Below are 72089 nucleotides of genomic sequence, written 5' to 3'. Positions count from 1 at the left end.
GTTGCTTTCTTCCTTTACATTAATAGTGAAACTGCAGTGCAGAGAGAGTTCCATCATTGCTTTGCAGAGATCTTAGTGTTACTTGTAGACAAAAACCTATTTCTCTACTGTAAGATATGTCACAGTGGTCTATACCTTTGTTGCTCTGAGGCACTTTGTACAAGGTTATCTGTTAAGGTTATCACGTTATCCCAAACCTTATTCAAGTCAATGGGTATTTCTCTTTCTTGAGGAGCTCAGTTATGCTTAGCTGGATTTTTTTTTTCCCTTCTGAGTTCCCAAAGAACTATTCTACAGATCCTCTGTGCCTAGGAATGCTTTTATTTTACATATATATCTAGATACAACAAAAAATTTAGAATGTAAATTTCATAGGGTATAAACATGTGCCAGTAAATTGAACTTCACATCTACTTAATTCTTCAAATCAATTATAACTATAATAGTTCAAGTACCTCCAACCTCACAAAAATATACAAGAATTACTTTTGGAAGCTTGAAGTTGACTTTAAATTTTTTAAGTCATTTATTATGGTCTTTGAATTGCATGTTTAATGATGCCACTTTAGAGTAAATGGAAATGTTTATGCATCAAATTATTTCACTGAACCTATACTCATCTGGCCTAGCCAAGGTTAATGTAGTTTGATAGTCTCTTACTATTGCTACTATTACAAAATTCAAGGGGAAGATTTTGTTTGGTTTCTGGAAAGACTTTTCCAACATTGACATTTTTTCTGGAATATGTCTTAGAACTAACCTTCATTCAGGAAAAGCATAATATATATATTCAGTGAAATCATATTTGCAGGAAAAAAATAAAATGTCTGCAATGGGACAGACATTATCAAATCATTTTGGAAAACAGAATAATTAGCTTCTCCATCGCTGATGATCTCAAATGGAACTGGCTTAACATTTTTGGTATGAGGTATGCTAAGCATTATTCTTTACTTCTGAAATGAAGTTCAGATCTGACTCTCCATATATGTGAAAGGTAGCAATAAATTGTTAAGAAAATTTAAAACCTTTTGTATTGTAAGATATCCACAAATACTATTCAGCACAGACTATGTTCAATTTACAGAAAAGTGGATACACTGTACATGGGTTTTGTGGGCAAAGATCAACTAACAAAATGTGATGTAATCCTGATTCTTATGTCTCCTCTCATAATCAGACATCACCTAAGTGCTCAATAAGAAGTATGAAATTCAGCAGTTCCTAAAACGGATGCTGAGTGATATGAGTATTACCAGCTTCATCTGTCATCTCTCAGAAGCTGGAGAGGTGAAATCTGTTCTGCAGCACCAGCTCTGATGAGCAAAATCAGCATCATCTGTGGGAAGAGGTTTGCTGGCTGGACTCAAGAGATGCACTTACCATGCAGGGTGGGAACAGCAGAGATGCTCTGTTTAAACCCTCCTGGGCAGTGGCCATAGTCAGTCCGTCAGTCATCAAGCCACCCAGCCAAAAATAATTTCCCTGGAGCCTAGGGAAAAGCTGCAATGGGGAAGAGAAGTCCCACTGAATATCCTCCTGTCTTTCTGTACCAGAGGCATTCTGGCAGTAACTTTTATATTTTTGCTACAAGCTCCATGGTAAGGTATATGTTGCATGTCACTGCTCTCAGTGATTTAATGCATCTGAAAGTGGCACACCATTTGCTATAAATAATCAGTAATTCAGATAACTTTGTTGAAAGTTAAAATATGTGTGATAATGTTCTAGCCTGAAGTATATGCTACTTTCTATTTTCTTTTTTTTTTTTTTTTTCTCCTAGTAGTTATTCTTCCCTCATACAGTGATAAGCTATGATAAAATCCAATTAAGTTGGGAGCACTATTGTAAGAAAAGATAAGAGTAGCTTGTTTCTAAATGTTTTGTCCTTTTGCCAGTAAATTGAATTTTGACAGTAAAAAAATTGACATTTCGTGAAATTGAGGTTTAGCCAAATCTGATATGCTCACTGCATGAGATGAAAGAAATGCATTTAGTGCATTAACTGTTAGAGAGTTTGTTTTCATAAATATTTTTTCACAAATATTTATTTAATTGTGAGGAAGAGGTAGGGGACCAGGTTTTGAGAGGATTAACAGGTACTGAGGTTGCATTCTAAAGATATATTGAAAACTGCACTGAACATTTTGGAAGTAAAGGAAATCCAAACACTGTATGTATGGATTAAAGCATATATATATATATATATATATATATTATATTATATAACAATATTATTAAAATTAGGTATGCTGCATTCACACTAAAGGGCTGCATATGCAGCTGTTAATTGTATAGTTCGCCAGTGTTTTAAGATGAAGGCAAATAGCACAAGCTTGTTATGTAGCCTCTAGTGCTGAACACTTTCATGAGATATTTAAAATTCATTATTCCATCTGGGGCTCGAATGTGGTGTATAGTCATAGTCTTCACAATACAAGAAGACAAAACAAAATGTAGATAAACTAGTGGTGGGTAAATCTCAAAGCTCTGGCAATTCCATTTAAACTAAAACAACAACAAAAAGGTAAAGTCTGAATAGCTTTCAGCTTGACTATTCAAACCTTCTGGATCTGAAAATCTGGGCACCAAATACTGTGGAGAGCTGCCTGTGTCCAGTCTTAGCTGGATGATGGCAGATCCAAGATACAAGGCATTTACCACACAAACAAAGCAAAAAAATAATCTGGTCTTTTCCAATTTACCAGGACAGAATAGTTTCCAAGTCAGTTCAAGTAGAGGGGGGAAGGAAAAATGTACACTTGTTTTACCAGAATCATCCAATTAGCTCACATGAAGATAAATTTGAGTTCTAATGTCTGCTGGTACATTGCCATTTTTAGCAAATGCCTACTTATATCTATGGAGAAAGCAACAACACAGCAGTGATACTCTTTTATATGTCTCTTACAATCTGAATGCAGTAGAATGTCCAACAGCAGAGAAGCAATAATGGATTTTGCAATAGTCAAAATTTCAGCAAGTGAGTTCATGATTTTGTCATGTCCTGATAATTTTATTTCATGCAGCTTATAGACTATATAATACATATGCTTCAAAGCTAGGACATCTGTTGCAAATTTACAAATGTGAGGTAGTTTGCCAAAGTATCTAACAGAGACAGGAGTACACCTGCTGAAACAAGTTGGAAGCACTGCAAACAACATGACCTAGGCTTTATGAAACAGAAACACTGATTCCGTAATGCCAAAAAATAGATGAAATGTCAGTTGTGTAATCTGCAATTTTTTGATTGATGAACACATCTGCTGGTTTAATATTCATAACCAATGCCAAGTAAATGATGCTTCTTTACAGAAGCCCATTTCCAAAAACGGAAAGTTTATAAAAAGTCTCTCATGTTTTATTTCAAACAAAACTCCAGTACGACATGGCACATCCCAATGAATTTGTTGAACAGGATGATATTGTAGGAGAGAAAAATAGTGAGACAAGCTTAATGAACTAGAAAATATCAGCTGAAGCCAACAGAATTCAGTGATAGCTGAATTCCCATGGGATCAGGCTCTGTGTGAAGGGACAGCCACAGTGTGGAATAGTACCTCATGTCTAATCTAGTTGCTTATAATGGGACCTCTATTATCTGCTCTAATGAAAGACAGATCTATACAGTGTTTTGCAGGCAGATGTGAATCTGCCCTGCCAGTTTGCTAACCTGCCTGGAAGTTGTGTGTGTCAGACAATGAACCTTAGCTAATGCACATTGTTTCTCATCACAGTTTATTAGCTCAATTTTGACATTATCTAGTGTATCTACTTTGTTTCTGATTTGGTAGTGGCCAACTTCCAGCTGGCTTCAAGTATGGGAAGTTGCCATCATTGTGCTCAACTGCATCTGAGCTTGAAAAGCAGTGTAGAAGCACTTTCTTTCAGAAAAAAGAGATAGGTAGTTTTACCATGAAAAAGTAAAGTTTTATGCCTTACTAGCAAACCATTAAAACAGGAAAATACACAATAAATTTTATTTGAGCAACGAACACAACACATAGGAGATTTCTCCAAAGAAGAAAAACTTTATGAAGACAGATTCTCAAGAAGGAAAAATCATAATTTAAGCAATATTTTTCTAGATTTGGAAGTGAGATGGCAGGCATAATAACACATTCTTGAGTAGGATAAAGACTATTGTTTCACTGAGTGCTGGCAGTCTGGGTCTGTGGATCTTCTGCATGAACCTGAAGGCCTGAAGATGCAGACGATATGAAAGGAAAATGCCTGATACTCGTGCAGAGACCTGGATGAAAAATTATAGATTTTTCTATATTAAATCAATTTCTATGACAAATATAGAGTGTACATATAACGACTTCAAACAACATTTCGAAGATTTTCCTATTGATGAGCTAGGCCATGAGGATATGGCAAGCTTGTGTACCATGCTGTTAAGGCTGCTCAAATCTCTGGGGAGGAATCCAATAATGAGACATTGTTGCAGCTTAGCTGGCACAGTATCACAAACAGTGAATACAATGCTTTTGTTTAGCATGAAGTAAAAAATAACGATATCCAGTAAAAATAATAGGTAAGTTAATGGCATTGATAACGCTTTGTAAAACAACACAATAACTATAGTTCAAAATTCCTACTATTTGCCATTTTTTCAGTGTTGGTGTGTATGAGGGAACTTCAAGTGTAAGTAAACTCTTCCCAGAGGATTGCATGCTGCCTCCTTGGACACAGAGCTAATGGCCAGTTGTGCCACTCTGAGTTTGCAGGCACAGACACACACACACAAAAAAACCCAGCCCTCCAGTCTGCAATCTGTAGGTTGCCTACATCACATATAAAGCATCTTTTCTAATTTCCCTTTTTACTTGAAAAACATTCTAGGCTCATTCTGGAACAGAATAACCAGATGGAATGATGCAGTACGGAAATGAAGTAGTAAACTCAGACAAAACAATACAAGTAAGTGATAAAAAGTGTTCACAACTCAGAGTCAAGTCCTCAGCAGAACACTGGGATTCATGGAAACTTAGAAACTATAGAATATAGTCAACTTACAGGAAAAAAAAAATCACAATTAAAATATTTCAGAAACCTTTTCCTGAATTTCCTCATTTTTCTATTCTTGGTGGCCCTTTCATGAAAGGTTAAATATTTCAATCAGTTGTCATAAGGTAAGCTTGATCACTCCTCATTTTACATTAGACAGTGTCCTCCAACCAGCTACTGGGTATAGGATGTACAGGAGAGAAAGGGGAGGGATGAGGGGAAAGAAGGAAGGCAAATGGATGAAAAGAAGGAAAAAGTATATAAAAAAGAAGCAAATAGAAGAAAAAAGTTTACCTTCCTATGGTAATAGAAAGAAAGAGGGAGTTGGAGGTTTTGGTTTCCTTTTTTATTTATTAGACAAAAAAATCATGTTAACAAGCAGAAAATATCAGAAGCCTTTCTTCTGTGTATGTCATAAATGCAGATTGGACTCCTTAGGGTGTGTAAATTTCTGCAGAACAGGATAAAAATAGAGATTATTTTTCTTCTCATTCACCAGGTAGTAAGCAAGCAAGGTAGTCAGCAGGTTCATCTACTTCCAAGGACAGCTAGCAGAATAAGGAACATTCCCTGACATTCACTTTGTTGGTCATAAATACAGTTCTAGTTTATTGTGAAATGTCTTCCAATATACCAGAGTCTGGCTATATATAATCTTTTTGTGCTTCTACATTCCCTCTAGGAAGCAACTTCACTTGAGTGAATACTTTGTTTTTTGTCATTTCTGAAAGTAAGTTGATAATGATTTAAGGACCGTAGAGTGATTTAAGGACTGTATCTGTATTATGTCTGTGTCAGGTTTATTTTGCTTTTTTTCAGTCTCATTGGGGTTATGACTGAATTATGAAAAACTGAATACTATCGTTTTCACTGAACTAATGTTACTACTACCTTATCATCGGGATTTCCTGATTTGAAGCAGCTACCCTTTTGTGACTCTCTCAGTGTATTAACACCATCCTTTTGTTTCCTGCTTTTCTCTTTTTGTTTTACCAATTTTATTTCTAAGCTTTTCATTTTCTCAGGAAGCATTCACAAAACCCATTAAAGACAAGATTTCAATAAACTCCTTTAATATAGAAGTCAGTTTTGAAACACTACTGCTAGTTCTCCTGGCTCTAAAAACTTTATACTTTCTTTTCTGTTTTTTAAAATTGTGTCTTCATTTTCTCAGACCCTTGGAGGAAACAAATATTTTTTAAAAGTTGAGTTCTTTCCTTAAAGGAAAAAATTAAACATGTGGCTGACTTAGAGTTCTACTCATAAATTCTGTTTATTTTGCAAATTACAATCTGTTTTTTCCTCATTTCTCTGATTTGTCACATTTTTCACTGTAATCAGTTGTAAATACCACTGCTGTACTTACATGATGCTGCTGCTCATCTGGGTTCTAATTTTCTGTGGTGACGGCTGTGTAGAACCTCAGATCTCTTCAGTTCATGATCTTATTTCTTGCTCTTAGTTTTCTCTTAATGACTAAATGAGAGACTTTCACACTTTCATGCTCGTAGGACATCTGATGTGTGACACAAGCACAAAACAAATTACCTATTTCTTATTGCTAGGTGTTTAAATTATATTCTTCCATATTTTAAGTAAACCTACCTTATGAGATGTAAAATGTGCTCTGGCAGTGAAATATTAAATCAGTAACTGACTATTTCAAACAAGTCTCTTACCTGTGAGACAGCAATAAAATATTTTTTTCTGTATTGTCTGGACAACTGTAACAATTTTATGTACCACATTTCACAGAAAACACATTCCTTTGCACAAGTATTAATAATATAGCTACAGAAGTTAATATAGCATGAAAGCAAAAAGCAGATGAGTGAAGAGGACAAAATAAGCTTTCAGTTCAGAACTGAATATAAATTTGAATTTACTGTAGGGTTTACTCAGCTGAGAGGGAGAAGATATAGAGGACTCCCCATCTCCTCTCTCCACTTTGTGTGGTGACACTGTTGCATTTCTTGACAACACCAGAGATCCCTCTGGGCTGCAGAAAGACCTCCATCATTACTGAGGCAAAGGTGAGCACTAAAGCACCTCCCCAGCTGAGACATGGGTCCAAGCTAATGCTCCTTCATCCCATCATGTGGTGGATCCAGGTCTGGAGCAGATGAGCATTCAATTAACTGGTTGAAAGAAAGGATCATAGGGTCAGTAAAAATATCTTACCTATTAAAATGACATCACAAAATTTAGAGTAAATATGACAAAAGGATGAATGGAAGACAGAAGATAACATGAAAAAAGTAGCTTGAATTAGCATGACTTGTTTCACAGATTTTTACAGTGTTTTGGCTACAGTGATAGAGGATGAGCTGCAGCTCTTATTTTGTGCTTGTTATGCTGACACTGTTGCATTTGCAGACATTTCTGAGATAACCACTGGGGCAATGGCTGGGAGCCGTCCTATTTCTCAGCCCATAACTTCACACTGCTGACTCAGGCAGACTGAAGTTATCTTCATTAATGCTCTAAATATGTTCTACTCTTCACATCAGGGTTAGTACTAGACTTGAACATGAACTGGAGAGAGAAAAGTACAACCAGAACTCACCATAATGTCAAGCTATTCAAGTTTACCATCTAATCTAAATGTTTTATTGTACAGTAATTCTGATATTGGTATTTTAGTAGCCCAAACTTTTTTTTTTTTTTTCCCCCAAACTATTTAATTTGTAATGTCTTCCTGCTATGCCTTGCAGCTGTCTGTAGCTCTCTTTGGGGGTTTTGTTTGTTTGTTTGTTTGTTTCAGGATAACTTGCTCCTGAAAATCTGAACAGACATCACAAGAACCAATTCAAGACTATTCTAGTTCAGGCATTCTTGTTCACCTTTACGGATCCTTCTCTGTTTTTCTGTGTTCTGACTTGTTCTCATTTTCTCCCTCTGCCTTCAAGTAGCCATGTGTATGTTATGAATATGAATGCTTTAAACTTAACCAGCAAGACTGACAAAGTTGGTTTACATTCAGAACACCACCTTCTACATGATCCTGACAATAAAGGATTTTTTTCATTATTTTTGCTATAGCTTTTACAGTTTACAACACTGGAGGTAAAGAATATCCTGAACAACTCCCTACACTGTTTCATGATGTATGGCAGGGTGACACACCAGTAGAGACTGATAATTTTCTCCAGGAGTGAAGTATTTATTTTTACTTCAACACAGTTTGTGAAAGAGCTTTCTAGAGCTCGGTCCAGCAACTGTTTAAAAATGAATATTCTGTTTGTCCACAATGGATAGGAATTGCTTTGACAGTTGAAACACTAGCAACTCCCAAGCATTCATTGAAGAGATTTGTATGTATTTCTTATGAACATATATGTAATCTTGAAAAATGTCATTCTGCAGATATTGTTTTATGCCTTTTTGCACATCTGCCACATTAAGCTTGATACATTCCTTTAAAGGCGAACACATTTCCTTACTGAATTAGATTTTTCCACCCATATGTTAATTTAAATGATGGACACAGTAGATGATAAAATATATTCCAACTTTTAGTCATAATAACTTGATAGCTAGCAGATGCCTCACATGTGAAGCCATTAGGAATGTGTCTCAACAGGGGCATGTCTGTATATTTGTAAATTCACGTGCCAATTTACTTCAACATTATGTTGATTTGGGACATTCTGGAAGGACTTCACTCCGTTACAGAAAATAAAAAAAAAGAAAACACACCTGGCAGTTCAGGAAAGATCATTCAGATACCATATGCTTCGTGCTATTTAAAAGAGAAATCACATCAATTTCCTTCAGACAATCACACTTAAATTTCACAAGCTAACAAAAGTTTCCGAGGACATCTAAATGGAAATATGCATGGTGACTTTCACTTATAGTAAATGCTGTATATCAAAATTTAGCTTAGAGTCAGGCATAAAGTTCTGAGCCACTTTACTGCAGTGCAGCACCAGACATGAGAATTGAAATGAGAGAATGGAGTAATATATTTTTTTAATTATTTGACTACAAATGAACACTTATTTGGTAAAATTTCATAAAAACCTCTAGCCTCATCTATGTTTAGTTTGAGGAGACAAAAAAATAGTTAAGCTTTCAGAGAGACCAGTTAAGTGATACATAAACTCAAGTTTAAGCTAGGCTTTGAAATGTTACTGAAATTCCATAACTCTATCCATTTAAGTGTTTTAATTTATAAATTATAATTCTTCTGCATAAACAAGTGCATTTAAAATATGTTAATCTAATTTGTATCTGACGCTTATTCTATGGGACCCTGGAGACTATTCTGGTTTGCTGTGTATTGAGGAAAATCTTGTTACAGTTCTATAGCTGCAAATTTACCTGATGCAAGAAAGTCTTCGCCAATAAAATGTAACAACCTCTCATGGCTGTGTCCTCCAGCATCCTTGAAATACAGAAGCTACAGTGAAATGTTTTTCATTAGAAGATTTAGCCAAAGTAGGTTGTAATCTGACCATGTTCCTTTGGCAAGCAATCTTAGAAAGTCATAGTCATAGAAATGTTGGTTGAAAAGAATTTATAGAGGGCATTTAGTCCAGCCTCCTGTCCAACTTTAGGTTGAGTCAGACACAGCTTTGTCTAACGGAGCGTGAAAAACACCAGGCATGAAGATTCCTCAGTCTGTTGATGTAACCTGTTCCATTACAGCACCACCTAGTGAAGAAGCTTTGCCTAATGCCTTCTGCACTTCCTCCATTTCAATTGGCGACCATTTCCCCTTTTTATATGGGATATCACTTTGAAGAAGCATTTGGTTCTGTCATCTTTGTGACATCCTTCATGTGGCTTTAGGCTGCCATTAAATCAGTCTTTAACCTCTTCTTTGCTGCACTAAACAAACCCTACTCTTCCAGCCTCCATGCACAGAGAGTGTACTCTAGGCCTCCTAACATCTTTTTCCATGCTTTTACACAATGTTAAGAACTTCAGTGACCCTTTTAACTCCAATGCATATAATAGGTAAGCCTCACGGAAATGTCATGTCATTTATGTTAGTGTATTTATGCCACAGAGTGCCATGAAAAAAGCCACAGGGCACAAAGACTCAGTCTGGATCCCAAGAAGGTGTTCTCATCTATTGCATGAAAGTTGTTGGGGCATTTAAAAAAAATCTCTTCGTGACCAATTTGTGAAAATAACTATAAATTTTGTACAGCCACATGGAAAAACACAAATTAATTTACCACTGAAACGTTCTTAACCAGTTAGATGAGCTCACAAATTGAACTATTGATACAAAAGATTGTCTGTATTAAAAAAAAAAAAACAACAACCACAACAAAAAAACCCAAACCCCACAAAACAAACAAACAAACAAAACAGAAAAACCCAAAACAACAACAAAAAAAACACCCCCCACAAAAAAAAAAAAAAAAACAAAACTACAATGAGTATTAAATATGTTTCTTTTTTGTAAATTAAAAAGGAAAAATAATGCAAGAGGTAAAAAAATTGAAAGTAAAAAAAATGATATGATTTCAAAAAAATGGTTTATAATTCATTTCTTCTATATTTTAGAACATGGTTTGGACTGATGGTACAATTTGAGTCAAATAAATGGTTCTGAAGATTTACGCATACTGTGTGAAAGAAACCAAAGAAAATGGTGGTATAAACACTTCAACGGGAGCATAGATTACAACTGTTTCCGTAATTTTATGATAGAGCAATGATTTTAAGGTATTAACTGGTTCTAAGGATTATCATAGTTGACCAAATTAGTTAAAAAGATCGCAAGGCAGGTCAGAGGTAGATGCAGTTCTTAGGAGTCAAGCAGGAAGTGTAAGTGGTATGAAATCCTTTTCAGCTAATGGGATCAAAGTTTTAACAAATATTAACTCAATATTTTCCATAAACTAGAGCTAGCTAAGCTATTTTGAAGAAATAGTTTTGGACCAATTTCACTCACTTTCGTCTTTCTGATCAAACTGATTCCTATGAATATAACTACTCTTCATAATGGTTTGAACAAACCTACTTTCAAGTACAGATTGTTTATTTATTCGTTATTACTTCATTTCTCTTGTGTTTGATGGGTCAAAATCATGAGGTCCTGTTTATGCGTGGCAACTTGCTGAAACATTTGAAATGAGATTAAGCATTTATGAATAGCAAATATTTCCATTTGCATATCAGTGTGGTTATTTGTACAGAATAGAGCTATTCTCCAGGTGTTTGGGACAAAAGACACTGTACCCATTAGTGTCTTGAGTATACCTCCCAACTAATGAGGACTCAGCAAGTACAGAAAACTGTACTATCCTTTAGTTAACAGGGATAAGAGACAGGATAAGGGTGCACGAGACTTCTCCTCCCCTCAATTTCCTTTGTGTTATCATTTTAATGTTTGATACCAAGCAGTTCAAAGAGGACCAGAAACAGCCTGCTAAGATCAGTTCAGAAATGCACATTTCTGAGCCGTTTGCAGTTCCTCCATCTCCCCTGCTTAGCCATCTTAGATGTCCCTCCTTGTGGGTTGTGGACAGAGGTGATAACTTGGGCTCTTTGTGATAGAGGAAACCCTGAGATCAGAGTTGTGCTACAGAAAAGCAAGAATAAAAACTGTGAACTGACTGTTATTTTAAGTTCAGTAGAACTGAACCAGAATTAACAGCTTTCAGCACAGCTTGCATGTACAGAAATAGAATGAATATTCACAGGCGTGAAATAGTTTTTTTGGTTATACCTTGCAAGTACTGCACTTAAGGACTAGGTAAAATAATGAGCTGCAGCTGTTCCACACTTGGGAGCTGTTTTGCCGGCTGTGGTATGGGGTAGCAATGGATACAATGTCTCACTGGAGACAGAAATCTGGCTCATTTCTGAGCTGCAGTCTTCCTGATGAAGGATAAATTCTCCTGTGATTATCCTTGCCTCATACCTAGAATGAGGCAAGGATAATCTTGCCAGAAAATCTTACTCTTTTTTTTTTTTTTTTTAGAATATTCTTCTTTAATGTCGTATGTACAAACATTTACAGATGTGGTGGATTGACCCTGGCTGGATGCCATGTGCACATTAAAGACACTCTATCACTCCCCTTCCCCAGCTGGAGAAGGGAGAGGAAAAGAAAATGAAATGCTTGTGGGTCAAGATAAAGACAGGGACAGATCACTCAGCAATTAACATCATGGGCACACCAGACTTGACTCGGGGAAAAGAATTTAATTTATTACCAATCAAATCAGAGTAGGATAATGAGAAAGAAAACCTTAATCTTACAGCACCTTCCTCCCACCCCTCCTGTCTTCCCAGGCTGAACTCCACATCTGATTTTCTCTACCTTCTCCCTGCTTCTGTAGCACAGAGGGATGGGGAATGGGGGTTTCAGTCAGTTCATCACATGTTCTCTCTGCTGCTCTTTCCTCCTCAAGGCAAGGACTCATCACACTTTTATTCTTCTCCAGTGTGGAGTCCCTCCCATGGGATACAGTGCTTCACTAGCTTCTCCAACACGAATCTTTCCCATGAGCTGTAGTTGTTTGCAAACTGTTCTAGTGTGTGTACTTTCTACATGGTGCAGTCCTTTAGGAACAGACTGCTCTAGCATGGGTCCCTCACAGGGTCACAAATCCTGCCAGAAAACCTGCTCCAGCATGGGCTCCTCTCTCCTTGAGGCCACAGGTCCTGCCAGGAGCCTACTCCAGTGTGTGCTTCCTACTGGGTCACAGGTTCCTTCACACATCCACCTGCTCCAGTGTGGGGTCCTCCACAGGCTGCAGGTGGACATCTGCCCCACTACATGTTCTGCAGGGGAACAGTCGGCCTCACCAAGGTCTTCACCATGGGTTGCAGGGGGAATCTTTACCCTGGTGCTTGGAGCAACTCCTGCCCTCCTTCTTCACTGACCTTGGAGTCTGCAGAGCTGTTTATCTCGCATATTCTCATTCCTCTCTCCAGCTGCAGTTGTGCAGCAGTTTTTTTCCCCTTCTTAAATATGTTATCACAGAGGTGCTACCACTGTTGCTGAGGAGCTTGGCCTTGGCCAACGGTGGGTCCCTCTCAGAGCCAGCTGGCACTGGCTCTATCAGACAGGAGAGAAGCTTCCAGCAGCTTCTCACAGAAGCCACCCCGGTAGCACCTCCAGCTACCAAATCCTTGCCACACAAACCCAGTACAACAGGCAAAGCAACTATAAGGAAAGAAAACAATACACGGTATCTGTGGAATTACCATCTCGGTAGATAATGAGAAATCTGTTTTGACAGTGAATCTGCCACACTGTATTTCAAATAACCCAGGTTTACACAATGCTAATTTCCTCACACAATTATTTACAAGGAGTATGTATTCAAAAAACCTTCTCTATCCATAGGTATATTTTGTCATGTACCAGATGATGCCATAAAGATATATAAAAGATGTAGTAGTAAGCTTTAACAGTTCATAGTTCTTTACAAAGATTGTAAAATTTCAAATGATGTGGCCTTCAAAAGTTACAAATTAATACTCATGAGAAAATAAACTTAGCTGAAATAGCACTTGCACTCTCACCTAAAAATCAGTTTAATATTTAATAGACTAGAATAGGACACATTATAGAATTGTAGAATCATTTTGGTTGGAAGGGACCCTCACAATCATCAAGTCCAACCATAACCTAACTCTAGCAATAAACTATGTCCCTAAGAACCTTGTCTAAATGTCTTCTAAACACCTCCAGGGATGGTGACTCCACCACTTCCCTGGGCAGCCTGTTCCAATGCCTGACAACCCTTTCTGTGAAGAACTTCTTCCTAATATCCAATCTAAACCTCCCCTGGTGCAACATGAGGCCATTTCCTCTTGTCCTGCCACTTGCTACTTGTGAGAAGAGACTAGCACCCTCCATGCTACAACCTCCTTTCAGATAGTTGTAGACAGCAATAAGGTCTCTCCTCAGCCTCCTTTTCTCAAGGCTAAACAGCCTCAGTTCCCTCAACTGCTCCTCATAAGACTTGTGCTCCAGACCCTTTACCAGCTTCATCACCCTCCTCTGCACTCTCTCTAGTACTGGACATATCTTCTGTCTGGACATATCTTCTGTATCTAGGTGGGACCTCACCACTGCCAAATACAATCACTTCTCTAGTCCTGCAGGCCACTCTATTCCTGATACAAGCCAGGGTTCTGTTGGCCTTTTTGGCCACCTGGGCACACTGCTGGCTCATGTTCAGACGGCTGTTAATCAACACCCCCAGATCCTTTTCCACCAAGTACCTTTCCAGCCACTCTTTCTTGAGCCTGTAGCTTTGCATGGGGTTATTGTGACCCAAGTGCAGGACCTCGCACTTGACCTTGTTAAACCTCATAGAATTTACCTCAGCCCAGTGATCCAGCTGGTCTCTCTGTGCAGCCTTCCTACCCTCCATCAGATCAACACTCAACACCTAATTTGGTGTCATCTGCGAACTTGCTAAGGATGCACTCAATCCCCTCATCCAGATTATTGATAATGAGATTAAACAGAACGAGCCCCAATACTGAGCTTTGGGGAACACCACTTTTGACCAGCCACCCACCGGATTTGGTTACTTCAATATACCCTAAGAGTGATTTTAAGTGCTTTTCCATTTACTCTACAAATTGCTATAGTAAAGTTCATAAGAGTTGTTCTATTTCTAGCAACAGCAACCTTCACACTTAGTAAAACAGCCTAGAAATAAGAAAGCATTCACACTGTTAATGTGGATGCTTAGGATCTTGAAAAGCTTACTCCATAATTGCTGTGCTTAGGAATAATGCAGTAAGTCGGCCTTATAGTATGGGTTTTTATCATTACTTTGAATAATGTCATATATTTTGTATAAAAAAACTATTTAGTTCTCTAATATTAGTACTGTAAAAAAAAGGAGCAAACAATATACATGTGCATACACACATGCATAATATGATATATATGTAGCATATACACTAGTTACCAACCTTGTTTTCATTTCAAAATGTAATGTAAAATGCTATCCCTTGCCTATTCATTATTCATCTTCAGTAGCTGCTTAGACATGTCCTAAGTTAGAAAGATGAATTCCTACCAGTGAAGCTTTAATTTCTGTGAAATTGAAGGAGTTTCCTCTTTTGCCAGGTCTCTCTGGCACCGCAGAAATCTCTGTTGCACTGTTCAATTTCTTCTCTACTTTCTTAAGCCCAAGTGTTATGGGGACAGGTTGCTGAAGACCGTTTTTTAAGCAGGCTTAATACTGATTAAAACAATGAAACTCCTGTGATTCACATGGACTGTACAGGAATTAGTTTAAACTTGTGGGTGAGGAGTACAGAAGCACCAGAGATATTCAAACTAACATATTTACTTACAGGAACAAGCTAGGAATGCATGCAGAGTCATTCACCATGGCTAAGCTGATAAGTGGGTTTTGATTAACCTGCAGGCATATGGATATTTTGCTTTGGTGTTCATCATTTTGAGCTAAGTAAATATGCAGAAAGATACACGTTTCAGCAGCTCTGGAAACACTCTTGTTTTGAAGAAAGTGTGATTCTTTATGGTTTAGTTTCTGCAAATTGTTTTTAGTTATGAGTAAAGATATTTCTGAAGAAGTTATGTTCTGGGACCAGGAGTGAAAAAAATAAACTCATTTTTATACCACAATGGGTGGATTAATCTGTACATTTACAGTATTTTTACAGTAATATTGAAGCTTACCAGACAAGCCTAAAATGTTGGGCAATAAACCCAGAAAAGTGGCTAAAATATGTAATACTTTCTGTGGGAAAAAGCAATAGAAGACAATAGGGATGCTGGGAATCACTGCAAATGGTAGCAAAGAATCAGTCTGTACTACAGGAGAAATAAGAACCACAAAACTCCATTAAATTGTGACAAAATCATTACAAGAATATAAGTTACAGTGTGCTACAAATAATGTAGCAGGTAACCACTACATACAATAATTGTTCGTGCATTTTTTCTACTAAAAGCACAGATGAATTAGTGCAGTGATATCCAGCTACATAGTGTTACAAATATCAAACACAATACATGAAGAGTGTGAGAATAATAAAAAGTATTGTTTTGTAAGTAAATAAAATAAACCCACACAGAGAGTAACAAGAAATTTGCGTACTGCACAGGGCCAAATGTTGATATGCTACAGTCACCTGTACGGAATGTGGTTAACATCAAGAAGACATAATATAGCTTTAGAACATGCATTTGGACATATTTCTTTCTTCAGAGGCCCCACTTTGGACAGACAAAAGCTGCTTCATCTTTAAATGAATGTTTTTAGAAAGGGCAAGAGGAGAGAAGCAAGTTTTCTAAACTGTGAGCACAGATATTCTTCCAGTAACCTGTATGCTATTAATTTTTAAAAATGGTATTTTAGTTTTCATGGATGCACAGAAAAAAATATTCTGTCCAACTGAGCATAGCAGAAGATCATTCAGGAATGACCAGCTCTGGTCTCATCACACTATCTAAAATATTTATAGAAGTAGAGCTAGTCAGAGCACTGCTTTAATTTATACAATAACTTAGAAAAATCTGCAGTTCTTTGAGAGATGAGGTGATTTGCTTTCTACACTTTATATAATATTCATTGTATGCTTCTATCACCTGTTATAAAACTGATCGTGTTATATAAATATCAAAGAAGAAAAAGACTTTTTATTTTCTCTAGATACATCATCAATCTGGTTCTTTACAATAGGTTTTGTAATTCTGATTTCAAAAGTATACCACTGGATTTTATGTCATTGTTTTTTATTCAAATCCTTCTTGACATTCAGCTGTTGCCCCTCCTGCTTTTGAAATGTGTTGATTCCTGTCCAAGTGTCTGGTAAACAATACATTTCTCTTCCATGAATACATATTCAAATCTTTAAAGTCTAACTTCTAGTCATGTGAGATGGAGAGGAAAACGTTTTCTGCAGCAAACATGATCTGGGAGGCACATAAAAATTTAATAGATGTATGTAAGCAGTCTGAATCTTTCACAGAAATAAGAGCTAGCTTCAGAAAACAGAGAGAATTATGTCACAAGCACTGCTTGTCAAAAACTGGCAGGCTTTTGTGTCACTTTGAGAAAACAGAGAAGAAACAAAGGCTCAGTACTATGTACAGTGACTTCCATACACTGGACGTATAGCTAGCAACGTACAGCAGCACACTGAATGGGAATGTTCCTCTATCACTTTCCACAGGTTTATAAGAATGCAAATAAGCCAAATGCTTCTGAAAATAATTTATCTGTAAGTATGGCAAAGTTTAAGTAAAATACAAAGTGTTGCAGAGTATCCTATTAAATTTTACTTGCAAATTTATTATCTTATGCATTCATAAGAGGCACTGAATATGCACATCCAAAATTTTGGGCCTGTCTTAAAGATCTATTACAGTCTACCTGCTTCAAAACTTGTACCGTATAGTAATAATAGTGAACCCTTTAATAGATTTCCTTGTAACAGAAAAGGCTTACCAGGAATAGCAGAAGAGATGGAGATACTACCTTATGAGAGGTGGTTGTTGGACCTCTAGAATGTAAAAGCAGAGCAGGCCAGCCGGCAGAGCCAAGGCACTCTCTGGCTTCCCAGGGCATCACTGCTGTGGCTATCTAGCCTTGACAACATTTCAGAAAGTTCCCCTGGGAGCCCATGCCAGATCCCAAATGCTTGCAAATACATTACATACCTTTCTTGTACAGATTTCTATGAGCAGATTTTGCATGTTAAGCCTAGTAACGTGAAGAAGTAGAAGATGTAACTCGTGTCAGACTGAACAATAAACACAAGAGGGGGAAATGGGTTATATCTCATAAAAGACAAAAGGCACAAAAACAAATGGGTAAACATTGGCTATTGATACATTCAGGGTTGAAATTCATGAGAGAATTTCTGCAACAGCTTCACAGTTATAGTCCTATTTTCTTTCTCTCTCACAGCAACTGTAAAGACACAGTCAAGTATAATAAGCCACCCCCTCCTTTCTACTGCACCTGATGCCTCAGCAGGGAAAACATTGGTGTGCTTCACCATTCAATGGTACTGTGTACTTGTGAGCTGCCAGGTGGCTTACTGTCTTCAACTTGATTAGCCTGGAAAAGTCACTTTTACAAATATGTTAAATGAACAAGAGAAAAAATTAAGCCTTATTGACCTGGGAAAAACTTTCTGACCTGAGAAAAATTGTTTATCTATATTTTGATCAACTTATTTCTGACATTATTTTACTAGTCATGATAAATTACTGAGAATACCAAATTTCAGAGGCTATCTTCCTTTTACCAGCTGTTTCAGAACACTTACGTTTTCATACGGAGAAAGGAAGCGTGTGTTCAGAAGTCTTATTTCTGCACACACACACACACAAAAAACCCTTTAATATTTCAGATCAGATTCATATAGCTGAGGACTGCAGACCCCACCACTCTTCACTTAGGACCTCCTCAGATCAGTCATTGTCATTGAGGGAACTGTCGATTTTGCACATCTGGCTACCATCTACCTTAGCATTTCTGCAATTCTTTTATTTCTCTGTCATGAAAAAACATTGCTTTTGGCTGTCCTGTCCTGAAAAACAGCTTGATATATTTACCAGTTCTGAAGAGAGCTTAGGTCCAACTCTTAATGCTGTCAGTTAGTGACTGATGGTGTCAGCAAATGCAGGCTGTTGATATCCTAGTCATACATCTGTGCCTTGAAGTACTGGGGCACTGTAACATCACCAGGGGTTTTGGAGAAGTGGAGGTAAAAAATTCCTAAAATAAAACCAGACCTGCAAACCTTCTTACAAAACTTTGTGATTATTTTCCCCTCCTAAGCATTCTTTCATGTCTATATGAAATGAGGAATATACTTAAATTTAATATCAATTTCATAGCTAACCCTTCATTTTTGTTGTTTTCCAATTTGGAAGGCACATTAAAGCAAACAGCTTCAGATCTCTCTCTCTGAGCAGTTTTGCATCTAGCATAAACTTGAACCTGAAAGTACAGAAAGATCTGTCAAGTTTATTGTTTTTCCTTTGCTCTGACTTGTGCTCATGTTAAATATAAAACGATAATTGCTCATGCTAAATATAAAATTAGAATTAAGATCATGTAATTCAAGGAAAAAATGCCAAGGAACTCTTAACAGGTTGTTTATGTGGTCTAAGAAAATGGATTAGTTGAAGCACTTCTTTTTTTACTTCCTAGTATTTTCAAAGATCAATTTGTCAGCAGTAAAGATCAATATACCCTAGTAAACAAATTTACTAATCCTTCTCATTATTCTGGTGTGGATATCTGTGTTATATATGGTGGTATCTTTTAAAAAGTGTCTGTTTATCTTTTATTGAAGTGAGGAGAGTTTTAGCTCTCCATATCATAGCTGATAGGTATATTCTGAATTTTAGAAAAGGGCATTAAGTTGTTCTTGGTTATGATCTACTGTAATACCATAAATCTTCCCAGTATTGATTAGTCTCACAGAGCTGGATTTAGCTTCAATGGAAAAGTGAGCTGTGAAAGGGGTCAGGAGCAGTTTCCGAGATGTAATTACTGTCCATATAATCAGCTGCTGGGTACTTTTAAGAGGTAATGCAAAGAACCATATTAAAAAAGGGACACTATATGGAAAAGAGAGGTTATTTACTGTCTTATACTTAAGACAGTATGATCACAAATGTGATTGTTGCTACAAATAACACTGTATACCTCCAGCATAGCAGGCAAATGCAAATCTTCTTCAGTATATAGATCTTCTTTGATGTAAAGTAAGTTATTTGTCTGTTTTGTCTGATACACTTTTTTTTTTTTTTTTTTTAATTCAGATTCTTTCTGTGCAAATTATGTTATACCTGTACAGCATCCTATTCAAAATTTACAGAAACCTAACCTATGTCTGGGAAAAATAGCCTCTGCAATCTCACCTAAGAATATTGATCTAAATGTATCCTGTTGTTAGATTGCTTTCTTTGCCTTACAAGTTGTACATGTGTTCATGTTTACAGTTAACCAAAGTCTGTCTGGTCTTCTAATTCCTAAGCAGCTCTCTATCAATGTAAGCAATTTCTGCTAACAAACATCTGGAATGATATGTGGGTCTTCATGAACACGAGTTTATAGTTTTAAGAACTAAGAACGAAATTATTAATTATGGTTGAAATAAGCTTGGGAAACTTTTTACTTCTCCTCCTGACTAGACATATATTTTTATCTACTGAAACATTATTTTGCATACCAGTAACAAGAAAATTAATGTGATGGAAGCTAAATTGATATTTATCCAAATTAAAAAAAACAAAAAAAGGCAAAACTGAAAAGAGCATTTCCTATTCTGTCAGAAAAATATATATATATATATATATATGCAAAACATAAAGTTATATTTTAAAATACGTATATAAAACATACATACCTTCAGATTCCATAGAATGAAAACTTGGCTAGGAAAGTGTTGCTAAAACTGCCTTTGTTACTAGTGTAAATGTGATCTTATTGGTCTCTAATACAACACGGAGAGTTAAATCTTTAAGTCAGTCTTGGAATTATTGAGATGTGTAGCTGAAAATGAACCATTTTCACCTACTTCAGTTGTGTGGATTTGATCAGCAGTAGAAATCTATGTCAGCAATGACATCATGCAAATGGAAAGAGAAATCTTGCTGAAGAAAATGCACCACTGCTAATACGTTGCTAATAATAACTGCTAATAAGTGCTAATGATAATGATTCCAATTCAGTTTTCAGGTCTTATCATAATGGGCAGTCTACAAAAACTGAAAGTGTCTCCTCTGCAACATTTACTATTAGCCAAGAGCAAAACAGAGAAAGAAAAAAATGGAAAAAAAATCCAGATTGTTTCTTCTTTCAGAGAGAGGAACTGGGGCGTAGAAACTGTCTGCTAAAGTGACTAAAACTGTGAAAAACTGGAAAAAAATGAACCTCTGTCTCCTCAGGGAGACTTTATTAGTATGCCAAATATTGTAATATTTTATAAACTGACTCATTAAAATCGTGTCAAGCTTAAGGATTAATTTCTATAGTAAAATATTATATCCTTCAACACAGAAACAAAATCCCCTCCTGCTATTCTGTGGACCAGAAGAAATTTTGAGTAAAAGAGACTGTCCTAATGAACTATAACAGACATTGTAGACTTAATGCATGCATTTGTTAGGAGGTGATTACCAAACTCTGTCAGTGTGTAGCTAAAAGGAATAAATTTTGAACTAACTAGATTTTAGCTCTTATTGAAGTCTTCAAAAAGAAATTGTTGTTGTTGGATCTTAAATATTTATTGGCTAAAATTATTTATCTCTTGAGATGATAGGTCCTGAGTTTTACCTTTTTTATTTATTCATATATGAGGATCTTTGTGAAGGAATTGAGCTTTCTCACTGTATTTGTACTGTCTTATGGAAAGAAGAGGGAGAAAAACAGCTAGATTTTAACCTTTGAGGTAGCCACTTCACCCCTGGCAATCTTAGAAATGGGGTCTGAAATTAATCCCTTCACAATAGGCTTTACCGAGATTTAGTCCCAGAAAATATATTCCTATCAAGACTTCTGTTTTCCTAGAGAGATATCATTGCCATATCTTCATTCTTTCCTCAATAGTTAGCTATGCCATGTACCACACTCTTACACCATAACCTGTTTTGAGGCCTTTGATTAAAGTAGTTTTCCACTCCATTATCACCTTTCAAAACAAATCAGTTTAAAGATTTCCTCATTGTCACATGGGCTTCCCAGTTAGAACATTAGGCCTCATTAGATTAATATTATGCATGTTCCAAAAGGGAATTTCAGGTGTTCATCTAGACATGCTTTCACCCTGCCATTTCCTTTGCCTGAAATCAGGTCTTTCTTTATTCAAATCAAGAACTTCTTCCCTATCTTATTTAAACCTTTACCTTCTCATGAAATAAATGAATTCTGATCTCTCCTTCTGACTTTGATTTAGTCAATTGACAGCTCTTCTCAATTTTCACCAAGAGTGTGACAAAGAGATACACATGTAAAGATAATACACTGAATTCCTCAATGATCCAAACTTTAAAGTAGGAATTTTTTCTTGCTATTTTTGCTAAAGATATATTTTCTAAAAAGGAAGTTTTCAAGGTATCACCATGGTTACGATGGCACTGTCACCAATACAGCTGGTGTACTGTGAGTTGTGTTGGGAGCGTGTCTAAGAGACAGAGACTGTGATGCTGGAATCTGAAAGAAGAACAGCTACATTTTCTGGCACATTCATGAATCCCCCCATTCACTTTGTGTATTATATTCCAATCGTTCTGTGTACCAGTGTGAAAGAAAAAAAAAAAAAAAGGAAAATACGTTGTTGAGCTTCAGTTCTAAAGCACTAAATGAGCACTAATGGCATGTCTACATTACTCAACCCAGGACTGGTGACATCCTTGATAAGTCTCAACTTCTTCTAGATAAGCTGGTGTAGCAACACCAACACAATGCCTTAATCATGCTGGTGGCAGAGTGTCCATGCCAGCATGGCACACCACATGCTTCTTATTCCATACTAATAAGCTCTAACAGAAACTTCCGTGCTGGCAAGGCCTTCTGGCTTCCAGGATTTGTTTAGCTTCCCTAGAGTTAGCTCCACAGTGCTCTGTGGAACAAAAATCATAACAAACCTTCCCACCACTCTTAGAAGGCAGTTGTAACAACCATAACTAATGGCACAATGTACTTCTGAATCTTCTACTTTTTCATCTTTTAGATCCTTTACAAGGCCCTGAATTATAGTTCAATAGCATATACCAAACTGGACTTCAGAAAATACTATTTCTATATTCTTTCCACAAGTTCATTTAGGTGATTGTTCTTTTTCCTTACAAAAACCTCCTCAATGAAAAAAGTTTACACTATTTTGTGATAAACCTGTTTTCATAGTCCTGCCCTAACAATGACTACTATAGGGCAGGCAGGAAAAGGCATGTCAACTTAAATATTCTTGGATATTTTAGGTGCAAGCTATATGCTGGGCAGCTTTACCTTTTCAAGACTAAGGTATGTATGGTTATATACTTAAAAAAGACTTCATCTTAGAAACCTTAATATTAGAAACTGAAGCCCATGCTTATTAATATTAAATGTTGTGCAGCAATACTAGCTTTGGAGAGTACTTCCCATGGAATAATTACCGAGGGGGGCAAATTATTAAAACTAATTATCAAGGATACACTTATTGAGAAAAAAGCTATATCCACATCTTCAGCTGCACGGTGGGCAGGGAATCTGCTCTGTGGCTTCACTCACACACAAACTTGGCCTGCATCCTTAATTAGTAGTGCATGAGGGAGGTCAGAGCAGTATAACTTAAGAAGATATGGGGGCAGAGCGATATGAATATACCACAGCCAGGCAATGTATAACAAGGCAGGTACAGGAACCAGATGGTATGACTGCTGCCAGTTTTGAAGACAAAGAGGAAAAGGAAGGAAATGGAAGGGAAACATGAAGGAAAACATACACAAAAAGTAAACCAAATCATATTCATTCAGTCATTACTGATTTTTACTCTACCCTGAAGACCACTGAGGTTGACAGGAACCTTAGGCAATTTTATTATGGAAGGGGTTCAGAAGGGGTTGATGTTTCTACGTTGGAAGGAATTTTATGCTGAAAATCAAGGGGATGAACTCACATGAATATGTCTGTGAAAAGAAGCAAAAATCAGAAGACAGAATTTTGAATATTAAAAAAATGCTGAATATTAAATAAATAAATAATAAATTTTGACTATTAAATCTGTCACCAGATAAACTGATTGAAAGGAAGAAAGTCAGGTATCTCTCTTACCTGCAACTCAGACTTTATAAGTAGATCAGAATAGGGAAAAACCAACCCCAAAACCAAAAATTTTTTTTTTTCTTAATGAGTTTGAAAGACTCTCTTACCTCTAAAAACTATTCATCTGACCGATACAGGGGAAAGATCGAAAGAATTTAGACCCTATGGCATTGTGGCTCTTTCAATTTGCTTAGCATTCAGGTCAGTTTTTCTTCAGCATCAATCAAAGACAAAGAGACATGGGAGCTGATGGAAGTGGAAAAGTGTTTTCTGGCCTTAGGCATTTGTTTACTAATCATATGGTATTGCTCAGTGAAGTGATTCACTTTTAATGGGTTGCTTAGCTGTGTAGACCAAAGGGAAATGAAAAAAAAAAGAACAACAAGAAATAAAAAATAACAATTTGTGTTATAATTACCCCAGTGGCTCTGTGGCTCACATGAAATACTCATAGACAGATCCTCAGCTGATACAAATTTTGACAATTCCACTGAAATCAAAGGAGTTACGTCCAATCACCAATTAAATCTTCAGTTTCTGCTTATCATATTTTTTTTTTTATAATTTATCATAAATTCAGGAGAATTAATAAATAAGTACTATTAAGGGTATCTGTACATGATATCTACCATAAAGCTTCTAGATTTGATTTAAGCAGAGATGGTTATTTGGGGAACTTAAAGGAAAATCAAATCAACTAATTTTGAAAAATTGTGAAAATACTACCTTTTTTTTTGTTGTTGTCTTCAGCATTAGGATATGGGATAGAGAATAGGATATAAGATAGAGAATACTGTATTTGTGCTCTTATTTATTCATTTTCTGTTGAACAGGTGTTTCTGGTTTACAGAAAACTTTTGTGCTAAAGTATTTGCTCTCATTGCTTCAACTCAAGTCTATTTTCAGTTGTCAGAAAATACTCTTGCCTTGTTCATCCCCTCCATGGAAAATTTCAACTTATTAAAAAAAAAAAAATCAAATAGAATTTTCAATCCTTTTTTGAAGAACAGATGGAATTTTCAGTGAAAAGCAATATTTCCCATTAAAATATTTTTTGTTAGACAAAAAAAAAATCAGCTACATGGTGCTAAATAATTTCAGTTAAAATTTTGCTGAGACTCAATCATGATAAGCTGTATAGACTAAAAAATGAACAGCAATTTCTCATTCCAAGGACAACATATAAATATTCATTTTAGCTTTGGGGAGGTAACTTTATCTTTCTCTTTTTTAATCACAGAATACCTCCTTTCAACAGTTTTATTTCTCCTTTATTTCTGTTGGTTTTGTGATTAAATCAGTGTCATCTGGAGAACACAGTGCTTTTTCTCTTGCGTTTTCTAACATGTAAGATCTTCCTTATTTTATTCAATTTTCTTAACTGGATTGTTGAAGTTCACATTTTCCTAAGTGGCACCCACACTTTTCTTTTTTTTTTTTTTTTTTTTTTTTTTTTTTAGCTCTAGTACCTGTGAATTTTATTTATGTTTTTTAATAGACATTTATTTTCCTTCTTGGCCATTAGATAGTTGTACTGTCAACATTGCCTTCATCTTATTTTCCTTCTTGGCCATTAGATAGTTGTACTGTCAACATTGCCTTCATCATGCGTGCAACTGATTACATTTCACAGATAAAAAATGAAAAGCTATTATTCAGTAAATGTTCACTGTTAATGGGATGTGTTGAATAAATCTTATAATGATTATAAGGGAGCCTAGTAACATCTCAGTAGAGTAATGCTTCTTTTATAGTTAGAAGAAAGAAAATATTTGAAAAAAAATATGAGAACTTAAGCTTCCATGTGGAACAGAAGGTCATTCTGTTCATATAAAAATGAGTAATTGAATAAATATTTTTTCTTGAATTAATTGTTTTGACTTATAATAATACAGCATTATGAGAAGCCAGTATTTATGACAAAAAACTCTCCCTTGTCTTCCTATGGAACACAAACAAACTAACCAACCAAACTAACAACAACGACAACAAAAAAAAAAAAACAAACACACACACACAAAAAAGAAAAACAAAAAAAAACCAACAAAAACCCCTCAAAAGAAACAAACAAACAAAAATCCCACAATGTGGTGTTCCTTCTTCCTCTTTCCTTTTTTTTTTTTTTGTTTTGTTAAGTCATTGTATTTCACATATGCATTTTGTTGATTGCTGCATACAGTTATCCAATAGTGTCTGAAAGCTACAGTACAGCTACTCAGCTTTTTACGATAATAGGCTGCATATGGTTGATACTGGTTCCTTTCAGTTTTTTGTAACTGTGAATGCAGGGCATTGTCTGAAACGTATTAAAATAATTTGGGAAAGTTAATTATATATATTAGATAGATGATATAGACGTAGACGTAGACATAGACGTAGACAGAAATAGAAATAGAAATAGAAAGAGATAGAGATAGAGATAGAGATAGAGATAGAGATAGATAGAGATAGAGATAGAGATAGAGATAGAGATAGAGATAGAGATAGAGATAGAGATAGAGATATATTTTTATTACCAAGAAATTTAATGGAACATGCTAAGTTTTAATGTAGTGAGACCAATTATACTAAAAGTAGAAACTAAAAGAGCAAGGGGGCTGTCAAAACAGAAACTTTTATAAAAAGGTCCAAATATTGAAGATAATCATGTTACAAATAAGTTCCTTTCTCTCTATAGCTGTGTAAGAGCAAAAAGCTGATATTTTCATTTTGAGAGCAAAACAGAAAACTGAGGAAAAAATCTTATTATATTTGAAATTTGCAGGTGCAATATGCTACATATGACAGAATTCCATAAGTTATCTCTAGTATATACTGTCCTCCCAAATCCAAGCATATTTATTAATTCTATACTGTCTAAATGCCAGATGGATGCTCATAGTTGTTTAGATTCTCAGAATAAAAGCTGCAGTTCTTACTATATAAACAGAAACTACACATTGTCTATTAATCATGCAATATAATAAAAATATTGAGATATTATGAGTGGAGGGTTTTTTAATGGCTGCTATTAGGGGCTCATTCAGTACACTGAATCTGAGTTATGGTCATTAATAAAATACAATTGTTATCACAATTTCATTTCAGTCAATCTTTAACACTATTTTCTACAAAACTTGATTATTTTTTAAATTAGATTGCACAAAAATATTATGTACCTTTTTCATAATACTAAAAAGATTTTTGCATTGATAGCTAATGTTCTCTTGTCTGGAGACTTAGTTCAGGAATATGGCAATTTCATACTTTTGAAGCTAATATCAATAAAGAAAAGAGTGTGACAAGCAAGGTGGAAAAAAACGATTATTGTAGAAATTCAATCTGAAAGCTAGGTACTATAATATTGGTATTTAAATGGCTTTAGAAGCATAGTTTTTAGTTCACAGAGAGAGCTTTAAATGATTTATTGAGTATTATTAATATCATTGTCTTGTGAAAACAAAATGGTCATTTAAGTGCAATGCTTCCCCTCAAGGAATACTCACAAAGTGTTTTGTTACCTCAGATAAAAAAACTTTATAATATGTTCTATGAAAAATGAGAAAAACATATTCTGCCCTAAATTGCCAAACCAATACAGGCGTTCATTTTACAAGAACTATGCAAAACATACACTTCTGCAGAAGATTCATGATGGAGTTTATATGAACAATTGGAACATTATAGACAGAAACACAGGGACACTGGAAGGTTCTATTGCAAGGGATACAAAGGATTTTAAAAACTAACATTCAGGGATATTGTCCTAGTTGAAATGATATAAAAATATCGTACTTATTAAAAATACATTAATTGCACATGCTTGTACTTGCAGTGCGGAAGCACATTTTATGAGACTATACTTCTCTGCAAAATGTTTGGAAAGATATTTTTTCTCTCGTGAAGAGTGATATTTGCATCTATTTAACATTTTCTTTACTCAGCGTTTAACTTTCTGAATTGTTGCTATATGAATTGTATATTAACTGTATTTAATTAAATAATGTGTTTCCTTGCTCCTGGCTTCAAAATCTGACTTAAGAGAGCTGGAATATATAAACTAATTTATTCTGTATTTTTTTTAACTGCCAAGTTACAAACAGATAAATCAGTTACTCATGTTATATGAGATGGCAGTCCGCTGTAGCTGCCGTTTCCTGATTTTGAGAAGTGTTCACACTATAGTAGGAAATGAAGTTTACTACTTCTGTTTTCCATGTCCCAGGCACTGTAAGGCAGCCGGAGCACAGAAAGCTACATACAATGGATTAGAATGTTTTCATGGTCTGGAAACATAGATATGTGAGACTGTATGACAGCAAACACCTAAAATGAGGTGGCCTAAGAGTTCCTTATGAAATCACAGGTTCAAATTAGAATTAATGAGCAAAACTTAATTAGAAGTTCTAGATGTTTTATTTTAGTAAACTTTCAAAACTGTATTTTCTATAGCAATGGATTGCTAGATTTTAATACATAAGGTTCATTCTTTCATGAGGGAAAGCGTCTGTCTTTGGGTATACTCTTTACAGAAGTATGATCAGGTGTATGTCTTCTTTACTGCAGATTCAGGTCACAATTAAGCACAATTTAAAAAAAAAATCTCAAAGAATATCAGGATTGCAAATTAAAGCCATTGAATATTAGTTAAAACAAGAATTCACCCCTCTGTGGATATCCATAATGACACATACTCCAGTTACACTCTCTCACCTTTAATTTTCCATGAGACTCCCGAGCTACGGCAGATCGCACTCATTACAGCTCCCTTCATTTCACTCCATCGAGATGGGAAACAAGGATAACGACCGCAGACTGGAGTGAGCTGGTGTGTGATCAGCAGAGATTGGGATATGTATTGAGTTCTCATTAGACATCTCCAATATTAGTGCAGTTAGAGCCTGGGGTTATTTACACTGCAAGTGTAGAAATGTAGACTGATTCTTTCATTTGAATGGTGGGCAAAACAAACTTGTGGAAGTCCTTCTGAGCACCAGCCATTGTTTGTGTTGAGTGGCTTTGTGGAGATGGCAAATGTGCAGTTGTATAGTAAACTCTGGTAAATATCTTACAAGACAATGAAACCTGAAATTCTTTCTGTGAACAGGTATCAATGTAAATCTAGACATGTAAGAATGTACATTTAGACATCTTTTAGCACAAATGAAATGGCAAGCCTCTAGGAGCACTTAGCACTACTACTCGGAAAGTTCAAATATCCTTGAAAAAGTGTGGATGGTCTCACAATTTCCAGTTGTGTGTAAGATATATTTATTGATTGATAAGAACAAAACAATGCATTTTTTTTCTAATCTTGTTTTGAAAAGAATGAACATATTGTCTGAATTTTTTTTTGTAATAATCAATCTTAGAGGTTTAAAATGGGAAATATCTCCTGAAGTGCTTTGTTTTGTATAGTTGTAATAATCTGAAAGCAAAAGCCTGTAATGGAAAGTGTAAAATAGTATTAGCTGCCTTTAAAGCATTATTATTTGACTGCCTACAAACCTGTATTATTTTGGGAAAACATATAGCTCTTGTTAGAAGCAGCATTGGTTTGGAACACTGAAAAAGTAGGAATGAACACTTAAGTAAAGTGAATAAACCTATATTGTCAATATCCTTTATTGTATGTTCTATACGAATATGTATATGTGGATTCTGCTCTACAATAGCCAGATTGTACTGTTCTATGATTGCTCGTATTCTGATGATTCTGCTTCAAAATTTATGTTGCAGAAATACTCATCATGTAGAAATAATTAAATTTGTGCAGGAGATACAAAGTTGACTTTTGACCACCTCTGCAGTCTCCATTTATGAGCCATTATCACTTTCAGGCAGGACAAAGAAAACCTCACTCTCCATCAAACTTTTGTACAGTAGGAAAACATGGTAACTGAACATAACAGAAGTAAGGACGAAAAATCTACTATCGACAGAGAAAAGACAGAAAACAAGCTAATTTTTAAACAATTGTATTATATGCATTGTGGCATACTGCCAAAGAAGAGTGGTTTACATAGAAGTCTGGTACCAAGAAACAGAAAGAAAACTCAAAATGAGACCTACTGGCCTAGAATGGACACTCTTGGCAAGTTGCCTTGGCATCTGAAAATGTAGGTAGCTATCAATTTTGAGTTGGTGATTACCAGACTCTCCTAAGTGAGAGATAAATCCAGTTACTCATTACTCTAATAAGGAAGAGGGGAATCACTGGAGAGGGAGTCTTGTTGAAATGTTCTTTAGTACAAAAAGTCCCATTGGCATGGGATGGTCTGCATTGCATAGCTTTTTTATTAGATGAGAATTCATAATATCACAATCTATCTTTCATAGATTAATTATCAAATTTCTTAGAATATGGCCAAACTTTAATTTTATTGAGTCACTGAAAGTTGTATGAAATTTCCTAATCATACTCTTTTTTTTTTAACCAGGTCAATTGCACGTTTTATAATAGTAATTATTTCAAATGAATACTAATAATTCCATTTCTCCATAGCTAAACATATTTTTATAGCCATGAATATGCACAGCTGTTACTTTCTGCTGACAATTTCAATACTAATGGGTCCGTGTATTAACAACTGATTTACTTCTAAGTGCTGAAATACAGCACTTAATGCACTGTGCAGAAATACTTAGTAATTTGTTGACAGCCAAGTGGCTTCTAGTCATTTTATATGCATTTTTTCCATCTTTTATCATCTGTGTCTATATAGACAAATACACATGCATTAAAAACCTAGACAACAGCAATTTTATTACAAATATGAAGCAGATATTCTCTTATAATACTCAAATAGAATTAAAAACTAAGTATAGAGCATGTTTTCTGAAAATCTAAGCTTTAAGAAAGAAGATATGACTTCTTTAAAGAGCAGGTATGTTTTCCTTTCTTATTCAGAATTCCTATTAAAGTCAATAGGAATAGAAAAAAGGTGAAAAGATTAGACAAACAGGGTGATTGAAATAGAATGAAGCTGAATAGCTGAATGTATTACTGTGTTGTTCTACTTGGCACAAAGTAGCTTTGCACTTCTTCAACATCTTTTGTAATACCTTAGGCTTGTCAAAGTACTAGAAAATAATTTTGCATTTAACCTACAAATATAAAAGCGAGTATACTAACAAAGACTCCACAATCATTTACTGCAGTGCTAGGTTATGCTCAGGAATCCTGAATAGTGTAAATCTGCCACGCACAGAAATTAATTTTCATTTTTTTTTTTAATTTTTATTTTTTTAGTATCTTATTATGCCAGTAGCACAATTATGCTATGTTCCCACTACATTGTAGTTCCACTGTTTTGGAGTTTTGCTTTGAAAGGCATGCCAATGTAATGGAAACTGAAATAACTCATTATAGTACCTTTGTTTGGTACACTGATGAAGATACACACCGGGTACTGCAATACTGCAGAGTGTCCTGTGTCTTGCATGAATGGTGCCACTCTCTACACAGTCCATGGTGAGCACAGGCTGTGGAGGGGTAAGAGTTTTCCCGAAGCACTTCCCAGATACAAGAGTTCAGCACTAAGTAGATCTACCCAACTCTGACTGACTAGATCCATTTGGTATTAGCTAGAAAAAGAAGAGGTAACAGGCTAACAATACATAACCACTGTTAGCTTCTCTCTTTTGAAGCATATTTGGGGTGAGAGAACACAGTGACAGAATAAGAACTGCTGTGCTGATTTGAATGAAAACTAGTTAATTTTCCCTCATGCAGTTAGAAGCCTTTCTTTTTCATAGCTAGCAGGGTCATTCTTTGGACTTAGTTTGAGAACACGGTGATAATAACCCAGGACAGACTTAATGTTTTTAATCACTCTGGTCTGAGACCCAAGGGTGGTTCTGAACTCTACCTACAGGTGTGAGGCATCTGGGAAGGAGGCATAGATGGGGCAGACCTTGACTGTCATCCAGACTGATCAATAAGAATATTCCATGCTATTAGTGCTATGCTTCGTGTTTAAGGAGATTTGGGATCGTCCAGCTAACATCTTTTCCTCATTCAGTCACTGCTGCTTCCTGGGACTGGCTGCTTGGTGTGGATGGAGTTCATCGGGAATTGCATTGAGTCTCTTTTATTTTATTTTCTATTATATATATATATATATATTTACTAGTAATGTATTAGTTTTTTGTTATTTTATTAAACTGTGTTTATCTCAATCCAAGTTTCTCCCTTCCCTTTTGATTCTTTCCCCTATTTGGGAGTGGGATGGGGGGAGTGAGCTAACAGCTATTGTGGTCACATTGCTAGCTTAGGTTAAAACATGACATCTGCAAATTTGCCTTAGATATAGAAAAAGTCAAGAGATCCTAGAACTTCTATCCTGCACATGTGGGACAGCAGTGTCAAGCAGTCTGTGACAGTTTGGCAGACCTCAGCATGCCAGACTGGGCAAGAGATGAGCAGCTCAAAGATCCTATTGACCTGAAAACTTCAAGGACATTTGCCCTATGAGTCAGGATAGCTTGCTTGGTACATTTTTCTTGAGAGGCCAAATGGATGTAGATCCTCAGTGCTATTTTCACTGCTTGTGTTTGTGAGAAGTACAGAATAATTGTTTGGTGTCTAATTGCCTCATGTATTAAATATTTGATCTTATTCTGATGATTCTGCTTCAAAATTTATGTTGCAGAAATACTCATCATGTAGAAATAACTAAATTTGTGCAGGTCTAAGAAACTTACACATGAAAATTGTCTCAACAGTATTGGTATTAACTGATGAGTCAGAATCACTCATCTATTAGTTTAATATTCTTGTTAAATTCAATCCAGTTTGGTTATATACCACTTTTCAAGTTTCCTGCCTTTCCTGACAAACCCAGGTAGTTCAGTTTCAAATTGTGAAGCTAGGACCTAAGTTCAGGGTGTCTGGCATCACTACATCACTCACCATGTAAACAGTAGCCCAAAACTATCGTGATCCATTACTTTCAGTATCCAGCACAGATCATTTTGTGTATGAAAAAGGAATCATTTGAGGAACTCATGAGCAGTTCTCACCTCATCTGAAACCAGGAGAAGTCTGATCCTGATAGCAGTACTACACTGACTACCAAGATTTTGCCAGCACAGAATCCTTAATGTCTTCCATAGATAGCTTTGTTCAGCCAGTTGGCATACACAGGAACATCATATAATGCCATGTAACACCTACCTTGGAGCATACTCTATGTATGTGTGCATCTTCACAGGCAATTGATGATCTTGATGACTACTGCTAGAAGACAGGATTCTCCATCTGAGAAAGGACTGGAGAATATCCTCATTGGTAGCTTCTCTTCTCTAACATGTCTGTGAAGCCTTGAGTCTACTCAGTGTGTCACTTGGATTCAGCTACAGTCTTGAACATCCCTCCTGATACCTTCCTCTAGAGTCCTATTTCCTTTCTCTTGTAGGACATCTTTAGTGCTTGCCACTTTCTGCATAACCATGATCCTGCTTGTTTTACTTTTTGCCTTAGTTATTATCACACTGGATAGATCCCTTGAGTTCCTTGGACAAATTCATGGCCTCTGAAATTGGTTTTATCTCCCTTATCTTGACTGAACATATTTAAGGGTTCCTCTGGTTCACAGCTTCAGGATCTCCTTAGATTCCAACAAATGTTTATTTTCAGCTGAGTCCCAGTGAATCAATGCCTCAGCATGAGAGCAGACCAGTGTATATATGCAGGAAAGACTCCATGAACCCCAACATTTTTTCTTGTGCCAGCCATCTTCAAGAAGCTACCTATGCAGCTTAAAAAAAAAAAAAGGTGTTTTTTTTTTTGTTGTTGCTTTTTTTGTTGTTGTTGTTGGCTGTTTTTCATATATACCCAGACACTTCAAGCAGTTTAGGAAGCACTGGACTACCTCATTTTTGCAGGACTCCAAGGACCATATGGTAGCAGAATCAAACCTACAAACACTTACTAAAAGTTTAATAATTTACTATTTCTACAGATTGCTTGATGCCTTTAGTCCTAGTTTGAATCTGCTTGACTTTTGTATCACCTGTTTAAATTATTCTGGACTCTTATTAGCTGTATGATTTCATGTATTTGTGTTTCAAACAAAAAGTACACAGTATTCTCTGAGGCTAGTATACATTGCTGCCAAAAAAATAATTGATAGTGACAGTACAGAAAAAACAAAACAAAACAAAACAAAATTATCCATCCTTTCCTGATATAGAAAATTGTTAACAGATATATTTTATACTTTTGTATCATGATTATCTGAGAGATTTGGGGTTGTTCATCCTGGAGAAGAGAAACCTCTGGAGAGACATTACTGCAACATTTCAGTACTTATAAAGGGCCTATAAGAAGGATGTGGACTGATTTTAGCAGGGCCATTTGTGCTAGGACAAGGGGTAATGGTTTTAAACTAAAAGAGAGGAGATTCAGGCTAGACATGAGGAAGAAATTTTTTACTATGAGGGTGGTAAATTAAGGGAACAGGTTGTCCAGAGAGGTGGTAGATGCCCCATCCCTGGAGACATTCAAGACAAGGCTGGACAGGGCTCTGAGCAACCTGATCTAGTTGAAGATGTCCCTGTTCATTGCAGGAGGGTTGGACTAGTTGACTTTTAAAGGTCCCTTGCAACCCAAGGTATGATTCTATGATTTTATGGTTCTATAATGCTTTCTTTAAAGTCATTTAAATAGGCAAATAAAGAGGAAAATTATGAATTTTAATATAAATAAATATCTGACAGATACACAGATAGTCCCTCTTTGAAAACTTGGTCTTTGCATTTCTGTATTTGTTGATCTTGTTCCAAAAGTGCCATTCCTTTGAGTCAATACTGCTGTTTACGATGGCCTCTTTGTTATGTTAAAGGCAAATCACCATGAATATCGGACAAAATTTTGACAATCATCTGCCACAGCAATAATAGAAATAAAAAAATACAACACTTTGTGTATTTTGTTTTTTGTTTGTTTGTTTGTTTGTTTTTTTGTGGTGGTGGTGGTATGTTGCATCTTTATCTTAATATTAAAAAGGACTGAGGTTTATAGTGGTTTGGAATTTACAATATTATTTTTTTATGGTTATGAAATACCTTAGGTGTGCCCCAGCATAAAACAAGCCTTAAGAACCATTTATAGTATTTCTGTACATATCATCCCTTAAACATAAACTGTATGAGTATTGCTTCAGCTTGTATATCAAACTCATCTATAGTTTCTGAACTACTACTGATTGGAAAATTTGCATTCAGGTAACATTCTTGTCTACTTGAGGTATATTGCTTAATTTCTCCTAATGTAATGACTCTGATTCCAGATTTCCTATTGATGGACTTTAATCTAAGTAACCCTTGACTGGAGTATTTATCATATGGAACCATTAAAGAAAATTGGCCCTTCCATTGAGGTTCAAAAGATGAAAAGATTCTTTTTCCTCAAAAGATTCTTTTCCCAAAGATTTTTATACATGAAAAATAACATATATATTTACACATACATGCATGTATTTATATACACAGCATATATAATATGCTCTATATACAATATAAACCGTATGCTTTCCTCTTCTTTTTCAACTTCATTTTATCCAGTGTAAATATATCCAGAACGTTGTATGGGAGACAGCATCAGTATTTTTAGAATTAAGTTTCTTACACAATTTGTAATATAGAATCATAGAACCATAGAATCATTTAGGTTGAAAAAGACCCTTAAAATCACAAGGTCTAACCGTAAACACTGCTAAGTCCACCGCTAAACCATGTCCCTAAGCACCAAATTTACATGTCTTTTAAACAGTGCCAGGGATGGTGACTCAACCACTTCCCTGGGCAGCCTCTTTCAATGCCTGACAACCATTTTTGTGAAGGAATTTTTCCTAATGTGAAATTTTTCTCAATGTGAACCTATCCTAGTGCAACTTGAGGCCATTTGAGGCCATTTCCCCTTGCCCTGTCACTTGGGAAAAGAGACCAACACCCTCCATGCTACAACCTCCTTTCAGGTAGTTGTAGACAACAATAAGGTCTCCCCTCAACCTCCTCTTCTCCAAGCTAAACAGCCTCTGTTTCCCAAACTTCTCCTCAGAAGACTTGTGATCCAGACTTCTCACCATCTTTGTCATCCTTCTTTGGATGCACCAACCTATATTTGTTTTTACTTTATATGCACACAAATAAATTTGATTATATACAAACTGGTATACATTACTGATATGTTTGGCCAGAAGCTCTTTTGAGGGCTAGAATAGAACATCATTATATTTTGTCTTAAATCAATTCTATTTGATATTATGTACATCAAAATTATGAGCTCTACGTGAGATTAAGTATTTTGAGAGGGGTGTGTCCAGAAGTAATAAAAATGATGAAAAGAAGTGCTCTATCCTTAGTTAAGTTATTCCATTTCTTAATTTCTATCCTTTAAAAACAACTGTATCCTACTTCTAAACAGAATTCTTTTAGCAACAAATTCCATTTATTCTCAGTATAGTCATGTTTTTGTCCCAAGTAATATACAGTGCCTCTCTTTTGGGCACTGAATTGACAAGAGGACCTAATTGCCAGAAGAGTCAGAGAGAAGCACTTAAATATCTTAAAAAAATCATAGATACTCATATCAGCTGCATTTAACTAGGAAAATTAATGGACTTCCTTTAGGAGGCATGGGGGAAAGAACTGGACTTTTTTTGAAATGGAGTTAGACAGTATTTCTGAAGAAAAAAATCACATGGCATGAGTATATGTTAAATAGCTCACCAAATCATGAAACCCCTATGAATCTTATTTCTCATGAAAGACTAGTCCAGGCAAGATTCCTTAAAGGAGCAGTTAAAAATCTGTTCCAGGCAGAAGTGTATTGTAGATTTCTGAAAAAGTGCAAATCCTGTCCCATTTACAGGTGTGCATCTAGGCTAAGTATTTCATCAAAGTTTTGGTCACATTAGTGAAAATGAAATGCAGGTTTGGCTTATTTCAAGGAAGAACTACTGTAGAAAGCATGACAAAGCCACAGGCACCTATCAAAAGGCAGACCAATATCTACCAGGAATATTTATGAAACAAGTCAAGATGCATTTGCTAAGCAATTATTAACTTACTCACTCAGAATTTAGGATAAAGTGCTTTATAAATCGAAAGGAAAATGCTTTACTTCTACTAATCTCCTTCAGTTGAAGCCACTGAGCCTTGCCATTGACTTTCCATAGCAGGAAAACTCATCTCTCTAAATGTCTCTGATGCCTAATTTTGCAAAGATGTAAATTAATAAATGAGCATTTATAAAAGCCTTCACTTACTAAGTGCATTCATTGAAATGCTGAGTTCACTTTGACTGACAGGTAAGTACCTAGAAAAAACACTGTTTTATTAAACTTTAGAATAGTTAATTAATTATTCTTACTTGCAAATGTTTGAAAATGAAGTGCAAAGTGCACTATACTATTAAAACAAGCATAAAAGCAACAATGTTTGGTTTAATGAGCTTAAAAGGCATTTTGTAACTATGCAGGGCAATCACTCATAACACCAAATCTAGAGAAAATCAGCTTAGTAGATTTAATTACCTGTGAATAAATCACAAAAAAAAAAGAAAAAAAAAAAAGAAAAAAAAGAAAAAAAAAAGGAAAAAGATAGACTTGTAAGATCTGTCATAGGTAATTTTGGTTTTAAAACATATTTTATTTTCAGATTCTGTGTTGAAGATGTTACCATGTTACCACTTATAGAGGGCTTTTTCCAAGAAAGATTTCACCTTTTTGTGGCTCTAATACCCTGGCTCTAATACCCTGGGGACAGAGAACTTTCAAACTTTCATATCTGAGTGTATGCCATCATCTTGCTTGGGTGTTAGGGCTAATGCAGCTCACAATTCTTAATGGAACAGGGACAAAATGAGCATTGGAGACCCTGCTGAGCAAGGCAGCAAAAGTTAAATGTATCTGAAATTCTAAGTAGCTATGAAAAGTGATTGCAAGTTAAAAGCCTGCTGTTTTCTCTTAAAACAGTACAATGTGTGAATTAAGCTGTACAAGAAAGGGATGACTCTTGAGAAGCAGCTTGGGTTCTCTGTACATACAGATGAATTGTTAAGCTGTACTGGATAATTTTACATGAGGAAGAAAGAGAGGAAGATACCAAAAGAGATTCAATTATTTCATAGTGTTAACTCATTAAAGGATGTTTTTGTCTGTAATTCCTTATCTGATAGCAATGTAGATATCACCATTAAATAGTACACACAAGAGTAAAATCATTGACATACAGAACTACTATCTATGCTTTCCTGCAAAAAGCACACAGAGGATTGTACTAGCAGGCATCTGAGTCTTGAACTGGTCACTTCCATTCATTGCTCTGAAAGACCTGAGGGAAACCCCAGTATAAGCTGAATAAGGGATTTGACTTTACTAGTTGCTTACAAGAATAGTCTGGAGAACTGGGATTTTCCAGCCCTCTGACTAACTGACAATTAAAACAACTATCTGAAACTCTCCACAGAATTTGTAATCTAGTATTTTTTTTTTTTTTTAATTTATATAGAAGTAACTTTTTTCAGTCACAGATTATACTGAAGTTGGCTCTCTGTCACTATGTTACTGTGGTCCATGAAGATTTGATCTAAGATGTTTCATGATTCTGTGTAGATGTAAAAATTGGAGCATAAACAATTCTTCAGCAAAGATTAACTGTTTTCTTTTCACTTTGACGTGGTTCATGGCTATTATCCTACTTCTGAATTATGTTGACACTTGCAATTTGTTTTGTATAACACGTAAGCAAGTGCTTAAGTGCAAGTAGCTTTACTGAGATTCTATTAAAAAAAATAAATAAATAAAAAGAAGAAGAATTTTGAGTTCTGATCTGGTTTAGTTGTCATATGCATATTTACTATAACAATTGCATCTGTTTTAAGTCAATGTACTACACTTATATTTATACTTGAATTTTGCATTTCTCTTTATTACTGAGATATTACATTATGTTGGTGATTAAAGCTCCCATGAAGTTAAAGTGCAAGAGCTACTAATGTTATGGTTTGGCTGTCTTTGAGTGCACACAGAGTTCTGACAACACTGCTGTACTGCCAAATCAAATGTAGGATGGACATCCTCTCTGTCAAGAAAAAGCCATGGATGGAGAGAGCTGTGCTGTTCAGTGGTTACTGATACTAGTACCCATGTTACCAGTCAGGATGATGTGTGCCACAGTCATTCAGATGTAAGATTTCAAAATATGTCTTGTCAGTTTGAAAACTTAGGTTCATTGTACCCAGCTAATAGAAAACACATACCTGCCACCAAATGAAATAGCCCCAGTCCAAAAGATTTCTACATGTCTCTGTCCCTGCCTCGTATTTAGAAGCAACACCCTCCGAGTTCTCTCAGGGGAAATCTCTACAACCACTCGTAGCTCTGGGTTCATAGTCGTTTACCTCTGTTTTCAGACATATTAAGCTTGAGAGGCAAGGATCTAAATATTTATTTCTGTGTTGGAAATCTTACCTAATTTTGCAAGTTGCAATTAGATCCACAGACTGTTCTCAGCTGTTGAAGGTCCCATGTTCCCTATTACAATTTGTGCCTGACAAGTAAAAATTTGACAGAATATTTTGTATCCTTTTGAAGACTGACTTTTTTTCAGAATTATTCAAAACACCGGCAAATGTATTTTAGCCACTGATTCTATCAGTCTTATCTATTTACATTTTTATAATCAGCTACCTGAAAACAAATTTATAGACTGAATGAGTGCATTATCTAAACGGGCTAACTCTAATTTCTTTTCCTCTGACTTATCTTATCTAAACACTTACACAATTAAATATCATCTAACTTTTTAACAAACTATCTCAATTACATTTCTTCCTTTTAGAGCTTCTTAAACTACTTCTTCAAATATCTTATGTGTTGCATGTCTAAAAAAACGTACTGTAAAATCAAATAAGATGGTAAAAGCTTTTTTCATTTGTATTTATTCAACAATGTCTGGCAAGGACCCTTTTCAATTCATATTCATTTCAGTTGCTGAAATTATCTCCTCTCCTCTCCTCAGGTGAATCACTCATTCATTCTGAAAGAACCTTCTCTAAAATTTTTACAGTTCCTTTTATAGTTCTACCAGATGGGAATCAGTAAAATTTGGAGAAGCACAGAGCTGGACTTAATGTCTACATAGGAATCAGTACCTGTTTGAAAATGAATTTTAATGATATTAAACAAAATTAAAATTAAATCATTGCGTGAATGTGTAATTCTGAGGTCAGCATACATTGACCATAGACTTATATAAGTTTTCTTGGAAAAATGGAAGAACCAGAAGAACTAGACAAAAATGTTGGCATTCTCAGTGGAGAATGGGAAGAAGGGGAAATAGGGGAAGATTAACAAGAAACCATGATTATGGCAAGCACTAAAATGCTATGTTTTCTTTAGTGGAGTGATTCACAGTTTTGTTTTACCCTCACCTAGAACAGGCACACACATGTTTAAGTGAGGTTCTCTAGAAAGGGTTATCCAGGCATCTGAATCTTAATTTTGTTCACTGAATGCTTCTCTTTTTAATCACAAGTGTGATATTTCTGCTGTTAAATATGGATAAGGGTCAGTAATAGATTTTAAACCAAACAAAAACTTAATGAGAAATTCTGATATTTTTCTCCAAAATTTTCTTTGCTAATTTCATCTTTACAGTTTAATTCTTCAGTATTGTCACCATCTTTATTTACTAATGCTAGACTGTTTACCTCACAGGCATTCTCAGTCATAGTAACCCATTAAAGAAAATGTACAAGACAGACTGTCAAAGAAAGAGAGCCTTTAAAGGCAACAGGCAGTTGTTTGAGAGGCAAATGAAATTGTATTTGTTTTCATCAATATCACCAGCTGTTCAATTAAATGTGAAAATTCTTTTATGAAAAAAATTGCATTTGAACATCTATACAGAGGAAGTAAAACAGTGATCAGCTTGATTTAAGAAGGACGATGAGATATTGCACTGCCATTGTACTAATTTTATTGGTCTACAGGCAGAAAAATGACAGCAAACACCACCAAAAGAAGATTAGTCATTTTTTTGATAACTTCCTCTTTAGATTTCAATTAAAACTTAATAGGAATAGATAATAAACAAAATGGTTGTGAATGTCTAAAAGAAGACTAAGGTCAAGGTATTTGGATAAATGAACCTTATCGGATTCAAATATGTACTATCCTTAATAATCATTATACTTCTATTTAGTTAAAATCTTTAGTTATAATAATTGTTATTTAACAGAACTGAATACCCATCATGCTGAGAGCATCTGATATATATCCTCTTCTGAAATGTATTTTCTGTTGCACTAAAGATACAAAGTGGGGCTGTAGGATAGGACTTAAACTCATTCCTTCCAAATTCTAATTCCTATAATGGATTTTTAGATTTGAGATTCTGATTAAAAGTCCACCTGAGTAATCTAAAACCTTTGCATCAGCCTCTTGAAAACCTTCCCATGCAGCTGCCTTATCTGCAGAGGTTGCTTTAGGAACATAGATTCCCAAAATGACGAATATTACAACAATTCCTTAAAGATTCAAGACTGTAAAAAAAAAAAAAAAAAAAAAGGCAAAAACTGTTGGCAACTGTTGCATTCTTGAAAGCAAACCTCTAATGAGAATGAAACAAAAGTGAGCAAATATATACACATTCTGCAATGAAACTATTAACGCAAAACTTTGGGTTTTTAAATCACTCTTTCCAATGTTAATTCACTAGTTTCCTATTTCTAATCTCTTACATGTCCTTTTAATTATATTTTCTGTTTTGTTGTTAGGGAGAAATTAGAGGTATTTTTACTCTCCTCTATATTTTACCATATTCTTTCCTTCTGTTGCCTCCTTCAAATACTTATCCAGATTTAGTAAATTTATTTATCTGTGCAGGAGCAAGGCATTTAGGAATTATCAATAAAATGCCAGGTCCAAAAAGCTGTAAATTACTTTCCCCATATGGTTATCAGGTCCCTATTTTATATTTATCCTTCCTTTCATTTCACAGTTTTCCTCTGAACATTACTGAGTGGGGGGTTTGTTTTTGTTTTGCTTTGTTTTCTGATAGGAAAAGAACAGAAGGTTACTTCTGAAAAATGTAAGTCTCTTCTACATAAATCATAACTATGACCTGCTTGTGTAGAATCTTCCAATCCTTCTGAACTTCATTGAAAAGGATAACCAAGCAAAGACAAAATTTTGGATTCAAAGGAAGCTTGAAAAGTCAGTCCCAATGCCTTCCTTTCTTTTGCTGTCAAACTTACAGATTAAAATTATGATTATATGTAAGTTATTGAGAGTTCCACCACTGGGTTCAATGTATTACGATTTTACCCACAAGTTTTCTGCAGCCTTATTTCCCACAGTTAAGTGCCTAAGGACAATTGTTGTTTCTCTTAAAAAAACTTGAGACAGCCAACATATCCTAGCAAAATTTTTCCTCCATTTTAAACACAATCAGCTAAAGTCTTACCAAGCACATTTCTGTACATTTTCATGTAACACTGTTTTACTTCCTCTGTATAGATCCTCTGACAGAGCCAGGTGGACTCAGGCTCTCTCAGGCTGGTAAGAATTACTGTTCTCTGGATGTAAGATAATAGTGCCCTTGAGCTCTGGGAAGAATGGACCTAATTAACCTCTTTGTATTGTTTCTTTGTCTTCTGTCAAGTATTCATCTGTATGACTTAAATTTGATTAGTTTATACCTTCCCATACAACTGTAAAGCTTAGTCTGGGTGGAATGTTACTGTACCTTCTGACATTTATGTGCCTCTCAAAGACAAGATGAATTTAGAGAGAATTTCTGATACACATGTTTTCACTAATATACTTTCTAAAGCCTGAGTTGCCAGCTGTTAATGTGAAAAGTTAAGGAAATTTTCCCTAGCCTCTGCTTATAGTTTGGCTGCTCTAATGCTGCCCATGGCAGTGGGTATGATGAGAAAATAATTGCTTAATTTATTTGCTTGTGTATATAGCTTCCGGGTAATGGTACACATCTGGCCATGATTTTTTTCTTATTTCAGTTCTTCAAAGAACACAACACAACACAGCCTTACTCTAGGTATGGCAGAGGATAACTATGATCGCTAAAAAGCATTTCCCATCTTCAGCCACATCAAGTATAACATGACAGCAGAGACTGGTACAGGTACAAGACAAGCAATTAACATCAATTAACATGTAATGATGCATACATTTTTGAAACTGTAATCCTTCTACAGAAGTGAGCAGCAACATGGTACTTTGTGAAGTGCTAAAAATGATTCTAGTCTTTTCATGAGGTTCAACAAGGCCAAATGCAAGATCCTGAGTCCAGGTTAGGGCAACCCTCGGTATCAATACAGGCTGAGGAATGAAGGGATTGAGTACAGCCATGCCAAGAAGGACTTTGGTGTACCAGTGGATGAAAGATTTGACATGAGTCAGCATGTACATTTGCAGCCCAGAAGACAAATCGTATCTTGGTCTGCATTAAAAGGAGCGTGGCCAGCATGTCAGGGAAGGTAATTCTGCCACTCTACTCTGCTCAGATGAGGCCCCATCTGGAGTAACATGTCCAGCACTGGGAGCCTCCGTAGAGGAAAGACGTGGACCTGTTGGAAAGGGTCCAAAGGACGGCCACAAAATTATCAGAGGGGCGGAACACCTCACTCATGAGGAAAGCCTGTGAGAGCTGGGGTTGTTCAGACTGGAGAGGAGAAGAAGGTTCCGGGGAGACTGTATTGGAACCTTTCAGTGCTTAAAGGGACCTATTAGAATGTTGGGGACCGAGCCTATTGCAATAGGACAAGGGGTAATGGTTTTAAACTAAAAGAGGGGAGATTCAGGCTAGACATGAGGAAGAAATTTTTTACAATGAGGGTAGTGAAACACTGGAACATATTGCCCAGGGAGATGGTAGATGCCCCATTCCTGGAAACATTCCAGGCCAGGCTGGACAGGGCTCTGAGCAACCTGATCTAGTTGAAGATGTCCCTGCTCATTGCAGGGGGGTTGGACTAGATGACTTTCGAAAGTCCCTTCCATCCCAATCTATTCTATGATTTTACAATTCTGTGATCATGTCCTGTTGCCTGTGTAGCTCATTTGGACCATGCGCTCAAACAAGTTAAGGAACACATACGAAATTTCTGATGTAGCAGCCAAATGAAAAGTTAATCCTCAGCTTTTGGCTCCTGGAAAAGTATTTTTAAAGACAAAATAGCTGTACTTTGTGATTCCTAATATATAGTAGTCCCCCCAAATTAGGATCACATATTAATATGTGTTCCCTTATCTATCCCTGTTGAGAGGTATGCATGTCAAAGATGGACTCTTATCCTGGCCGTAAATTGGCGTGTTAACTGAAGGTGCAATGCATGAAACTATTGATGCCAGCTGTAGTGAAGGTCAAAAATTATTTTGAGTTTGGTGCAACTCCGTGTAAGTGTTGTTGACAGGGACCATTGATGGAGATTACAAGATGTAACAAAGCATAACCCCTTTCCTCGTAAAACTGTCCTATGTATGCCTTGGACTGAAAAATGGTAGCCTCTTGTTGGTATCTTCTCGCCAAAATATTTAACTGAGATCAGTGAAATGGATTCGTGGTACTACCACCATCAGTGACAGTAACTCAAAAAGGTTGCCTTCAGCATCCTGAATTTGAACCAACACTGGTCCTAAGATGCCTGGCAGCACAAAGAAGATTGTCTGCCTCCTATAGCTGCTACAAGGTGATCGCATCTCTGAGAAATTGTTGGTGCCTTCTTCGGAAACCTGCTTCCACATGGCAGTTCACTCAGAGGGATAAGCTGCTCCCCTCTAGTACTGCTTCTGTGCTAGGATTTGGAACACACGTTCTAGGAAAAAAAAAAAATGACTTTAAAATAAAATGTAAGAATGAGTTGCGTGGTGATGAAAGGTTTGTTAAATGTCAAAAGTAGATTACCATTGTTTAGAAAATTTGAGAAAAGGTAAGTGGCAAAGATGAACAACTAGATGGTCAGAATGACAAATAGAGGTTTGTAGGGACCTGGCAGTGGAAAACAAAGGGAGGATGTAGAACTTGAACACTTTTACAATATGAACCACCTGAAGCATCTGGGAATTCTTAAGGATCCCAGAGACAGCTGGTGGTAAACAGGTGGTGTGAAGGTACTGGGCACATGTTGGGGGGCTCTCTGGAATGCACACAAAAAGTTTCTTCCAAAGGCAATTTAAATCAAATGCATCAAAACCACTTTGAGACCAAAGAAACAATAGAAAACAACTGAAAGTCATATGGGGTTTTTCTTAAAAAAAACAGTTATTGCTCTGAGTTAAGTTGTTAAGATCCATCTGCTCTAAAAGAAATACAAGGAAGGGAAGCCCACAAAATGAATTTAAAATTTTATCTGAATTTAGAGTTCTAAATGAATTAGCTAAATTTTGAACTTATCTAAATGACCTGCTATTAATTTAAGTGAAGTAACTTGTATATAAAAAGAAAGTTAAATTTGTTAAAAATCAAGTGTGGTAATGACTGCGTGAAATGAAAAAAAACCAGCATGTTCTAACATGGAGCTAATATGGCCCTGATACAAAAATCCCTCTTCAAATGTCTGATGCTTTCAAGGTGTGAAAGGAGGTAAGTTTTTTATGATTTGCATAAGAAAAGTTTATCTGCAAGATGAAAATAAAGGGAAAAGAAAAATATGATAGACTGTTTATTATATTCCAAGAACTGTGTCCCTTTCCCTCCTCAAGACACTCCACCAGTGTTTTTTGATTAGCCAGAATAAAAACTTCACAATTTCTGAAATAAATATCTTTTGTGAAAGCTAAAACTTGGTGCCAAATAATCATTCTCTTTTTCTCTCTTGGTATATATGGTTGAAAATGTATTTCTTTGCTAACTAGCAAGTAAGACACGAAGCTAATTAGCTTCTAGCCAAAGTGAATAATTAAGAAACCTTGATGACAAATTCATTACAACTGGTTGTAATGAATAATTCTCTAGCTGTATTTCTTACTAATTAAACTTCATGAATGGAATATTAATCTGTAGTTAAAATAGTGTTCATTTTACAACTATAGAAGGTGGTCTATGTTCTCACTCATAATGAGGCAATTCATCTGATATGCAATTAGCTATTATCAATTTATATTGGCATAAATGTGAAGTATTCGACATGGCTATCAAAAAAGGCAGGGTACAAAAATATTGCCATATGAATAGTATACATCAGTTCTAGAATGCAAACATAAAGTTTTACTTTCCACTTAGTAATGCTACCACAATCCAAATATGCTCCTTTCACTCTGATTCTTTCACCTTTTGCAGTATTTGAGGGCAGTAAAATTCTGAGGACAGAGTGGGCGAAGGGTAAGGGGTAAGGGGTAAGATATTCTATTACTTTTTTCCTGGAGAACCATCTTATTTCTTTATTTAGTAATATCTAGATTCAGGGGAAAAAAAAAAAAAAAAAAAGAGATCATCCATAAGAGACACACATAGCCCCTGGAGATAGAATTCCGGGGCTTTTTACTCTATGGTTTGGAATCATAATAGCTAATAGTTCTCGGCTGGCATATGGGGAAGCCAAGCAGTATGCATGTCCTAAATTTTTACACTCTCTAGAGGAAAAAACATAAAATGCCAGCTCACCAAATGAGCTGATATGTGATTTTCTGAAATATTAGCTTGGTCCTATAAATTAGAGGAAAAAGACACAAATAGGCTGAAGAATAAAGGTCACCTTGTTGGCCTGCTTCCTAGTCAGCTATTACAATTATTCAAGGGCATGGCACTTCATGTTGCAGCTCTGAAGCACATCTTAAATGTAGTCTTGAATTATTTTAGATATAGGCACCTGACCCCTACTTTAGTCACCAGAGTTTTTTATTGGAACTATTTCTGGATCTGTGTAGCTGACTGGGTTACAATTATTGCAGCTGATCTGATCCTAACAGAGTTTACTGTACACCTATCACCCAGGAGAATTTTATGATTGGTTGCACATAGTAAATGAACATATTACATTTTTGACAACATTTTAATTACATTTTAACTAATGTTAATGTCCATCATATAAATACAGATTTCCTGAACGACTTTGAAAAACAGCCTCTTGGAAATGTTACAGCCTTTTTAAGAATGTCAAGAGTACTCTACTGAATCTTAGGATAGCATCTGTTTCCAAAAAGGGTGACAGGAGAGAGTCACACAGTGAATGGGTACAATCAAACTCCTATATTTATATGGAAAAGGAAGTCAGAGAAGACACAGCTAGAATTCAAAGGCTACTGGTTTTATTCTGTCCATTCAAGGAAATTACCTTATCCTGTCCCCTTCTTGGGGGGAGGATGAAGTGTGAAGTACAGTTATTTGGAAATACTTTGTTAAAAAGTAATGCAGTATAAGGTAAAGGAGCCGAAAAAGAACAAACACAAAACTGAGCAGATTGCTCTGTTTTTCACAGTCCCTGCAACTCAGAAGAATAACAAAAAATTAAAAGTCATTAGCATGAAAACTTTCTGGTTTATCCTCTTCAAACATTATTTCCATAGTACACAATAATATTGCTATCACTTACTTCCTGCTATCACTGATACTGAAGACAATAGTAGGTCCTCTTCCTTCTAGAACTGCTTGTCTACGAAGGTCTTAAATTTTCCTGGGAGAAGAGTTGACAAAATTGTGTCTAGTGCTGAAAACTCTACTCTTCCAATCTCATCACAACTGTGGAATTGTTATTGGTTTGTTCTCTTGTCCTTATTCCAGAATTTATAATGCTGACAACAAAACACAATATAGTCTGTATGAGTAAGAGTTAGGCCTGAAATTATTTAGTCTTTTGTAATTAGAAATATGAAGAAAAAAATGGATTTTCATCTAAGACAGGAGAATGGCAATCTGACTCCACAGGTGGACATAGTAATTAGGAACCGATACATATAGATATTTAGGCACCTAGTTCTGCAGATAGGCACCAAGGCTCCAATCCTCAAAGATACCTAAATCCAACCTAAAATTAGACGTAAGCTTTTAAAATTTTTTAAAGAGCTGGGTCATATTTATATAGAAACTAGTAGAAGTATCTTCCACTTTACTTTTAAAATATCCTGTATCCAAACTAGCAGCACAACTGTCATCCTAAAGATTATGAAATTCCTTAATTCTTAGATGTTTTAACTCAGCTCCATTCTCAAAAATTAAGGCAATTGTTCTTTGATCCACCTCTCTTTTGTCAGACTATTAGGATGCAGCTTCATATTGCTCAAGTTCATAGACAATTCAAAGTGCCAATAATAACTCCAGTGAAATTTATGGAATATGTCTGTTCAGATGGAGTTTGTGGAAGAGGATGAGCTCCAGAATGTCAGATAAGCAGCAAAGGAAACTGCTTTGGAGAATCTTCTGCTGGAATTATGAATCCAGCACTGAATCATGAGGTCAAGATCACACTGACCATGTTGTTTTGTTTTTTTTTTCACTTTGAATTATTTTTGCTTCTTCCTAGTCCAGTGGAATTTATATTGGATTAACAATAATCATTCTGAACGTTGGCATCTACAAAGTTAGACACTTGTATAGTACAAAGAAGCATTATTGATAATACGAAAACATGAGAAATGCAAATTGATACTGAAGCTGCAAAATGGTACTTGTTCAGTATTGAAATGTGTATGAGGATGTGCAAGCCATATTTGTTTGTCAATATTACTGTGGCAAATACAAACAATTTGCCACAAAAATTATTCACAATTATTTTGTTTTCTCAGCACTGTGAGGACACTTTTAGCCCTGACTGTCCTGTTCTCAGTCCCTTTAGGGATTTCCCCACCTGCCCATGGCCCAGGAGCCCAAGGCCATCAGTCCCTGCCCCACTGATGCCACAGTACCAGTCCGCTGATCATACATTTTTTTTAAATTTTCACAAGTACTTCCATTCACACTCTTATGCACAGAACAGATTTACATAGGCAAATACACTATTCCTTGATTCCTGATGTCTGCAGCAATCACGTGTAATAAGTTGTTAACTGAAAGTAGCTAGGCATTTTCATCACTTATTTCTCTAAATCTCTGTTATGGATTTGGTACCCACAGTAATACGCAGTAAGATTTCCAGCTATCTCTGTTCTCTATTTTCATTTCCTGCAGAAAAGTCAATCAATATGATCCACTGTTCGCCATGTTTAGTTTATTCACTTTGCATTTTTTCTTAGTTCATCTCTTCCTATGTTCTTACAGTATATAGAACAATTATTAATCTCGATAGAAACTCCTACTGTAATGTATTTTTCATAATAGATACTAATTTTGTACTTCTTTCATATTACTTTGGACCTGTGGGGGTGGGAGAGGGCAAACTTTCAAAAAGTTTCTTCAGTTTAGGGGGAAAAGATATTATTAGGGGATAGAGTTTAATCCTCAGTACTACAATAATCACTTTGAAATAACAATAATAAAATTTCACATTGATTCTTGGCTTTCATTAGATTCTGCACACCTCATTCCCAAAGAGGTAAACTGGTTACAAGTCTGATGAAATATATATCATACATTTTCATCATCTTACTTAAAAAGCACTAAACAGAAACCTAGATACAAGGACTACAGGCGACTGAGAAGAAAGTCAACAGCTGTCCTTAAGTCACATTCTTCTCAAATCTGCTTAGGACTGTAACACAAATCTCAATGCACTCAGTTCATCTGAGTTCATGAAATGGTGACTGAGAAACAAGAACTCTGCATGCTGCCACAACAGCACATGGCTTTGCTTCTTTGAACCACGATAATGAAAAAATATATGCTCTCAGTTTCCTACTAGTCATTGATTACAGACTTCATGAGCAGAGTGGTGGTAATCTTGGCATGGAGTTGAATACAGGTCAAAGTAATACATTTAAGTGTAAGAAAATCAATGCTGATTTAGTCAGTTCTAGAATTTCTGCGAAGCTTCACCTGCAAAGAAGCAACTAATTAATGTGTGTGATAGCAACCGTTTTGAACACAAAGAAATGTGCAAGCACACACAAAAATAGACGAAGTCATTAGATGACAGCACGATATCTAGACCAATGAAAAGCTGAAGGCACTAAAGGGTTGATCGCATACCCTTGTTTCTGTCATAATAATCACTCTTATGAAATAAAACTATTTATGTGACAAAATGGAGGAATTATATTGGACAGAAATTCATTGCTTTTTTGATGGACTGGCTGAATGTTGATTAATTATTACCAGATTAAAAAACTGAAGTGATCTTGCTCTTCAGTAATATGGTAAAGAATGGCTTTTATGAAATACATCAAATCCAACATAAGAAGATGCAGTATCTGACAAAAATATATCCAAGAGTGCCCCAAAGCCATTGTTGTAAAAAGAGTAGCAGAGGCAATACTATCATTGTTCAGTTGTGTCAATAATATAGACTCCAATTTACTGATGTTGGTATGAAATTACATTGTGTATTTCTGACAGTAGTTTAATATAACTCAATTGAATGATGTAGAGATCTAAATTTGGTTTATCCATTTACCACTGATTTTACCAACAGTAATGTACTAATTAATTTTTTTAAAAACAAGCAAACAAACAAACAAAGAAATGAGCAAACCACCAACCAATTAACCAAAAATCACAAAAAAAAATCAATGTTTGTATTTTGGGAGATCCTGAAAAATGCCTTCTTGAGAGTACACTTAAAGGCAGACTCCCCTCTGTAAGCTGAGTTCTAGATGACATCAACATGTTTTTATTGCTGAGACATTCAATATGTATCTGCTGTTTATGATGCTTATCAGGGTATTAATACCATTTCTTCTAAAACACTATCACCACTACCTTATTAACAGGCTGATGTGAAGACCTTTTGTAGTTCATGTCTAATACTATAGGAGCACAGGCTTCAGTTGGGAAATGTTAAACACTTATTTGGGAGAGGAATTTATTGTTTAGACTGAGTATGCTAGGTAGTATCTGGTGTTTTAATAATGTCTTTTTAGCTTTAAAGGTGAAAGCTTTCTCTTCACTTTCTGGATATGACTCCAATTAACTAACTGTGATAGTAGGTTCGAACATATATCTGGAGATAGACTTGGAGCCTTAGATCATTTTTACTTTCCTTTTTATATTCTCCTTTAAGCTGTCATCACTGTTGCTCTGAAAATTTTTAACTGATATGGTACATATATTTTCAGAGCATTGACAGGTTCTGTTTTAGAAATAAATATATTTGGAAAAATTAACCACAAGCCCTTCACAGACTATCGATAGTCAGTCACGAGAAATATTATGCCAGGTGCTTTATTACTGTTTTATTTTTTTATTTTCCTAATGTCAAACAAAATAGTTGGGTTAGTAGGTTCAGGAAAAATGTGACATTGTGTGTTCCACAAATTTTACCATAAACCTTGTGTCAAAAGGGAACATGGGGTCAGAGTTTCCTGTCCTCTAAGTGACTGTAAATTTGCTAATGTCGTGGAAAAGGGAGAAAAACTGCTTGGAGCAGATACCAGAACTAGGTTCTGGTGCAGAGAAGTCTTAGGAGAACAGGCTTAAAAGCAGGATCCCTGCAAGGGCCTGCATTAAGGCCTGAGGATGAGTGAAAGGTGGGGAGAGAACAAGACCGAGACCAGAACTTGCAGCCTCACACCCCCAAACACTGCCCAAATTTGAAAATCAGGAAAATGACACTTCTTATCTTCAATGGAGGGTTATGAATCATAATGGATGATCCACTCATTGAGCTGCAGATATATATGCCCTAATACCATCTAATATATGAAGAAAACCTGTTACATATTTCTAGTGCTGCTTTTCCTATATAAGATATAAACTTGTCATTGTGAATTGAGTTTTGAATGAGGGAAAGTTAGTAGATATGAAAGGAATCATCATGCACCGTGGAAATGGGAGGCAGAATGCTGTGTCAAATTTAATCAGAGCAAACATACTGATGTGACCATGTGAATACTGCAAATATGGATGATACACATGAAATACTATGTTTAAATATTTCATTATTATATTACCTTTACAGGAATTTTAAAGGTCACCTAGCTAAAGACTTCTTGTCTCCCAGCTGCTGGTTCTTTTCTTTAGTGGCTTTCCACTTACTGGGGGGAACACTGGCAATACTGAGAAGTGTCTTTTTTATCTGGAATGTGATCTTCAAGTGAAAGTAAGTGCATTTTCTCCATCAGTTTTTGGGGACTGGTAATAGCATTACAGCAGTCTAGAAATACTGACAATGATAAAGTTATTAATATGTAGCTATATGCATTAAATACATTGTAGATGAAGGTATTTATTATAATAACTACTTCAAAAATTTAAAACCCTTTCGGAGTTTGATGGATGTCACTTCACTGCAAGTTTTCTTGAAGCTTTCCTTTTCTTTGTCAGATGGATACATCTTTCTGCCAAAATTATGATCTATTTTTGGAGTAGTGACAGACATACAATTATTAAAGAAGTTTATCCATAAGGTTCTAAACACACTCTGTTATCCATGCAAGAGTGCATGCCCTGTTGCTGTAATCCTGCAGAAATGTTACAGAGAGGTGAGGAAAAGCATCCACACTTAACTTCTAGAGAGTCTAAATGATGCTTTCAGCCCAAAGAGGCAGACTGTGGATTGTGGATTTCCTTCCCTGCTCATTTCAAAAGTTTCTCCATCCTCGGATGAGCTGTAGGCTCCCAACACCCTGTCCCGTCCCAACAGATGGGATGAGGGGTGAGTTAACTCTGAACGCGACATGCGCCCTGACTCAACTGATGAGATCAGGTGTGAGTTAACTCTGGTTAATTCTGTGCAGCAATGCGAAGTGAATGACAGACAGTCACTCCGGGGGTCCAATTATGAATTTACTATAAGCACATGGTGGTATACAAATTACAGCAATTAGTGACTTGGCAAAAGTATGTTATAGTACCACAAAACTTATCAATACATTGACAGCAAAAACCCATCTAAAAACGGTGGATTGGCAACAATTAGTAAAGTGTAATGCAAAACTTAACAAGACTTTAGCAACAGAACTTAAAATGATATTACTTTATATGTTTAAGAAAAAGGAAGAGAGAGAAGAGGAAAACTAAGATATCAGAAAGAGAAAGGGAGAGAGACAGAGACAGAGAGGGAGAGTAAGATATCACCACCTCACAGGTAGATCGGTCCCGCGATGACCTCTGGAGGGGGAGACGCGTTGAAGATTTACATGCCGCCCACCTGTATCATATGTGAGGTGGTTTTATAACCCAGTTCATTTACATGCGAGATAGGAGAAGGCGGTTCTTCTCCTCCCTCTGCCTGCTCTTCATGCTAATTAGGAAGACTCTTCTGGAAATGGGTCTGGGGTCTTCAAACTAGGGGAAAGTTCATGGTATTGACCACAAGTGAGTTGTCTTGCCTGTCAGGAGTAGCTGTTGGTGCATAGTTTCTTCTGGTAGCTGGCTGTCTGACAGATGGTTCATCTCTATCATCCCAATTAGGCCATGAATCCTTTCACAGCAACACTGTTAATTGTCCTTATCTTCCAAGGTGTCTGCTTTCATGGCCATAAAACTTCAGGAAAGATAAGATGAGGTGTCATCTATCTTTTCGTCCTAACGTAACAAAAAACAGACGTTTAAGGCATAACAAGGTCTTTGTTCTGCTGAGGATGGGGGGAGTGCTTCAAGGTTGTCACACACCCTCCTGCATATCTCCTTTACTTGCTACATCCTTCCTTCTCTCCACAATGTTATTTTCCTTGAGCAGGATCAAATGATTCTGAAAGGCAGGAGAAACTTCCCTCTCTTTCCTGCAAGTTTCATCTCATCACATCAGTCTGTCAGTAGAAAAAATACCATGAAAACTGAGAAAACACAAACAGAACGCACATTGATTGCCACAATGGTCCTCTCTGAGTGAGGAAGGAAGACAAGTGAAACAAATTGCTAAAAGAAGCAATGTTTGCATCTTTGTGACTTACTACCTTGTGTTCAGAAGTGTACTCTGTCTGTGACTGCACACCTGACAGGTAATGCCATGGTGACTGGCAAAAGACTGGGCAGAGGCTTGTGTAGTAGCAGATTTTAGTGTAGATGTAGATAATAATAGTTTGTTGAATTGTGGGTTTTTTGTATTTCTGCTGATTTTGTGGGAGATCAATGGAGACCTACTGCTGATAAAAGCAGGCAGGAAATAGACTTATATTTCCTGTCACAGAGGGACGCTGAAGTTAGTTTTAGGCAGACAACCAGGTCCAAAACAGGCTTTTATTCTGTCCAGGAAAGTCCAGGAAAGTCTAGGAAAGTCTGGGAAAACAACCAGTTAGAAACGGTGTTTATACATTCAGTTACTCTGGTAACATAAAATACAGATTTGGATATCAACTTAATAAAATTATTTGGGTACAGCAAATAATAATGGAGATCCACAGTGTGCATACACATGGCTCACCAAAAACAATGCCAGAGCCATCCCTGACCCCAGGGAAATACACCCACGTGTCTATTGAGAAATTATATTAAGGACATACACTTGCCTGAATCTGGCAAGGAATTATTAAAGAAAACACACGGGCCTATGTTTAAGCACGGAATACACTCACTGGTCTAGTGAGGAAAATGCTAAGTTATATCTAGTAAGCTATCACTCATCCAAGCGAGGTGGCGAGATTATCCCAATCCTGGGAGGTTACCTTAGGCAGCGATCCTGCAGACCCGCAGCTCCGAGAAGACCACACACAAAAAAGTAGCCTCGAAGGGACCCCATTTTATAGTCTTGTCAGATCTGGCTGTGGGCAGTCTCGAAGTTTCACAGCTACTCTGCACCCCCCTACTGTGTCCCCTGGCATGTCCCCTCCTCCCTCCTGGCCTGGGTCTCACAGTAAGAGCCATTAACTTGTCCCATTGCAGGAGGGGGGGGAGGTGTTGGGGAAGAGGGAGGTGTGTACACATGCAGCTGCCACATCCGTTTTCAGTGGAGGGGCGGGCTAGTGGGAGAGTGTACTGCCACATTTCTGTGTCTGAGTTGCTTCTTTTGTAAATACTTGAAGGTGGGAAGGGCAGCATTGAGACCTCTAACTACATATAATATTTTTCATGTAATCCATAACTGTTCCTCTTTTTCATTTCCTACGTTAGTTTGTTTCTGAAAAGGCTGTGCTAGGTGTTCACTAACATCTAAGGAATATTTGAAATCTTAATTTTTCCTTTCTTTTTTCCCCCTTTTTTATTCAAAAGTTGCATATGAGAACTAAAGAGAAAACAAGACACTGTTTTTTGACATTTCTCAGGGAAGGAAATCACGAGTTATTGCAGAAAAAAAAAAAAAAGGTGAATATATGCAAAGTGAATTTGTAGTGGGAAATTAATTACTCATTCATTTCATAATGGAGATGAAATGTTATTCCTTTAACTGCACCTTTTAACAGTAAACACGTTTCTAAAAATGAAATATTTGACACTTCATTAGGTATTTTTTTTGTTGATAGCTACTGTTGTAATGGAAGTGATATTGAGAGTTTTACCATATTCATTGCTGCTGATGTTGTTTAAAACACAGTTATTACAAAGGTAATGATTATGTTTATTATATTATAATTAGAACACCCGTGTTAATTACATAGAATGTTATCTATAGATAGGCACTGTGAAACTGTGTCTTGTAATAGGCAACTGTTTATTTATGAAAAATGCAAATTAGCCATTAGTCATTTTTTATGTTACATAACTCTAGAGTCAGGCAGTAGGTGTTCTTTAAGGAAGAAAAATAAATAAATCTGGAATGTGCAACTGAGTATAGAAAATATTACGTACTGTTTTTATGTAAAGACTGTGCGACATGAATTCACAGTGGCAAATACTTTCCCATTCAAAAAGTCCTAGTGACTTCGGTGTGAGAAGTTATGTGAATAAATGACCACAAACATGAAAGAAGGTTACACAAAGTACATTTATATGTCTGTATTGCTTAGCTTGAAAAAGAACATCAGCTTTCATGAACAATGGGTTCCTGAACAGAAATGCAGAAGGCATATTCAGAGCCATCGGTATCCAGAAAGGATAGTATCCTAATCCTTGTGTCAGAAAAGTTGTAGGAAGCCTCTAGAAGTTTTACCAGGGCAATAAGCCTCCTATGGATAAGGCATGTAGTGAGTCTGAAGCTGACATAATATCTGTAGGTGTATAGACATATTTCTCACATTTCAATGCCTAATAATAGATGCAATATGGTTAACAGCATAGCACAAAGTACAGAGAACCTAATTTCTCATGCAAGTGATCTGCAATGTGTAATCAGCTTCGTATTTCAGTGTTTGGATTACATTGTAATTCACAATCATAAAGGTGAAAATAAATCTGTATTTGCTTGCAAAATAAACTTTGGTTTACTGTGAGGGCAACCAGTTGGCAGTCTTACAGGTGAGATGCCTACATAAAGTTATTGAAAAATAAATTGAAGTGAAACATAGATTCCAGTAATGAGAAAAATATTTCTTCTGTCCATGTAATCTTAAATGAAAAAAAAAAAAAAAGTTTTTTATAAAACATACTATAGGAAAGAACTATAAACTTTCTTCAGTTTGGGAAGTCTTTTATCAAAGTCACTACCTGTAAAGGTCACTAATAAAGTGATTGCAATACACTTTGTTTGACAGATTGAATCGGGATTGTTGTCAGATACAATGCAAGAAAACTATGCTCTTTGGTTTCTTCTTTCTCTCCTGAGAGAGATTCAAGACAGCTTATTTCATCTAGCATACCTCTATATTTGCACTCGGTCTATCAGTCACGATGTCGGTGACTATGTTGTGCAACATTTTTCATTCCTCCCTTGAACTAGTCTTTAGAATTGCATTTCTTTGTCTCTATATCAGCACCTGGAGACAAGTGAGAGGAAGATATATATATATTCCCTTCCCTTCCCTTCCCTTCCCTTCCCTTCCCTTCCCTTCCCTTCCCTTCCCTTCCCTTCCCTTCCCTTCCCTTCCCTTCCCTTCCCTTCCCTTCCCTTCCCTTCCCTTCCCTTCCCTTCCCTTCCCTTCCCTTCCCTTCCCTTCCCTTCCCTTCCCTTCCCTTCCCTTCCCTTCCCTTCCCTTCCCTTCCCTTCCCTTCCCTTCTCTTCTCTTTTGTATTTAGCTTCACATAAACATACTGAAATAATAGTAAGGTCTAGAAAGAATTAAATTGTAATGACAAAAGATTTCAGATCTAACAAGACAATTTACATAGGAGGTTTATGTACTGTAAGGTAAAATTCTGGAGAGTGTTGAGCATCCTTAACAATAATTAAAATAACTAGGATGTTTGAAGTGTTCTTACTATTACTCAGGAAATTATCAGTGCTCTTAATAATGCACTAATTAATATTTGCAAAGTGTTATCAAATTTCACATGAAGGTTGTTACGAGTAAGTAAGCATTATAAGGAAGATAGTGTGTAAAATATTTTCTTTAAAAATAAAAATTCTAGCTGGATTTGTCCCAGTTTCATTCCTCAGAGTGTTTTCCAAATGTAGCAAAAAAGAAAACTTATAAGAAACTTGAAGCATTTTATCTTATCATTTTTCCCCTGATTTTTGTTAGCAGTTTATATCACTAGATTCTTTTTTGTGAGGAACGCTATGAAAAGATCAAAGAAATTTCAGTTTGAAAGAAAAACTTCTACCTAAGTTGTGAGGAACAGTACATGACTAAGGTTCTGTCCATAGTTTTAGAGAGAAAATTTTTCTTCAGATATTCCAGTGCAAGATAATAGACATCACATCCTAATCAGAGGCAAATCTCAGTCTGGAATGTGATTGTTAGAAAAATTATCACCATAAGATATTTGAAACAAGTTTGAACAGGTCATATATATGCAATAAGGAAAGGTTAAAAGAATAATTTAATGAAAATAAGGAAAATCAGTAATGCATACACCTGGTTGTTTTCCACCTCACACCCTTAATGCTTCAACACTCCTTGTATTTTAAATAAGGAACACCTTCTCCTTGGCCTGTTTTGTTGGCATTTCCTGTTTCTCTAAAGGTCATTCAAGAATAAAATTCTTCTCCTTCAAGCAGTTTTCCATCTTAGTAGTAAAATACTCAAATAATTCTTAAATTTTATTGTCCCAGAAAGGCAAATTTGAGAATAACGTGCTCTAGTTTCTAAAGTAGATCTGTTGCCTGGAGAATGAGATTTTACTCTTCTTACAATCTAGAAATGAGAGAGCCATGTTTTTTCTGTTCAAGTTAGAAACACAGGTCTTTATCAGTTTCTGTATCAGTTCCAAATCATAGTAAAATGGTTCAACTGGAATGGGAAATTATTTTTAAGTTCCTTATGCTACTAGTACGTTTCTTGCTCAAGTTGACAAATTAAACAGAAATATAACACCGTATTGCTATTTATTAAACCTGCTCTTTTTATGAAAATTTGCAAGTCTTTTTGTCCAGGTTCACTAGTAAAACTGCCTGAAAAAGTTAACTTCCATGTTTATAAAGTAACCAAACAGTTTAAAATGTTGTATTAAAAATAAGCTTTTCAAAGATCAGTTCATGTTTATACTTTCATTCCAGTTGATAATATAGTATTCTTTCAGAGCACTAAAGATATGTAGCATTGTTGTAATGTGAAGTACTTTTTACTTTCTTGCAATAAAAGATCAGGCACATTACATTACTAGTCAACAATATTATGGCTCTTTTATTGATCTCAAGTAGCAAATAATCCTCTCCTATCCTGAATAAATATAAATAACATTATTATAAATATGACCCTACACAAGTTCTGGAGTTGTATTACATTCTTATATGTAAATACAATGTAAAAACATAATAAATTCTGATTTGCAATTGACTTTGTATGTGTGTTTATTGTATCACTACCATATCTCAAATGAGACCAATGGCAATTTAGACAGCTAATAAAATAAATTAGACTCTCTAAGTCCTTAAAAAACCCATAAATCACTTCTTAGAAGTTTATTTCAAATAATTTAACTGATTTAATTAACCCCAAAGTAAACACACTAATTAGGTACTAGTAAAAGAAAAATTGAGACATGCTGGGATAATGAAAGAATGGCAAAGAGTAATTGAATTATCTTTAATCTCATGTTTCAAGGGAAACATCATGAATATATCTTGTATTTATATTTTAATAAATACTTTAAAGTAGCTGTAACTCCCAATAGAGATATCCATCTGGGCAATTATTTTGTATCCTTTCTTTCCCAAAAGCCTCACAAAACACAGACAAAACAGAAAAATAGTGATTGACAAGTAATAATGCAGAAGTTACACCACAAAACATCAGTTCATGGAAAAGACTTTCATCTCCAGAAATACTGGAGACCTTTGGAACATTGCAAGTGTGTTGCATGACATTAATCCATAATTCCAGGAATTCTTGAGAATGCAGACAAAATTACTCACTGTTTTACATGCACCCAGCACTGATAAGCAATGAATTAAAGTTAACTAGAGGACAGATGCTCTAGTTTTCATGGTGGTTGAGTTCAAAGTGAATAGAATTCACATTTAATCTATTTATTCACAGACAGTTCAACAAACTGCGTAAGGACCCAAGAGGCAGAAGAATTTTTGTTAGAGAAGAAACACTATTGAACATTAACTGAGGATATATTTGTATATTCAAAAGTGTATGACATCTATTGAGCTAGATCCTCGTAAGAATAACACATTACTACTAAATATTAATTGAACCAATGCTGATTTATGATGATGAACTATTTTTAGCATTCTAGTTTCTTTAATCCTTTGTTGTAGATAATTAAACAGAAAAATCACCTCATGACAATGCATTTTTTTCTGAATCCTTCAGTGTAAAACTGAAAATGTGGTGGCAGGCAATGTGGGGTAAATATTCTTTGCACTTCTTGTGGTAATCCTCATTTGTGTATATTTTCTTCACAGATTAATTTATGTTTTTGAAGACAAAAATCTAGTTGGCCTCTCTGACAAGAGTTGCTTTGCCTCTGTGGAGGTGCCACTTAGTGTACACATAAGCAACAACGTATTTTCTAAAGATAAGCCCCAATAGCTGAAGGAGAACCCAACAAGATTAATTTGCCCTCCACTTTTTTTTTTTTCTTCTGTAAGATTCACATTTCAAAGTATAGATCTAGAAGCAGTAGAGTGGCATGATTTGTTTAATTTCATCCACTACATTTTTGTGCTGAGGACAAAATAAAATAAATAAACAAACAAACATATAAAATCCCTCCCCCCAAAAAAACAAAACAAAACAAAACAACACCAAAAAACTACACCAAATTAAAAATAACCAAGGAACTCTGGAGATGCAGAGGTAAATAGTTTTTAGGTTAATTTAAATTGGTAATATTTATTTGAGTAAAAATACAAATACAATGAGGAAAGAAAAAAAAAAAGAATGAGGAATGAAAATAAGATGAAATAGCTTGCAATTTGGAGAAAATGTAGAAAGATGATTCTTCTGTCCTACAATTCCCTCAATCCCTGATGAAGGTAAAAGTTAAGCACTATAACAAAATTACTGCAGAAACCAAGTGGAAAACACTTTCAATGTTTAAAGACTTCGTTTTTTGTCAATTTTAACTTCTATAATGTAAAATATACTTAATTTCAACGTTTGAGACAATGTTGAACTAACTAGGAACAGAGCAACAAAGCAATTTAAGAAAATGGCTTAGAAACCATTTTTTAAAGCAGATGCTAAGGTGATTTCCTGAAGGAAGAAGAAACTTTGTTAGAAACTGTAAGAAGTTAAAAATAAAATTTAAAATCTGTCCAGTTGATTGCCTTGTTTCATGAAAAGGTAGGGGGGGTTTTGTTTTGTGGTTTGTTTTTTTGTTGTTGTTTTTGTTGTTGGTGTTTTTTTTAATTGTCAATTCGTCATGGCTATCGTTACTTTTAAAAGTAAGAAAGAGAGAACAGAACACAATCAGGTTAAAGGGTGAAATTCGTCCTGTGCAGACACGCAACATAAAGAATCTGAAACACCTTAAGTTTCATACAAGCATGGGTTTTTGAAAAGACTTAGTAGAGCTTGCTTCAGCAGGTGAAATTCATCTCTGAAAAAAATAGATGTTATACTGGTTATACGACCAGATAATTACCTGAAATAGTCATTCTGATACAATATTAATACATAAAATACAAGTATTTAATACATTAAATACAAGTATTTGTCAAAACACACAAATATGTAAGTGGCCAAAAGATGAAGGAAAACAAATTGAACTTCTTCACTGGACTTGGTTGTTGAATTTTGCTGCATATAGGCTAAAGACATACAAATCTTGCCACGTTTTTGTTGTTCTCTGTCTCAGCTATGTTTTACCTAGCCTGACTTTCTACCCTGTAATAAAAAGAATGTGCAACACGCAACTACCTGGTACCTTTCACACACTAAAAAAATATCTCTAGTTTGTTTAAGTAATGTGCTGGTTTGATTAAAATACAGTTAATTTTCTTCATGCAGTTAGAAATTTTTCTTCTTCATTGCTAGCAGTCACTGTTGGGTTTTAGTTTGAGAATAAGAAGATAACACCCTGGGGCAGAGTTAATGTTTTTCCTCAAGTAACTTCCAGTGTTCTGGAGTTGGTAAAAAAAAAAAAAATAAATAAGAAGAATGCAAGAACCTACTGTTATCTCAGCTGTTGTCTGGAAGCCAAGGTCTTTCTGGGCTACCTGCCCATGTGTGTGAGGCAGGTAGGAAGGGGGACATGCATGGGGCAGACCTTGACTGATCAATGTGATCAATGAGAATTTTGCATGTCATCAGCATCATGTTTCATATTTAAGGAGAGTCCAGTTCTCCAGCTGGGGGAAGTGTCTTCTGGTTCTGCTTTGGTTTGGTTGAGTTCCTTTAGTTTGGCCTTTTCCAATCCTGACATTTTGAAATGGCCTCTGGGCCTTTCTGCCTTTTTCTCTCTTCCCCTGGGATCAGCTGTTCAGGACCAGGATGCTGCTTCCTGGGATGGTCTACTCGATGCAGACAGAGTTCATGAGGAATTGCAGTGAGTATTTTTTGTTTTATATTCATTCAGGGAAGTAGAAAAATAAGAAAGCTATTTTTTTCTTTATTATTTGTTGATTTTATAAATGAACTAAATATCCAACTGAACTTATTGTCAGAACATCTTGGAACTCTCAGTCTGCTTAACTTTTAGATGTTCAAATTGTCTTTCCACATAATCCCTCGTTGTACACAGAACCTACCTCAGCTTCTCATTTAACAACAAAACACTAGCATTCTGCAACATCCAAGACCCCTTAAGCCCCTGCCTCCTGCAAAATTCTTGAAAAACAATGTCAAGCTAGCAAGGACAAACATTCAGAAGAGGGAAAACACCAGATCAGTTGTGTTATTATAGAGATCACTTACATAGCCTCTTACCTGAAACTTTTTCTCAGAACATGAAATAGACAGTCCTTACTGAACGAGTTAATTTATTATGCTTTTTTACCTTGTCATTTAACATGGCTGCCTGCATACTGTTTCTGGATTTAGAAAGCTTTGCACAGTACAATGATCTGTTATTTCCAAATGAGTTTTTTCTCAGATGATTTTTTTGTTTCACTTCAATTTATGTATATTCATAATAGGAAAAGTAGTATCAAAATTCTTGAACAAATGTGAAGCACAGATTAAGCTCAGAAAGCATCACTTTACTGGAATGACCATTTGAAAAGAGTGTGGCTGGGTTTTTCAAATGGCTCAGTATTTTATAACACATGTTCAGAATACAATAATACTGTATTAGTGATGTACTCAGAAAATCTGAAAATCAGACTCCATCTTATATCAACCTGGGAACCAGGAAAGAAGAAATAGAGTGGATGCTTATGATTCCTTGATTTATATTGTGAAGGGTCATCATCTTTAAAGACTCTCATATGAACCAATTATGCTGTACAGTCAGATGGAATTCAAACACTGATGGGACCTGCCTTTCCTTTTCATTTTTCTCTGATCAACACTTTCACAGTTCTTGTGACCTCCTGTTCCTTTCCTCCTGCTCTGTTTTTTTCTCATCTTCCTTTTCTTATTTAAATTAATGTCCTTTTGCCTGACAATACAATCCCTCTTCCACAGTGTCTAGCTTTTTCCGTATCACTCTGCGTTTAAGTGAAGAATCTCTCTTTTCTGTGCTGACTGGTCCAGCAAATATTCAGAATCCAGGACAGATAGCTTCCTTACTATATTTTCCATGAATTAGTACCATGGATGTTCTGAATCTGTAAGACTAACTTGGAAATGACTTTAAATTCAATTTGGAATTTCCAGTATACATGGGAGAAGTTTATGACAGAAAAAAATACAGAGGTAGAAAGGATTAATATTTGGCACTTCTCTGAAGAACTAAGCTAACTTTTGTTATTTCTGTCAGGCTGAGTTCAATGTCTGCTTTCCCAAATACTTTCCTTCCTCAAAGGATACTGGATTTTTTAGCAGATGTGTTTCAAGAAAAATGTGGAAGTGTGAGCCAGCAGAAATGCTATGAAATTTAACACATTGCTAAATGGGAGAAAGGGAGAGTACAGTGCAGGAACACCCTTCAGTTTGTTCTATATAAACAAGAAAGCAAGCACAAACATTTAAAGAATTGCTTTATTTTATCAGGATTTTATATCAGCTGGAAACAACATGTTAGGAATTCCTTACCTTTGTAAAATAAATTACTAAAATAAATTTGCATGGATTTCACAAGACTGATTTGTAATAACATTAGAAAATGGATGGTTCTTAACTGAACAGTTAGTACAAATGAGTTTGCAGAACTATATTAAGAAATAACTCTCAGTTAAACAAAATTCATACTATTTATATATTTTTTCAAACATAATTTAATTGGAACATATTACCAACGTCACATAAATTAAAAAAGTTATGAAACTTTCTCTTAAAAGGGAGTAAGGACCAGATTTGGGGTGTGTGAAGGGGAGGGAGGGGATCGTTTTGCTTTTTTTACAATATGTAATTTGTAATTCCTCAAGTAAGTCTTCTGATTTTGGTGGGACTGGACATCGATGTATGTAGTACATTTAAAAAGAGTTGAAAAAATCTTTCTGTAGCTAATTTATTTCATTTTTACTCAGGCCTTGCAAAGTATTAAGATAAATTGGCATCCAGTCTAGTTGATGATGAAAAAATACCTCATTTAATTCATTCTGAATTTATGAATTGCTATGCTCTGTAAATGATGTTGTATCATTAGGTTAGTGTCTGCTCTAGGATTCACGGTATTTGAAGAGGAATGATTAAGGATGTTATTAGAAAATCTACAAAGAACAGGACACACAGCATTTAAACATTACCCTATCATCTGTGCAACAAATGTTCAGCATCATTATGTTTCCACAATAGCGATTTGCTATTGCTCTGTGGGGTAAGTAATCAATACAGGCAGGCAATGCTTTTTATATCAATAGAAAGAGAGTACAGCTTCGTCTGTTCCAGCCTTTGCAAAATCAATAAGCATGTCTCTTTATATGGCAGACAATTAGTCTCAGTTGCAGATGAGAGTGATAAGGTATGGGCTATAATTAACACAGGAAAGCCTTACAAAATGTTCATCCCTTTGTTTGTAAAATGCCATTCAACATTTTACTGAGCATTAAACATAAATATTGTTTGTATCAGTCCCTAATGTACAAAGAGCTGCCTAGAACCTTAATTCTTTCACAACAAGATAATACACTAAGAATGACATGGTCAGAGTTTTTAGCAGAGTACACAAAGGGTGCTTAATACCTATTTGGATATAGAAGAATAACTTTAAAAGAATAACTTTATAAAATAATAACTTTATAAAAGAATAACTTTACTTTTAAAACACAGAATAAATAGATTTCAAATCACACTCCAACCTCAGTGAGACAAAGCACATGTAAACAGTTTGCAGACAGTGGTTGCCAGCAGAAACAGATAACTTTCTCCTTCACATTTGCAAGTTGTACTTACTAGTGCACTGAAGTGGTAGAGATCCCCTGTTCCATTCCCTGTTCTAGCTGTCTGTTGGTGAGTTCCAAGGAATCAAACAGTAAAGTCAACAGGTCCATGAAGATCTTATCAAAGCATGAGTCATCACCCTCTGTAACATTATAGAACGAACTCCAACATTTTCCTGAGTTTTCATTCAGAACTCTAGTGTCAATAATGGTGAACTTGTAAAATACTAAAAATAGAGTTTAATTATCGCATCCAGTGTAGTACTTTTCAAACATTCAGTTGTGGATTTGAAAATATAGGCAGTTAAATTCTTTTGTGTTTGTTTGTTTGTTTGTTTTCTCACTTTTCTCAAGTTATTGTATAAAGTGTCCTTCTAGACCTTATCTGTAGACGCGTAATGATGAATTCAGTAAAATCTATAATCTCACTACTGTGTTCAGCAGACTTAATTAATGTTCAAGGGCTTTAAAACTTCTAAAAGATGGTTGTTGTAAAAATACAAAGTACTTCCTGAAACAAAACTTAATTGTTAGTAACTCTACCTGCTATGTGAGGGGGAAAAAAGATAAAAAGCACATCCAAGTACTTGCTTATGAAACTTTACCATAAGGTACATTAACTAAGTATTTGATCTTTTTTTTTCATTTCAAATACCATATTTAATGCTTCAATTTAATTTTAATTAGAAACATAAAGCATATTATAAGCAAGAACCTCAAAAAAGTTGTTTTAAAAATTACTAGGACAAAAAAGGAAAGAGAGGGCAGAAGCAGAAAAAGATCACTGACTCTGTAACCATATGTAGATCTATTGCTTCTGATTTTATGGAATAGTTTTGTCTTTTAGACTCCTGGTAACGTTTACACTTTTTCAATGAGTAGTTAATCCATAACATTTATGATAGTACAGCTTTCAACAAGCTCTATTTCAAATTTTTGTAATGATTTTTCTAAATACAGAATTTTAATTGCTTTTTAAAATTAAGTTTTATCTTTCTAACGTTTTAATTCACACTAAAGAAGCTATCAGTAATATTCTTTATCCATTTCCCTTTTGTCTTTTAACTTTTTTGCTTTAAAAATTTTATTTTTTCTAATACCCATCTTCACTCTTCTGATTTTTAAATGCTGTTCAGTAATAACCTAACTGCTTGGGATGACATTCGCTGAACATTAGTTCTCTTTTGAGTTTTGACCATGGTAATGCTTAGCTTATGAGTCCTCGTGTATCATGAACTCGTGGAGTCTTTTGCCTTGATGGTGTCTCAGTTTGCATACTGATCCACCAGTGCTGCGTTAGGAAAGATAAAAGGATGAAGACCTCACAGACTCAGTGCTTTACAGCTACACAGAGAGAAGTGATTCCCTACAACCCTTGAACCAAACATAATTCATTAAAACAGCTTCAATTCCTTCCAGTTTCCCTGTAAAAAACTGAACAACCAGTGGCCTCAGGCCTCCATGAAAAATGAAATATAGAAGGAAGCCCACCTCTTCAAAGGTACAGAACTTGCTGCATAAATGACATCTCATCTCTCTTTAAAAAGCAATTTAAGAGAGTGATCTTTACACTTTTTTGGCCCATGGCTATGAAATATCAAAGTTACAGATGATTTAAAGCATACTCATAGGTATAAACTTTAGAGCTCTGGTAGTAATCTAGCTATCCAGCTCTTCTAACAAGTATTTCAAAGATCTAATTGATCAAGAACAGCTTTGCTTTGCATTGTGTTGCTTTTTCTCCTTCCTATGAAGGCAAGCTGTCCAGTACTGTTTTCACATGCACTTCTGTCACGCTGTTGGATTGGTGCATTTTTCAGAATACACAACACACCCATTTAGTGGAGATCAGACATGCATCCTCCTTGCATTTATCTTTTTCAATTGCATGAGAAATCACTTTAATAGGAGAAGACATCTTTTTATTCTAAAAGCCATTGATGTGGTTATTCTGTACCACAGGAAAAGGGGGTTTACAGTATTTCTTCCACAGAAAAAGGGATTATGATGATGACCCATTTGGGAATTAATTAGCGTTCTCTAAATCCTTTTGATGATGTGTGCCTGTGCCTTTGTAAAACAGAATTGTATTACTTGCATAATCCAATGAGAAGCTGAAGGAAGAAAAAGAAAAAAGTGGAAACTACTGCCATAGAGATGGATTCATGCCATTGATATGATAAGCTCTTCAGACCGAGTTAGAGTATTACATATTTTTGATAGAAATAACAACATATGATTCTAAAATGAAGTAATTTCAAAGTTTTCTAATTAAGTGGTTCTACTTTATTCTCTTTTGCTCTTTCCCTATCCCAAAGCATAACTGATTTTAAATAATGTCTTTTTTAATATATACATTTAATAATCATGATCTTATTGTATAGCTAAAGGACCTGAGCTATTGATTCGAGGCAGGAAACCCCTTGCAACTCCTGAATCTGAAGTTATAAAGAGTTTCAGTCTTTTTTCTAGCTGTAAGCAGACACAAGAGGTTGTTGTAAGGGTTAGGCTGACAGTGATTCAAGGCACATGTCTTAAAATACTTTCTGTATTGGATACATGGAGTAGTCCAGAAGTCCTGTGTGAACTTCTTGCAAATCCAGTAAAACTGTCTGCCTCATGAATTCTGCGTTTAGCTAAAATAATTACAGACTCTATTTTGTGCTGCTAAAGTGGGACAGGCTGGAGAGTTGGGCAGAGAGGAAAGTAATGAAGCTCAACAAAGCCAAGTGTAAGGTCCCGCGCCTAGGGAAGAAAAACCCCAGGCACCAGTACAGGTTAGGGGTTGTCCTGCTAGAAAGCAGCTCTGTAGAGAAGGACCTGGGAATCATGATAGACAATAAGTTAACCATAAGCCAGCAGTTTGCCCTTGTGGCCAAGGCTGACAATGTTATCCTGGGGTGCATCTGGAAAAGTGTGACCAGCAAGTTGAGGGAGGTTATTCTCTCCCTCTGCTCTACCCTGGTGAGTCCACATCTGGAGTACTGAGGCCAGTTCTGGGCTCCCCAGTTTAAGAAAGACAAGTGACTACTGGAGAGAGTGCAGCAGAGGGCAATAAATAGGAGACTGGACCATCTTTCTTACAAAGAAAGACTGAGATAGCTGGGTTTGTTCAGTCTGGACAAGAGAAGGCTGCGAGGGGATCTCATCAATGCTTATAAATATCTCAAGGGTGGACGACAAGAGGATGGGACTAGATTCTTTTCAGTGGTGCTCAATGACAGGATGAGGGACAACAGGCACAAACTGAAACACAGGAAGTTCCATCTGAATATGAGGAGAAACTTCTTTATTTAGCAAGGGTGATGATTTCCTAAAGTCCCTTGCAAACCAAACCATTCTATAATTCTGTGAGTCTGTGAAAGCAGCTCAGAGCTGTCTCAATCTGCAACAAAATCAGCCTGAATTCTTTTTCCCCGTTTCATTATTTGCTATTTTATGATTTAAAATTGTACAAGCTGTGCATGTCACTTGAAAAATGAAATGAACATGGTCCAATTAAGTTTGCACTACTGGACAAAGAAAGCTAGACTGAAAGGTGGGTGTTAACTGCTGTCTCCAGATTTCAGACTGCTGCTACTTGATGCTTATGACCTAATTCTTTTATTGATGACACTAATTTAAAGTGAGTGACCAAGCATCCCACTGTGATCGGAACAGTTGCACAGAGTAATTGAATATGCAGCTACTCAAGTGATTTTTACTATCCAAAAGACAAGTTAAGGCAGATTACATGCACTTTTAAACGACATCAGTCTTGATCTGCAGAGAGACAATCTGCAAAGTTTTAAATGTTTCCCTATGGAGCATTTTTAAGCCGTGCTTTGATTAAAATAAAACTATGCATTCATAACAACACTTGCTTAAATGGCGAGATATATCTCATGATATTAATTCAGAAATCTGTGTAATTTCACTTTAAGGAAAATAATCTGAAATTTCAATTTTGAATTTTTCTAACGTATGTTTTAATTTTTGCTTTATTTAAATAACCCCAGGAAGAAGATGGCTTTTTTCTCTTTTGACTTGTTGAATGTGGTGTAATTTTGTATTTACAACTTGAGTGAGATACCAACCAAATTGTATTGTGTCTCTTTTTAAATCAATACAAGAGACTGACTTGAATAAATAGTCTCTCTAAATAATTCTAAAAGATATATAAAATTGATGGCATATTAAAATACTTGCCTACTTACAAGAACATGTTTAGCCCATTTAGACTTAGTAGGTTGATTACATATTTAAAGATAAGAAGGTATTTTATAAATCAGGACCAAGTTTCAAAAGTAAATATATTCTAAGAATATGTGAGTCGCTGTCCCTAACACTTCAGACTCACGGTTGTTGTGGAAGTTATATTAGAAATGAGTTAGTTCTGAAAAGCCCTTAGGTGAGTGAGTTAAATTTTTACCCCGAAAATAGCAATCTTAATACAACATATATTTGCTGGGTTTGTCAGACTTCCTCACACAGATGAACTTCATTACAAAGTATATGTGTTAAAAGGGAGTAGGGATCTACAGAAATGTATGTAAGAGTCTGAAGAAAATTAGAGACTTTGAAATAGGTGATTTCACACTGTCATTGGAAAAGACCTAAATACCTCTGAGAGATTACTGAAGGATTTCTAGTGCCAATGCAAGACACAAAAGATGAGAAACACTTCCAGAACCAGAGCATTCAAGAGGTCTGTGGCTCTGGAGAGACAGCAATGACCTAGAGAGATTTTGGTATTTTTTTGAGGAGAGAGAAAAAAAATCATTAACATTTTTAAAAAATTCTTTTAGGTCAAGCTATGGGAAGGCTATATGTTTCAATTGGGATAAGTGAAGAACAGAAGTCTTCAGTTACTGGAATTGAAATGTGAAACTATTTTGTGATGTTTCCAAAACAAAATCAGATAGGTGCAGATTTAAAGCGCAACCGATTTTTTGGAAAAGTAAAAAAATCAACCAAAAAGGAAAATTATTTCCCATGACCAATTGTTTAATGTTCTCAATGCCTATTTTTGTCATTGTCGTGTATTTTACACTGAGTTTTCATTAGGCCAAGCTGATGTCTTCTGTAAGGTCTTAAATGTCTCTATAGTGTCTCCAAAGACAAGTTCTCTGTCTTCTGGGGACAATTTGTGAAAAGACTCATCAACCTGTATTAGTTGTTGTCTTTACAGCACTCTGCAGTGCAATTCCTGAAAAACTAGTTGGATGATCCATCTCCTCCTAGCACTCCCCTGGGAGCTTCATTAGCCAGTCAATACATATGCTCTGAGAAAACATGGCAAAGAACATCCATATCTCTCAGATGTACCAAATCTCAGAATATCACCTTCACATCAGCAAACACAGGCATGTGGGCCATCATATACTCCCATAACTAAGAGCAGAATGTTTCATAAGTCACCACATGCCATCACGTTCCTCAGTCTTTAGCTTCCAGAAATATAAGGTTCACCCACATGAACTTCTTGTTCTCCTCTCTTCTACTAAGCAGAGACTACAGTGGCCAAATCACATTGATATGTCAAAGCCTAAGACAATACTAGTTTATTGCAGAATACCTTATTGATGAGTATTACATCTTTTTACAAGTTGGAAGAATGTGTAGAGAGAAGACTTTTGCCCATTTGTCTTCTGGAAATCAAGAGTAGACCTTTCATATTTAACTGTGATCTTCAAAGGAGAGACAAGATTGTGCAGCTTCTTTGGATATATATAGACCTGACCACTTGCTGGTGAAAGCAAATTATCCATAACAAAGAGACTGTATACTTTTCCATCACAACATTACTTACATGATTTCTAGCTTCTTTTTTTTTTCTTATGTGATTCCAGACTTTGTATTTCACGAGGATGCTTGAAAAGGTATCCAGAAACAGCTCCCTGCCTTTCAACCTTGAGGTGCTTTTCCCTCAGCCTCTTTCAAAGCTTCTTACAGCCAGTAAGCACATAATTTTTCATAATTTTTGGACCTATATCTCAAATAGTTTCCCGAGTTTTTTTGTGATTCTCTTCCCCCTTGCTTATTACTGTTCTGCTGGCTTCTGTAGTAAACTCTATAATTGGGATGGAATTATTCAGCTATTTTCCATGATATTTGTTTTCCATGGGGAAAAAAAAAAAAAAAAAAAAAAAAAGATAAGTGAATGTTTAAAAATGGTTCAAACTCATTAAAAATAATAGAAAAACAAAATCATAAGTGCTAATACATTTTACTTTCTATCCATCTATCCAATCATCCTTCCGTCCTTTAACTCTTTGGTGATTTCAGGAAACAGCTAAAATACTTCTCCACTTGCTTTTGAAATGCTTATAGTTCATCTTTCACACACTTTTCTACTTTCCTATTGTTCAACAAATATTTTCTCCTCTCTCCTTTAAATAGAAAGCGGTAGGTTAGACTGAGATGGACCTTATATTTCATTTGACTAATAGTTCAACCCACACACTGTCAAATAGAAGAGATGCACTCTGACAAACGTGTCCTTCAAAAATAAAACTGACCCTGGATACCACTGCTAAATCCTTTTTTATATACCCAATAAGTCACAATGAAAAATCAATCAAATGTCATCATTGCATCATTAAAAAATGAGATACAATATCTATGGAGTCTGAGGGAAAAAAGAAACTGAGGTTAAAGTCACAAACCATAGCTATAATTTATGACTTAATTAAACTCTGCATTGATATCCTTATCTGACAATACTTTTTTTGCTCTTAAATTGTCACAGTGGGAATGAATCACAATGGATATGATTAACTGAATCTCAGAAGGCAGTAACCAATCAGATAGGAAAAGGGTAACAGATGTACTGAAGTTTTCTAATGTTCTCAGTTTCTTCTCTTTTCAGTATCTTTGCAAGATGACACCTATCCCAAAGCTGTAGAGACTTTCCTCAAAAGAGCATTCAAGGAGCATAATTACTGATTTTTTTTTTTTTTTTTCCTATAAAATTAGTTGTTACATAGGTCACCATGCTTCCTTGTAAGACTTGGAATAATTAGTTTTGATAGCAAAGTTTCCGTCCTTTACAGAAATAAATAAGAGTCTATATTATACAATTGTGCTACATACAGTTGTGACACCCTGCAGCATTATGCCCTGGTAAAAGTGAAATCCTGTACATACAAATTATCCAAATTATATTTTGACTACAAAGGCAAATGTAATATTTTACATATATATAGCATGTTTTACATTATATGTATATAAAAGCATTTAGTTTGAGGTCAGAATTTTTTTCAAGTTTTATTTTGTCTCTTTCTCTCAGAAGCAATGACTACAAATTGTGGGTTGAACAAAAAATATCCTTTTTTCTAATGATTTTTTCTTCTTAAGGAAAAACTCAATCACCAGGTTAATGTCAATGTGTCAGATATGTTAAGAAGTATTTGTTTATTTATTTGTTGTGCATAACAATTATATGGCTTAGTATGGATTTT

The sequence above is a fragment of the Columba livia genome, chromosome 1 (assembly GCF_036013475.1).
Source record: "Columba livia isolate bColLiv1 breed racing homer chromosome 1, bColLiv1.pat.W.v2, whole genome shotgun sequence".
In the NCBI taxonomy this organism is placed as follows: Eukaryota; Metazoa; Chordata; class Aves; order Columbiformes; family Columbidae; genus Columba; species Columba livia.
This window is presented reverse-complemented; position numbering follows the sequence as displayed.